The sequence below is a fragment of the Bolinopsis microptera genome, chromosome 2 (genome assembly GCF_026151205.1).
Source record: "Bolinopsis microptera isolate Bmic1 chromosome 2, MBARI_Bmic_1.0, whole genome shotgun sequence".
NCBI lineage: Eukaryota > Metazoa > Ctenophora > Tentaculata > Lobata > Bolinopsidae > Bolinopsis > Bolinopsis microptera.
Window position 1 is genome coordinate 2,519,478 of NC_087073.1, and position 51,462 is coordinate 2,570,939.

Below are 51,462 nucleotides of genomic sequence, written 5' to 3' on the forward strand. Positions count from 1 at the left end.
GAGACTTGAACTCGAAGCCCGTATCGTTCGGAGCATGTTCATTAAGAATTTTCCATACATGAATAATAGAATAACGCTCTCTCCGCCTCTGAAGGGACATCAACTTAAGCTTCTTCAGCCTGTCCCAGTACTGGAGATCACGGCAGCCAGATATCTTTCTAGTAAAGGATCTCTGTACAGTCTCCAGCTTTTGTATCTCTGTGACTTTTGTAGGGTTTCAGACTGGACAGCAGTACTCTAGCTTGGAGCGAACCATGCTTTTGTATAAAGTCAGCATGACTTTTTGTGACCGGTCTCTAAAGGCACTCAATGTCCAAGCCGCCATTTTTCTAGCTCCTTGAACTGTTTTCTCAATGTGAGGACCCCATGACCTAGTGCTGCTAACATACACTCCAAGGTCTCTGACAGTTTCCTGTGGAGATATTGCGTGTCCTTTTGGTGTAGTATACTCAACAGTCTCTGGGTAGAACGGGAGCTCTCTTAGAGCTTTTGATCCATTCAGGGGGTAGTTTACAACCTCAAACTTCTGTTCGTGTAGCTCCATGTTGTTAACACGAGAACCTGATTTTAAACAGAACAGGTCCAATGAACACGAGAAGAAAAAAACTTGCAGAAGAAAACAGAAAATATCAATGGACAATGTTTGTTATATTACATTAAAAACTAGAGATATTACGTTAATCACTTATTTAGTCAAATTGTCAATAAAATGTTTCCCGGAAACTTTCAATCCGGTCGGCTTTCATTTGTGATACATCCATATTTCCCCTCTTATTGAAAAGAGCTAGGGATGGCTGAAAACAGCAGAAACATATGTAGGTAAAGTCGGTGTATGTTCTCAGCCACACTTGGAAAGAAATATTTGCGTTCATGAAAATTGGTCTTTCTGCTTCATATCCAACTCACATTTGCCATTGCCATCAGTTTTGAGCAACGTAAGGTATTTGTCACTAAAGTTGTCGTGACATTTGCAAATACAATGACAGTTTCTGACTGCACTGCTCAAGGTTGAGTCTAATTCACAAGGACTTCGCTCAGTACAGCCAGCTGTGACCTTCTCTTGAGAACATTGTTCATCACTATTGTGACGGGAACCATTAGAAGAAGGTCGTCGGATGGTTTTAGCAGGAACTTTGAGAGTATTAGGGGAAGGCTTAGCAACATGAGCCTGGGAACAGTTGTGTGGGTAGTGTGATGCTGTGGGGATTTTTAACAATTGATCAGGTCCTCCTTTTCTGATTCCCGTAGGAGTAGTTTGTTCTCTCTCGGGGGGACCATCTAGTAGCACCAGTTTCTCCGTTTGTCTGGATTCGTGTTCATACGCTCTGTTAAACTTAGATATCACCACTGTCATTGGCAATGTCAGTACCACCATTGATATTATCACCAGGATAGAGCCAAAAAACTGACGGGAGAGGTTTAGAATTAGAAAAAGTTTGAACATCTCGATCTACCCGAGTGAAATCAAGAAGCAGATTTTCAATCTAAAGATCGAACAATGAATTATAAATCCATACCATGTTCTCAGCAATATGTTTAAGTCATATCATGGTAAGTCATACAAGATAAATTAATCTTTATCATTACTTCAAATCAGCTAAATGACTGGTACGATTATTGTTGCCACAAGCAAATATTAAGCAATGCTCTTTTCATACTCAAGAGCCCGTCCAGAGAATAGGTTTCCCCATCTTTTTAATTCAAGAAGGAATTTAAAAGTTGAAAACTCACTCGTCCAGTTAAGGTCTCCGGGCAAACATCCCCGTATCCAACCGTGGTTATAGTTACCATACTCCACCATAATCCCTGCAATAACCGTATCAGGGTGTCATAATAATTGGTGTGTTTTAAATATTATGTGTATTTTTGTGTGTTTTCGGTCAAATCAAACGTTTTTAACTTTATGTAGAAGTAAAAGATTATAAAATAAATGTTTTTAATCGAAACTTTTTTGTAGTTATAATAATCCTTGTCAGACAGTGTTAACCTGCATTATAGAGTAGACGGGTGGGTGTTCCCTTATTTTAGATTGTGGGTCGTATTCTGCAAAATATATCAGCGAGCCGAAGAGAATGAGAAGAATTCCCGTTAGCATGGCGATGAGGATTATTTCCTGCCAAGCGTTGCAGACAAATGCTATGATGAGAAAGATATCTGCAAAGTACCTGTAAATATTTGGTATGCTATCAGAAAGGCTGTCAGAAATGCTGTCGGACCACAGCCGCTAGAAAAGTGCACCTTTTCCAAATTCCATGGCTGGTCATATGTTCATAGCAAATACAGATATAAGTTACTTGTAACTGATCCCATATCTCGAATTCAAAAGTTTATCATTTTCAACTCACTTGAATAGTTTGATGACTCTGAATATCCTGAGAACTCTCAATATCTTCCCGAAGTTAAGGATCATGTATTGGGAGAGGCAGAGCTGTGCGTAGAAAGGGAGGAGGGAAAGGAGGTCTATAATGTTCTGGGAACTGGACAGGAACTTTCTAAAGGAAGGCCAGGTGCAGCCCCTCATAATGAAGTCTATAGTGAAGAAGACAGCCACAACCATTTCCACCCACTGCAGCATGAGGAACCAGCTGTGTCCCGGGTTTTGAAATGCTTCCTGGTAGCCTGGCTCCGTTTCCAGTATGAAGCAGATAATTGATATCATGATGAAAGCTATGTCCATAGCTGCCCAAGCTGCAGCATAGTTTGAGCTGCTAGGATCGGCAAGAAAGAGATGTATACGAGACTTGAGTGTTTTTCTCATCGTCACCACCTTTTCCACTTTAGCAATATTCTCCACTTCAACCGGTTGCAGTCCGAAATACTCCAGCTCTCTCTCGACCAATGCTTTGTCAAGCTCGCCGGGGAAAGATAGCTTTCCAGTTTGGTAAAATGTCGCTATGTACTCGAACACATGACGGTTCCTACGATTGAAGTAGATATTATGAATACGGGGATATGTAGCAAAAATAAAACGGGCTGAGTTGTAAAATTACAAGGAGAACTGTGACAAAACTCTGTGGGAAATTGAAAAATCTACTATTTAGATTGATATTGATTTTGATATAGTAATTATAATTGTTACTCCTGTCTAATCCTGTTTAACAAAATGAAAGATAACCTGTCAAAAAAATAAGAGTTGAGAGCGTGCTCGAAGTGTTGTTCGAGTTTTTCAGGTTGAGCCAGGAGAGAGTCAGGATGGAGGGCTAGGTCAGATGTGTGGATGTAGAACACTCCCCCGCTCACATTCACACAAAGTAAAGGAGAGTTCTTTGGGGCTCGGGCGTGGCCTGACCTGTAACCATGGAAACAAGGTTAGTTGCAGACACTGGCAGGTAACCATGGAAACAAGGTTAGTTGCAGACAGTGGCAGGTAACCATGGAAACAAGGTTAGTTGCAGACACTGGCGGGTAACCATGGAAACAAGGTTAGTTGCAGACACTGGCAGGTAACCATGGAAACAAGGTTAGTTGCAGACACTGGCAGGTAACCATGGAAACAAGGTTAGTTGCAGACAGTGGCAGGTAACCATGGAAACAAGGTTAGTTGCAGACACTAGGCATCATTCGAGTGCTACAAAATATAGCTAGGGTGCATAAATACTCATTAAACAACAAATACCCATGGTAACAACTGAACAACTCACAAGTTGGAATCCGTTGCAGCATTCGACTGCGTTACACTCCTTGCCCCAACATTCATAGCTTACTAAAGTACAGTTGCAATAAAAAACAACTTGCTCGTAACTGGAGAGGGTTATAGAAACACAGTAAATATAATTAATACAACTGATAAAACTTAAGTAACTATGTGCGAGTCAGCAGTGAATTGTGTGACACAATACAAACGGCGTACTATTTTTGATCAGAAACTTTAGGAAAGTGTATCAAAGACACACATTTTGAAATTTCGATAATTCAATAATAAAGCAATAACGGGTTACGGACTACATCGTGCATAGCATCAACAAAATTAGATTGGCTGGGTAACAATAATGACAGAAGATTGTGGCTTCCTACTCTCAATAGCAGTAAGACGATTTAGTGTGGGGTTATGAGCTCAATGGAAATTCTTAGCTAGCTAAAGTGCTAAATGTGAGATAGTGATTGTACTGTCGTCAAAGCCATACACCAATAGGAGTAATAGTTAGCATTAAAAGACATCTTATGAATAATAAGCACGTTATTGTTACAACACACGTGACGTACAGACACTCCCTTACGCACACTGCTAGAATGGGTTGTACAATGTAAATACAGTGTATACTTGTATAGAGACTAGTTACCCCCTCCCTTTCTGGGAGGGGGTAACGTACACTGCTAGAATGGGTTGTGCAATGTAAATACAGTGTATAGAGACTAGTTACCCCCTCCCTTTCTGGTAACACGTATCTTAATATCCGATATTATGGTCGTGAAATCAAAGTTGACGACTATTTAAGGACAATTTTTCGTCAAAGTATTTTCGTCAGAATATCATTATTTTCTAAAATAACAAACTAGACTCTCTAAGATTTTCACCGCTTCGTTCATTTTTATAGCTTTATTCTTTTTATCTTTTTACTACACTTACTAACACGTGCATTACAAAGGAGTAAAAGTTTGCGGAGGCATTCTAGAACGGTATATATTTTATCACTTCATGCACGGGTGCCATTCTGCTTATTTGGTTCACAGGTTTTTCCTAGACTTTGTGTTCGGACTTAAGCTTTCTGTACCAGTATTTCGTTATCTTAGGATTTATTCCGCTTTTATTTTATTCCCATTCTCGACTCCTCGCTAGCAGTCCGGTTAATTTAGTACCTCTAAGTACCCTCTCATTTAATCATTAGGACTTATTAATGAACATCTCACTTCTAAAAAATTAAGAAATCATATTTACAATATAATATTATGTTGCTTTTTTTAAACGTGAGCTAGTATATTGAGTCTAAAAATATGAAATACATATCTATCTCAGTACCTAGATTACGCAATCGTGTTTATTTGAAGAACAGGAAAAAGTTCACCCCTCAGGGCTGGTAACTAGTACGTTAGGGACCCAGTATCACGGTAACAAATCTTCATGATAGCGGCTGATACTGATAACACTTATTACATATTATTAAGGAATTAGCTTCACAGTGATTGTAACGGACGAGATACTTTTTCTCTCTTCAGCTGGCTCACCTAAATAGATATTATGTGATAACAAGTTAGAAACAGATTCCAGATTCCAGAAGTCTATTGTTCAAGGTAGTCCTCATTCCTAAATTAAAGAAAAACAAGTAACAACTGTAATATTATTGTGTATAATCCTTCGGCCTTTCACACTAACACAGTCTTGCTAAATGTTATACTCTGACTCGCTGCATCTTTCTGTTGAATTGTGAGGAAGTTGAAATTAAGGAAAGGATTTGGGATCAGGAAATTGAAATTCCTGGATACAAATTTCATCCCTGCTCTGGATACAATTTTTGATTGAGTCGATGTGCAGTCCATAATATTCATAAATATTCCATTGTTCATTTTACATTCTCTCCCTCTACTCGTAGATTTGCGTGTTTTGATATTTCATCTGAGATCCGTATCTCATTCTTTTAAATCTGATGAAAAATGGATCCAATTTCGAGTTCTTTCGAGAGTGCGTTTATGTTCGTCGCCCCGATAAACATTCCGCTATGTATCCTAACTTCAGCTGTTTGTTTCACAGTCTTGATCTACTACTGGCGAAACCGTGGAACTCTCACAAACACACTATTTCTTTTGATAACAACAGCGGATTTGGTCACGTGTTTGGGTCACCTGATCCTGATGATATGTGTTGTACTGTTGCATTATTATGAAGCTATACCTTCTGTTTCTGCTACGGTATGTGAGGTGATACATACCGTGATGTCCCTTCTCGGATACGCCTCATCAGTTCTCTTGAACATGATACTTGCTGTTTTAAGAACGGTAAAGATATCATTCCCTTTCCATCAGGTAAAAGTTGGAGTGCTGAAGATAGCGATTGCTCTTTTCTTCGGTTTTCTAGTGATGTTGTGTGCTGCTGACGTTTGGAGTGTTGTTGTCTTCTGTTTGACACATTGTCCCGAGTGCTGGATTCATATGTGGGATAATGTAGTGCTTGCTTTCATTGGTCATAATTTGTGTGACTACCTTGATATACCTGCATGCTGGATTACAAATAATAGGTAAGTCCTATTAGATTGCCTAGTTGGGTTACTGTATCTTGCTCCTATTGGGGTGGTTATGGTCTGCCTCCTGGTCCAATTTTCAATCACTCGGATCAGAATGCGTTCACGCAACCCTGATCATCCAGTGGTCACTGATTGGTCACATGTGAATACCACAGTTTTCATCCTCTCTGCTGTTTTCTTGGTCTGTAACTCAGGAATAGCAGTCCTACAGATTTACTTACAATATGATCCAGGAGATTTCATGGTAGATCCCTTTGCCATGCTGGTTTGCAAATTGATGATCAGCACCACATTAAACCTTGTAAACCTTGTAAACCTTGTAAACCTTGTAAACCTTACCTCTGATGAACGCACTTCTGACACCACTGATCATTATATCTAGAAGTCAGGAGTTGAGGGGGAAGGTTATGATGATGATGAGAAGGGCTTTTTCAAGACAACGACAATACTGAAGACTGGAAGTTTAAGACTTGTCTCTTCGTTATGGCGAGTTTTCTCACGTGCTGAAGTGATGTACTAATACTATTTCGTTTTGAACATTTAAATCCTATTAATTTTCGATGAAACCAAATATCGGAATTAAACTAAGTGAGTTACGATGTACCGGGTACCCAACATAGCATTGATATGACTATGAACTTTATTTGTGTGTGTTTGGTTCTAATTTTTTTGGCTCTCCTAGCTTATCTTGATTAATTATTATTAAGAATAACTATGATTACTTTGATATGCCGAGATATGTATGATTAAAGATAAGATTATTTTAAAATTTTCATAAAATTTCTACTATTTGTTTTATTAGTCCACCACACTACTATACAGTACATAAATGTTTCTTCCTGGTAATTGATTAGCTTTGCGTTTCATATAAAACCATTTTAATTTCCTCAATAACTTTACACTTCTCTCACTAATTCTCTAACTCTTACAACTCTATTTCCAAGCTATGCTGAAAATGAGAGAGAGAGAAAGAAAGGAAATATGGAGACCACTGCGTGTACAGATCGAAAAAGGAACCTGCAATGGCCTTGTATTCTCGACCACCGGAGGTATGGGCCCACAGGCTACCATGTTCCTTAAACGAGTAGCAACACTTCTGGCAGCCAAGACCAGCCAGGACAAAAGCCTCATTATGGCAAATCTAAGACGTCGTTTGCGGTTTGAGCTACTTAAGACAGTATTGATTGCAGTGAGAGGACATACTTCTCAACATCAGCGGAAGAGAGTTCCATGCAACCGGTGCATGGCTTGAAAAACGTCTGTCATCAACTTTGGACCTTTTATTCTTTGGTATCTTGAGCATGAGATGGTCATCCGGTCTTTTCGACCTGGTCACAGTGTTTGAGAGTTCTGTATCTACTACATCCAAATCCAGTAATGCTTTGAGGTAACCAGGTGCAGTACCGTGAATTGATTTTTGGGTTAATAGACAAACTTTGAAGAAGATTCGCTGGTCTATAGGGAGTATGTGGGCCTTCTTATAGAAGGGAACCAAGTCCGTGGTCCTGTCTTCTATGTTATAGATGAAACGAACTGCCCCATTAAGGATGGATCTAAGTTTGTTTAATCTGGTCTTGGGTAGATTCATGTACAGAGAATTACAGTAATCTAACTTAGATATAACCAGTTGTTTCACCAACATCAATTTAATGCCTTCATCCAGGTAACGACTAATAGTTCTTAGGTTCATCATTGTCCAGCTGCATTTCCTTTTCACATTATTGATCTGTCTTTCCACATTTAAAGTTTCATCAAATTTAACACCTAGACTCTTCCAGCTGTCTCCTTTGCATTCCGTAGGTAGAATTTCGGTGCTTCCAAATTGCATTCTGACACTGAGTTCACACTTTTTTAGAACATGGCTCTTTCCTAACACCAGTAGTTCTGTCTTTGTTTCGTTCAGTTTCATGAAATTGTTCATCATCCATGCTTTTATCTCTACGAGACATTTGTTTGTTTTGTCTTGGACTTCAGTGAACTGTACCACACGGTTTGGGTAAAATGAGATGTACAGTTGGGAATCATCTGCATAGAGCTGTATATCAAGACCATATTTGGCCGCAATTTTCTGGAGAGCTTTGATGTAGAGGATGAAAAGAATAGGCCCCAAGAGTGATCCCTGGGGAACTCCAAACAAATGCTCTAAGAAAGAAGAAAGAGTATCATCAATCTTAACACAGAAGTGTCTCTTCTCAAGATAGGACTTTATCCATTGCAGTGCACTTCCAGTAATTCCATAGTCTTTCATAAGCTTTTCCAATAAGACTTTGTAGTGTGTATTATGGTCAATGGTATCAAATGCTGCACTTAAGTCGAGAAGTACAACTATAACAACATTGCCAGCTTCAATTTCTTTGTTAAGATCAACACACATTCGTACAAGTAATGTTTCACAGCTGTGATTAGGGCGGTATCCAGATTGGACTTCTGAGTAAAGGCTATTATTATTATATGATTCGTGAGATGGACATTGAGCTGGTTTAGTACAATTCTCTCTCTTCTAAAGTGTAGAAGCCAAATCACAAATACTTTCTCAAACTTTACTTCTAGTTCTTCAATATTTTCAGCAACTGCACAAGCCATTTAGTCTTAGGTAACTTCAATTTAGAAACTTAGCTCATTGTTATGACCCAATTTATCGCCGATAATTATCGTTATCGCCGATAATTTCAAAATTGTTATCGGTTATCGGCGATTAAAATTATTGGACCGATAATTTAAACCTTAGTTAAAGAATAGTAGTAGTAGTTAAGTAGCTTGATGCACTACTAGACTGGCAACTAGCTGGGCCGCGCATCAAATAATGTTTCTCGCCGATCTTCGTTAGATCGGCGATGTAATACACCACTGGGCCACACCGAGTTGCGAAGGGTTGACATAGTCAATCAAGTAATATGTGAACGACCCCCAGTATTTAGTTAAATTTAATATGAACATTGTTTTAATAAATATAAGCAATGTTCATGTAATGACAGGACCGGCATGCGTACGTGCGCGCGCGACTAATACGACGTTGTCACGCGCGAATCGGATTACTTTCATGTCACTGCGTTCCCCATTCAAGCAGGAGACTTTTTCGCCAATAAACAGAGCGTGTCTGAAGTTGTTTTCTCGGATTTTGTGGCGAATGTGAATCTTTAATCTTGTAATTTGCCTATTATCAAGCTAATACCAATATTATTCTACCCTCCGCTTTTAACAACTATCATACACTGAACCACTCTGAAACGGCAGAAATAGATGAGATGAGGGCAAGCGTGCTACACATGGGTCAAGCACATTAGATGTTGAATATATTCAAGGTACTTTTAGAATTTGTCTATAGTTTCAAGCTATCATCGAGCAATTACCTATTTAAAATCCGGTCACTTACAGTCTATAATAGTTTGAAACTGAAATCACCAACCCAGAGTTGAGAAGTTAATTAGGAAATACTAATTAATAGTCCAATTATTCGATCAAAATTCGATGACATAATCTAAAATTACATCAACATTTTTAGTACTAAAACAAACTTTACTGAAACAAAAATTGGCAAATTACCCACAATTAATTTTTTTTATTACTAGCTTGCATGCCTTAGCTCCCAAAAAATAACAAAATATCTAATCCTAGAATCAATAAAATGAAACAATTCTAATATTGAATCAACAAATACTCTAACAAGAGGATTTATATATTTTATCTATCTGTAAATGTCCTGAAGTTTTGCCAGCTGGGCGAGATGAGTTTCCTTCAACTGTTCCTCTGATATATGCAGGCTCAGGAGCTGAAAGAAAATGACTTTAGTCAAACTTTTTGAAAACTTCTTTAAATCTTTGACAAAGGGAAGGTTATGTTGTCGGTTTAAACAAGATGTAAATTGTAAAAATCTGCTAATATTTTTGCCGTAATTAAAAAAAAGAAACGTTCGTTTTATGATATTTGGTTTGCACATTCAGCACATTTTTATAAGATTATACCATATCCTCCCCTGTGACAATGACTATCTTAGTTACTAGTATAAAGTCGACAGTTCTTGTTGTATACTGTGCTAACTTGCGAAAGAGGAAAATTGCGGCGGAATGTACAGTAAAGTAACGTGTGTAATGTCCATGATACGAATTTGAAGGTGTGTAATACTGGGCACATACCAACATACCAACATACCAACATACCAACATACCAACTGGACAGCTTGTTTGCCAGGTGTTGGTCAAATTAAGAGTTGAATTTAAACTTGAAATGATCATAACTTTGGTTGTGATAAGAAATAATAAGAAATATTCCAGGACAAAATTTAACTGTTGTAAAAAATATGTTGCTACCAATACACTGCCCTACCACCCTTCCATGTGTCAACGGGCAATCTAATATATTAGATACATACATAATACATAATGTAATACCTACATAATAGTAATACCTATAAATTAATTAATTAACTACATTAATTAATTACCTCATTGACGAAGAAATCCTCTTCCAGTAACTGATCAGGTAGCCGATACTTCAAGTATTTAAGAGCTTTGTCGAAACTGCAGAATTTAAATGGAATTAAAATGTAATACCAATTCCATCAATTCCATCATTAATTAAATCTTACATAACAGAATTTTAAACTGCGCCAGTTTGTCCTTGACGTGACTGATCTTGATACCAACAGGTCGCTTGGAACACGACCAACTAACAATCCCTCCGCAAGCAATTACCTGTCACAGACATCCCGTACTTTCTTGTCGCTAAATGCCAGCATAAGTAAAGTCACACCCGTCTTTATTAAAACTTTAACACCTGAAAAATAACTGTTCACAACCACATTACATTGCCAAAATTACATTGGACAAAAGTTAATTATATTTGTTATGAACCGCGACTGTGATTTTGCAACACTGACCAATAATTGATAAATTGATCTCTTTTTTACAATTCGCAAAGCAATCCGCGACACGTGCACTGATCGGTTTTTTTTCGAACATGGGTGGATCGGAGAGGCTCTAGCTGGCAATTTGGCTTGAAGTTGAGTGCTACTATTATCCCAATGGACCTACAAATTTGAGATGGAATTTCATCTAGTTGTTCGGTTAACAACAACTTAAGACAAAATGTTTACTTAATATTTGGTGGACTAAATATTGTCTTAGAATGCAGTATAAAGTGTGTGTTTTCCTTGTTCCGAGGTGTGTTACTTTGATTACATTATAGCGGAAACACCTATAATACACAATAACTACCAGGGAGAGAGGTTCGTGGAGACAGGTGTTGACACATAGCGGATGAGACAATTATACCCCAATATCTCCACAATCCACATCACGCCCGTATTCAGCCAAACATTCAGCCGAAACATTTGGGCGATATAATTCTAGCGTCAAATGCTTTTTAAAAGGTTCGAGTATAAATCCCGTACGTATAATAAATGGAAAATACAATTTAAAATGAATTTAGGATATTTAATGCAAAATATTGAAAAATTCAGGAGTCTTGGCGTTTTATGTAAAATCACTTTTGTAAATTGGCGTTCGTAGTGTGGTTAACAAACCTTCACATAAGAACATGTCCCATATTCGTAGAACTGTTTCCCAAGGCAAGGTCCGAGTATACGCACAGAGGAACCACTCCACTGCATAAAATGTAGCCTGTACGTCGTTCCTTCTCTGAATGAAGAACTTAAATTAAATAATGAAGTATGAACCATAATCCATTAAGACAGAATTATAAAAATTGTATTTCATTGTAATGATGATGTACAGAGGAGTAATTCTCACCAAAAAAGCACTGATTTTAGGATCAATATCGTTAACGAGGGACTCCATTACCCTTCCGTCAAGTTGAACAGCCAACAGCCCGTCGCTGAAGTAACCGGGCAGATACTTGTTCATTATCGCCACCAGACACCAGAACGCTTGCTCAGCTGGCATCAGCATCAACAATATTCCTGCTATTGAGGTCATCCCCTGAGGTATAGTTTCATGTGAAATATTAGCAGTAGGAGAATTTAGCAGCTACTTTAAGGAGGGATCCGGAGGAAGAAATGTATGAAATAATTTTATGGAATTTACTGTTAAAATTGGAAACCTACCTGGCAGTAGCCTACTTTAGGATTGTAAATAGAATAAGCCTTCAGAACCTTCTTCATTTCAGTTTGCCCTAAGCCACCCTCTTCCGCAAACAGTTCGTGTAATTTGTAGGTTCTAGGAAGATCTTTTTCAATGTATACCATCCACTGACTCTCCTTTCGTAACAAATCCTGAAAAAACAAAAAGTTTGTTTTGCCTCTCACTAAAACTGACCTCAAACATGCCAGGATTCTCACTAAAACTAACCTCAAACATGCCAGGATTCTTCTGCTGGAGATTTGCAGCACCACAAAGTGCCCGCCAGACCGCCGCCCTTAGAGAGTGTGGGATTCCTTTCCTGCACCGCACACGCACCTTGTCGTAGCTGAGAACCATTTTGTTACAATCACCTAGCACATCATAGTTAGTACTTATCTATGCAAAAATACAGCTTGATTCGTTTCACGTTGGTTTGTTGTGTATACTGTATAAGTGTCATTTGCTTCGGTTTTGACTCTGAAAGTTTTCGATTCTTGACTATCTGAGAACAGAATCATGCTAATGGGCAACCAATCTTTAGTTTATTTCTAAAATGAACCAAGGCTTTTTACCTGGATGTCATAAGATGATCCCAATTTTTGAGCATTTCAAACCATTTTCTTTCCCTTTCTCTAGTTAGAGTCGTGTTCAGGCTGCGGAAAAAAGAGTAATACAATAATAATATACATTATACATTATACATTATACATTATACAACATATACTAAAGTAAAGTAAAGTAAAGTAAAATTTATGACATCACACATGTCTACAAAATATCATCGCACTATGTGAAAAAATGTATGATAAGCATTTCCCCACCAACATTAATTATTTATCATAAACATTATCTTAAAAACTCCCAGTGGAACAAAGATTTATAAAACGCTTCTTTGCCACAAAAGGATGGAACCAAAGATAATCGTTATGTTTCTGTTTATTACTGACATAACTGGCTCCCTCAATTCTCACCAAAACTTCATCAGAAACACTCCAAAAAAAGCAATCATTTGTAATACTTTTAGAAATCATATCTTTCTTAAATCCTTCTAATTTAACCTAAAACTGCCACAGAGTTCTTGACGAAACAGTAGTCATAGGTGCCGAACAATGGCCCTTTGACTCTTGCAATAACTACGTACAAGAAACATCTAGAAAAATACTATACACATACCTTACATTTAAACTTTAAACCTATCATAACAGCACGAACGTAAGGTTACAGTAAAAACCTGATTTACCGCAAAATTTGCTTTCCCTTAAACTCTGCTATGAATCAAGATTCTACTGTACCATGTAACATACAATGAGCACAAGGTAACGTACTGGTGTCGTGGTAACAATTCCCAATAACTGTTTGGTATGATAGTTGGGTATGTAATTCAGAAATGATAAAAATCAGATGTGAAGCACTTACCTGCTGGAGCAAGGGCTATTATCATGTGATGAACTACTGAAACCAAACTTGTTTACAGTTTTAGGATTAAATTCATCACATGTTCTTCTTTTCCTCTTATCTTTATCAGCAGAAGATTTCTTTTGTGACATTTTCAGAGAGTTAACAATCACATTCTGAGATTGCAATAGACATCTAGATTAGGATAGATTAGAGTCTATATCATCAAAGTCAATTAAGTATTATCTTGGACAACATTAATTCTTCCTGTTGAACGGTTTTTGTTGTTAGTTTGAGAAACAAAATTTCAATTTCAATGAATATTGATATCAACATATTTAATCAATCAATTGATTAGAAAAAACACTTGATAAAAGTATTATTCATTATTACGTATTAGTTACACATGATATTAGGTTTTTGCATGATATTTTATTTTTTATTAATAAAAACAGACAATGACAGAATACTGCTATTGCAGCCAACTGGCAATTAATAGATTGTGAATGAGTCTCTAATTTATTAAAGAGAGATGTCATGGTTTGAAACTATGTAGGCAGGCAAACGCTGCTGTAAGGACACCATTGGGACTCCGAAGCTGAGAGCAAAAGTGTGAACTAATTGGAGCCTGTGCACATTTAGTGGTCAATGTGCAAAGTAGTTTACATGTATTTGCAGGATATTTGGCCTGTATCTGGATCATTCACATATTACATAATCACTTTTTAGCCAATACTAGAGACTTTAAACACAAACAGGTCCATTGGATTAATAGTAATTTAGAAGTAATTATAATGCTGTGGCGATATTTTGAATTAATTCTACAATGGAATTGGAGTGTGAAGCTTGATTATTTTAAACATTTCTAGAATGGTACTAATATAGACTGTGTACGGACAGTATTGAGTTCCTAGCACATGTAAATAGAAATAATTCTGAGGTTTGCTCAGTACATAACATCATCGGTACATTACTAGTATGGTAATTGGTAATACCCTTGATGTTGAAGACACTCTCAATCATTCAAGAATTCTATTTTATTTTTTTTTCAACAAAAAAAAGGGTGGACCCCCAACCCATGTAGCTGAGACACCTCACAGCAAGTAGACCAAAGTAGCTCTTGCTTGTGATCAGTGCATCAACTACCCGCCGAAGCAGTGGGTTGGGAGTCCCCCCTGGGATCATTTCGTCTGTAAAATTGTATACAATATAAAATTGTACAGTAAAATATCTGCAAAATTTACATAAACAATCATTCAAGAATACAGCAATTTCAAGAAAACAACAATTGTATTTAGTATCAATTAAAGCAAACAAAAATATATTTTATATTAAAGTCACTATTGTGACTGTACATTAGAACTAGATAGAAACAAAGTGTGAAGGGCCTGAACGGAACCCCTCGGTTTCAGTTCCTTGTTTAACACTGCTGTACAGCAAGGACATTTGCCGGGTTCTCCAAGGATGGGCACTTAGCTCACTCCACACAATGCTCTGTCAAATGTTGATTATATACCAAGGATGTACAGGAAATATTTCCTTGTAAGTTTAGAGGGCGATCTGTGAACAGACAACTACCTCATTCCCAACTATAGGAACCAGAATTCCTATACTATCCCAACAAGCTACACCAAGCATAGTTATATAACTAGCACGACTTTTGGACCAGATATCTTAGGGGACTTGGAGTAGCAAGAAAGTGGCCAGAAGGTATATAGCTTTTACACAAATACAAAACGTCGAAAAGAATCAAGGAACATTTTTTGAACATTTAAAATATAATTTGGAACGTTATTCAAATCTCAAACAGAAAAAAGTATATTTCAAAGCTTTGTGTTTTGATCATATGATCATGGGTGTATAGTGATTTTGATTGCATAAATTTGATTGGGCAGTGATGGTGAGTGAGAAAATGATGGGAGTGCCAGCCAGTTACTCTGTCAAATGAACAGCCCACCGCAAACACGAGAACGGCAGAAAGGGTGGCATAAAACGGAACACACGGCCACAGAAAAGACACAGAAACTAAACCGTGCGCGGATTATAGTTATACAGGATTGGAGTAAAGTTTATGCACCCACTCTTGCCTCCTGAATTTGTTGGTTGGATAGACATTTAAGCGTCGTTTATACTCCAAGTCCCTTTGTTAAAAGAGAAGTATAATTTATCTCCGGAATTAACTAATTCATTCAACAATAACAATATCAATATCAAATAAACGGAACTATCGAATAAATTATCAAGTATTAATTCAATCTGATGAAAAAATGTTTGTAAAAATGGCCACGGGCCTAAATATTACATATTAATCAATTACAATTCATTAACATTACCAATATTAAAAACTGTCCAAAATATCTAAGAAAGTATTCTCTAGCCAAAGGGCTCAATATTTAAATCTAAATCTTCAATATTGTCTGGTTTATGTCGCAATTTGGGCCCTCTGTCCCCCCTTATCGAAATAACTGGCGTCTTTAACACCTCAAAGCGCAAGCGCTTTCTAAGATATGTAACTGAGTCTGAATATCGCTGACCTGTTGGAAATTCCATCTTCTGTGCAAGCTTTTTAAACAAGCGTTGCGCTTCGACTCCCATGCCTCCTGTTGTGGAGAAAACTAAAGGTGTAAAGGAAGCTTTTTCCACGTCTTCTAGGACCCTTGCATTATATGCTCTTTTCTTCTCAGTCTCGTGAGCCAAATACATCATAGGAATTGGTTTAGCTGCGTTGGTTGGAGCAGGAGCGTGAAACACTCTTACATCGAAAAATGCTCTTTCCAACGCATTCCAAACTGATCTTGCTGATATATCTAGTCGGGCTTGATCTCCAGTTACTGTACCTCGTGGTAACTGCATGCCGCTGACTGGAAGAAGAGGGGGCTCTGTCTGAACGTCTTTGCATTTGACTGTCCGCATGATATTAGCTAAATTGTATCTCGAAGTGAGTAATGCCTCAAGGTCACATAACCCCTAAGTTTACACGTGAGGGCATGGTTTGCGGAGTAGGAATCACCATTCACCACAAGTACAAAGTTTTGGACAATCTTTCAGCTTCAGGTTAAATCTTAAAGATAAAGCATCTGAAAACTGTTGCTGTGAAAAAATTGTAAATTAATTTATATTATGATTCAAACATTACATAAAGTGGTTAAAAACGCTTAAAATCGATCTGAGAGCTTTTCAGCCTAGATAGTTAATAGTATTATCATGAAAGCAATAGGTGCTGTTGATAAGGTCATAGCGTGCTGGTGATATGAATTAGTGTATAATGGTCATCTAGCTTACTGGGCCACGCTCAGCCTGTCATTCCGCCGAATCTCTACTATGTCGAATCTCTATTATGATTATGAACATAAATATAATAGCCTGAGGTCCCCAGGTAAGATCTAGCTAGTGATATAGTTATAGCAATCGCTAGTCAGTGGTTGGTCAGTGCTCTAATATAATAGCTTCGAGATCAAACAAGTGTGGGAACCGAACTAGATCACTACATATGCTGTCAGGGAATCGAATTAGATCACTACATATGCTGTCAGGGAATCATACCAACCACTTTTATTTTAGTATATCGATTTAAAACTATTTAATTGCATCCTTTAAACTACAAGCTACTTAAACTTTGTATTGAATGATGTACCGCTGACAATAATATAGAATCGAGTGAGTGTTGGACGTCAAGTTGCACGGCTATCTAAAAATAATAGTAGCGCTCGATTCTCGTTTATATTTTCTCCAATTTCCCCTACCATTGCTAATTGACAAAGACAAAATGATTATAAAATTTTAAATTCTAAATTGTTTATTTCAAATTTGAAATTATTAAAAAAAAAGAAAACAAATTTTAAGAAAAACAAGTTTTCATTTACCACAAAACAATCAATACATAATGTTATATTTATAAATAAATTAAAATTTCAATTTCAATCATATATACAGCCAGCCGCGCACACGTTGAGAAATTCTTAGTCTAGTTGCAGTTGTAAGCGCCGCGCGCTGAGTCTATTCTATTCAATTGTTATTATACAATTACATAACACATAATAATATAACATGTCACATTTATTAATTACTAAAGCAAAAATTTCAGAAACAGAATAATTTTTAGGGAAACTTCGGTCGTTTGCTGTTTGCGCAGTACAAGCCATAAATACTTGTTATACGTTGTATGACCCGCGTGGCTCCAGCTCCTCCTGTATGATCGTAGAAATTACTCCACTATGGTGAAACAACAATGAGGATCACAACGTGATACGAAGCTTACGTATATAAGAAATGTAAATTGATATTACAAATTAAAGTAGCATTAAACATGAAAAACAAGTGAGAAGCTGATCAGCATGTGAGATCTAACGCTGATATAAGGGGTTTTGTATGTTTATAACCTACCAGGACACGCGCCGAGTTGGACTCGTCGACGGTCCTGGTAGGTCGAAATACGAGTCAATTACGGCAGAAAAGTGCCGTAGATGCTGATTGGCTGAAACGTTTGCGCCAATAGGAGAGCTTATATTGAGTCACGTTTAATTGACGATGTCAATTCATCTCAGCTCGGCGCGGCACAGTAGCGCATCTCGCCGATCTGTCCACTGTCGCTGTGAGAAGCCTCATTGAGTGCGCGGCGCGGCACAGTAACGCATCGCGCTACAAAGTCACGTAAGCTATGTGCGGCGTAAAATCACTCTGCAGTCTGCGGATCGAAATTATGTGATCAAATCGAGCGCTCATCAATTTTGTCTGGCTTTGTAGCTTCACTTACTTACGCAGTTTATAATCGATTCACTGTTGTTTTGTTCGCTGTCTAAGACCGTATTGAAATTAAGCTTACTATTTGATAACAGATTCTATTCTATATGGAACAGATATTTTACGAGTATCGCCCGTTAAAAGGGGTCCCGGGTCGTTCACATATTACGGAATCAATATTTTGACAATTTTTACCCCCCTCAGCTCCGTAATCAACCGTAATCAAGACCGAACGCGAACCCCCCCCCCATATTACGTTATCAAGGTTTGACAATTGACTCCCCCCCGTAATCAAGACCCAACCCCCTCCTATATTACTTACCTGGGGACCTCAGGCTATCATGTTCATATAGAGATTAGGCGGAATGACAGGCTGAGCGCGGCCCAGTAACTATATTACATGTTCATGTTAAGCTTGCTCTAACCAGAGCCCTCTCGCTTGCAGTAGCGCGCGACCGCCGTAGGCGGCAAAAGAAACAAGCGCGTCACGCAGTACGCGTAGACACAGTTTTTTACTTTCAACACTACTATATAACAAATAATTTGAGGTATGACACGAGGAGATACGGCACGAAAACGAAATGTCAAGAAAAGTCCAGAGAAAACTGGTGCTACAGCAGAAACGGATGTAACTGAAGATGAAGGAGACCGTAGTTGTGAATGCAGAAGGTATATCGCAGAGGAGTTTTCATTAGCTTGTGCAACCTGTGATATGTACTGGCATTATTGCTGTGTTGGACTGACAGGTCTGACACAAGAAGAAGGCGACCATCTGTCTAACTGGCGTTGTCAGAATTGTTTTATATCACCTTACATAAAAAGCAAAAGGACTCAGACCTCGAACCCTGATAATGAAGAAACAAAAATACTAAGGAATGTTATTAGGCAGGAACTTGAGGCTCTTACACCTTGTATCAGAGGGGTTGTTGAAAACGCAGTGAACGAGAACATTCCAACTAACTTTGAGTCTGAAAAACCTAAAGAAATATCAAAGATAGTGAACCAGGCTTTCCAGTCCTTCGCTGATGTTACTGCAAATAGTCAGAAGAAAGTTATGGAAGAAATGAGCCTACAGCAAGCTTCACAAAGTGTTGTCAGTAAAGTTCAGACAAAGATGCACACTGATGCATATGAGCGAAATTTAAGGAAGCTCAATCTGTGTGTTTTGAATGTACCAGAGAGCAAGAAAGCTAACTCCAAGTTACGCCAGGAAGAGGACTCAAAGTTCTGCAAGGAGACACTAAAGATTGAAAAAAGTGACTTTATCAGTTGCCATCGTGCAGGTAAAGTGGATCCAGGTAAGCCAGACTCCTGTCGGCCATTGATCATCCAGACAGCTGACGAGGAGTCAGTTAACTATTATTCCAACCATGGCAAGGGCTGGAAAGAGTCATCATACTGGATAAATCTGGATCTCTGCAGAGCAGACCGAGAGATCCGTTTTTTAGCCAGAGAAGAGAGGAAGAAGAGGCAGGAAGAAGCAGAGAAGGAAAAGACAGAGAAAAAGGTGGAGAAGAAGTAAATAGCAGTGATAAAGAATGTAGTCAGCCCATGAATATTTTTTATACTAATGCTAATGGACTATTTAATAAAATTGATGAACTAAAATGTATTCTATCAGTTTATAAATCCATTCATGTAATCTGCATTACAGAAACTCATTTTAATAGTGATATTTTAGATGCTGAAATTTTTATTGAAGGTTTTAGTATGTTTAGAAAAGACAGAGATTTTAAAATCGATAACTCCACTAGCAACATAAGTGGAGGTGGAGGTTCTATTATTTATATTAAAAACAGTTGCAATGCTTCATTAGTGAGCTCATTTTTAAAAGCACCAGACTCTTTAGCTATTAATGTCAATACCTCTGGTGGATTGATTAGTATTTGTTGTATTTATAGGTCTACATCTTTGAATTTAAAACAGAATAATATGTTATTATCTTGCATCAAGAACATATCTAGTGAAAAGAATGTTTTTGAAACCATTATCATAGGAGATTTTAACCTACCTAATGTATCTTGGGAAACTGGTAGTGTAAATAGTGGTATTTCTAGTAAGAATCAGGTTTTAATGATTCAACAAAAGTATATTGATTTATTTAATGACAGTGGTTTGACGTGGTACTTTACTAACGAAACAACCAGAAGACGGCTTGTGAAAGATACTCTCCAGGAGAGTCTTCTTGATCAGGTTTTGTATACAAATGATGCTCTTGTCAACGGTTGTAAGATCGTTTCTCCGCTTGGCAAAAGTGATCATGTTGGGATACTAGTCGAACTGGTTGTTTCGCCCAATACTAACAAAAGTCCCAAACAAAAGATTTTAAAGCCTATTTGGGGTAAGATTTCCTCAGAAGAGTTATATAACTTTAGTATGAATAATATTGACTGGGATTATAGTTGTACAAATAATGTTCAAGATATGTGGGTTGAACTACATGGTAAATTGGAGTCTGTTGCTGCAGCTGTCCCAGCTGCTTCGGTTTATCTCGACAACAGACCTGTCAAGTTGCCATGGAGTACAACTTCACTTAAAAGAATGAGGAAGAACAAGGACAGAGCATGGGCTGAATTCGATATTAATCCTTCGGATATTAACTTTAGCTGTGCAAATAGCAAGCAGCGTATTTTTGAGGTGGCAGAAATTAAAGCTAAAGTAAATTATGAAAAGAAGATTACATCTAATTTAAAACAGAATTGTAAATCTTTTTACTCGTATTTGCGTAATAAACGTCAAGTTAAGTCAAGTGTTGTTTCTTTAGATAGAGGAGATGGTACACGCACAGATAGTTCATCTGAGTCAGCTGAGGTACTTGCTAGTGCCTTTAGTTCTGTGTTTGTGCGTGAACCACCTGGCCCTCTTCCCCAAAATGAGAGTTATAACAAAGAGGTTATTGATGATATGGAAATTAGCAGTTCTGATATCAAGAAGCAGCTTTTAAAGCTTAATGTTTTTAAAAGTTCTGGTCCGGATGGCGTTCATCCATCATCCAAAGTTGTTGAAATCCTTAGCATACGATGAAAAGTTTGTTGAAGCTGTAACTAAATTATTTGTTAAGTGTTCAGAAACAGGAGTCCTGCCTGACATTTGGAAGACAGCATCTGTTGTAGCATTGTTCAAAAAGGGTGTTAAATCTGATCCCTTAAATTATAGACCTGTCTCATTAACTTGTATTTTGTGCAAAGTGTATGAAAAGTTGGTGAGGGCACATTTATTAACATTTTTAGAAGAACGAATTTCAAAGCATCAGCATGGATTTGTGAAGGGTAAATCTTGTCTATCTAATCTCTTAGAGACATTTGATAATATTCTTGATATTTTAGACGAAGGTGCTCCTGTCGATCTTTTGTATTTTGATTTTAGTAAAGCTTTTGACACAGTCCCCCACTTTAGACTTCTATCTAAATTGGAGGGGTTTGGGGTCAAGGGAAAAGTTTTAGATGTTATAAAAGACTTTCTGACAGACAGAACCATGAGGGTTTGTGTAGAAGGACAATGGTCTGAGGTGAAACACGTGTTATCTGGTGTTCCCCAGGGGTCAGTATTGGGTCCTTTGCTATTTATTCTTTATATAAACGATTTACCTGACAATGTTAAAAATAAGATTAAATTATTTGCAGATGATCTCAAGTTAGTTTGTAATGCAGCTAACCATAGAAGTGTATCTGATGATATTTTAGAACTCGAAATTTGGGAGAGTATTTGGCACTTAAACTTCAATCCTGCCAAGTGTAAAGTAGTCCATATTAATCTGAATAACAATCCTAACTCGAATTATATTGTAAATGGAGTAGAACTAGAAGTATCTGCACAGGAAAAAGATTTGGGGGTTATTACCCATAGCTCCTTGCTTTGGAATGAACAGATAAAAGCATGTATTTCTAAAGCAAATCGTATGATCTGCTGGATTGTAAGGAACTTAGTTATTAGAGAAAAGGTTGTAATGATAGCTATTTATAAAGCTTTGATAAGACCTCATCTTGAGTATTGTGTCCAATTGTGGAATCCAGTTGCGGCTCATGGAAGTTGGGGGACTGTTTTGGAGCTGGAGAGCGTCCAGAGGCGGTTTACCCGTCTTATTGATGAGGTGGGTACTCTTCCATACAGCTGCAGACTGGATATCCTCAATTTGACAACGCTGGCAGAGCGGCGAATACGTGGGGACCTTATCGAAGCTTTTAAAGTAACTAGTGGTTTGACTGAATATGGATCGGGTTTGTTCAGAATGAGCAGATCTGGTCTTAATCTAGTTTCAACCAATAGGTGTAATAAGAGTGTAACTAAAGTTAAGAATCTCCAGTCTTCTTTTCTTCCGGAGCAAGTCATTCCTTACTGGAACAAACTCCCTTCAGATGTCAAGAACTGCTCGACAGTTTTAAGCTTTAAAGTTAGATTGGAAGGATTTAAGAAAGAAATGATTTCTAAAAACAGTGTAAATGATTTTTATTTTTGGAATGTTTCGAATGAAGTTTTAGGGAAAATTGAAGGACCCAGTTATTTAAGCAATAAGGAGACACATAATGAATATCTTTGGTTTCATCCTTTTGTGGCAAAGAAGCGTTTCATAAATCTTTATTCCACTGGGAAGTATTAATGAATTATTTATAGATAATGTATTAGATTTTATTAATTAATAAAATTGAATTTGATAAATTATTAATGTTGATGGAAAAATATATTTATTTAAATTATTTTTTTATTTAGTGCAATGATATTTTGTAGACACTTGTGATGATGTTATGTCATAATCTTTACTTACTTACTTACTTACTACTTACTTACTTACACATGGCTATGTGAAATGTTAAGCCATTTATCTATTAAAAGCTATCACAACGGATTTATGAATGAAATAATCGCAACGCACGAAAATTTGGATTACATAATTAACGAAAATTGTCCAATTGGTATTTCGAAAATCGGTAAAAAATTAAAATTTTGATTAAGTAATCAACGACCAAACCCCCCCCCCCCTGTAATCAACCGTAAGCATTTGAAAACCCCCCTCGGCTGATTACGTAATATGTGAACGACCGCTAATAAGGTGTTAGGTGTAAGGAAAAATAAATAAACTATAAGCTGTAAGCTAAGGGACAAATTTGAAATTAAATATTATTTTCTTGAAATTGTTGTTTTCTTGATGCTTGAGTAATTTTCATTATGGGACTTTACTGTCATTCCGCCGAATCTCTATTTATTTATGAACATGATAGTCTGAGTTTCCCAGGCAGGCTACTAAATTTTTTGTAAAGTAGAGTATCATTTTCAGAGTAAATTCAGAGTCAGAGTAAGGTAATATGGGACCAAGTACAGTCCAAAAATACTGCCTACTGTGTCAGTTTCGGGAGTTACCGACACCTACTGTAAATAATGCTTTGAGCTCTCAGATCGTATTGGATCAATTCTGAATGGCTCTTACTAAATCGCTCGCCCAAAAATTTCACGTGACTTTGGTTTTTTTGGTTTTGCAGCCGTACAAAACGTACATACATACATACATGCTACATGAAGAGGTCTCCTCCTAGTCGTTGGAGTGGCCTGCATCACACACATCTCTTCTACGGCGTAACATGTTCCTCCATTCCACTCGCTTTAGAGCCAACTGTTTTACTGCATCTCTGCTGATGTTATCGACACCTGTAAATTCAGCCGCATCCTCGAGTACACAGGCCATCCAGCCTTTGCGGGGTCGTCCTCTCAGTCTCTTTCCATAGTTTGGTTTCCAATCCAGTAAGAAATTGTGAAACTGCGTCTCTGGCATTCTGACAACATGTCCGTACCACCTTAGTCTAGCCGCACCGATGAAAGTTTCGATAGACTTAATTCCAGCACGCCTGAGAACTTCTTCATTGGAGACATGGAAGAACCACTTTATCTTCAAGATTCTTCTCAGGGAGGTCAGATGGAAGACCTCAAACCGTTTCATCTGCTTCTTTGTTGTGTTCCACACTTCGGCTCCATATAACAGAATAGTAATAACAGCAGCCTTGTAGATACGGATCTTGGTAGGCGTTCTTATAGTTCGATTGTTCCATATCTTCCAAAGCTGATGGAACGCACCATTAGCACGCTGGATCCTGATGTCAAGATCTCGGTCAATGGTACCATCCCCACTGATGTTGGCACCAAGATAAACAAAGTTGCTGACCTGTTCAACAGGTTCTCCCTCCACTGTTAGCTTTATACTGTCTCTTTCGGTGTAAGGTCGCTGGGACGCACACTTGCTGATCGCCATGCATTGTGTCTTTTTAGCGTTGATCTTCAACCCAGCATAAGAGGTGTAATAAGCTATAAGATCAGTGGACTCTTGCAGCCCTTCTTCAGTATTGTCCATCACTGCCAGATCATCAGCATAGTCACTGTCCATGATAACTTTTTCATCTGCACCCTTTAGTTCCTTTTGCAGTACAGCACCATGACTGATTGCCTTGTGAACCTCGGCCAAAAAGATTCCAAAGTTCAGACAAAAATTAAATACAGGGGGGCCCTGGATATCACCCTGTCCAGTGCCCGAATTAACAGAGAACCAGTCAGACATTTCACCATTAACCCTGACAGCACGCATGGTTCCGTTGAAGAATGCCTGAAAGATTCTAACATATACTTTCAGCACTGCTATATAACAAATAATTTGAGTTCAGGGAAAGTATGTCGTAATTCCCTCAAAGGGGTGCCGTAAGTTTACACGTTGCTTTAACAGCTGATTGTTTTGACCTTTGCTGGCTGTTTGTTTTAACTTTTGCTGAGTATGGGTGACAACAACAAGAGTAACAAGAGAGCCTCATCTAATACCAATATGTCACGAATTCCTTCCCCTGCAGACAAAAAGGCAAAGTCCCGGATCAAGAACAACACAGGACTAGAGGTGAAGGGAAAAGATGGATCTTGTGAGAGTATTGTTGTAGACAGTGATGTAACACTCCCAAAGATTGACAGTTCACACAGGGACAAGACAAAATGTCCATGCAATAAGTCAATATCGTCATGGAAGATTGACTGTGTAAAGTGCAAGCAATATTGGCACATAGATTGTCTAACTATGAACGGACTCAATCAGAAAAACGTCAACAGCATGACAAATTGGCACTGCCCCTTTTGTTTGGTTTCACCAATTCCCACACTCGAAACTGCTGCAGATGTGTGTTATGTGTGTAGGAACACTCTGACACTTCAAAAATCTAACAGTCAGTGTGAGACAGCTATTGCCACAGAGAAGCTTAATACCATCACAGCTTTTGGTGAAAAGCTTGCCAAGGTTGACTTTGACAGTCTTAACGACAGCATTGCCGCCATCCAGAACCTTGACCTCCATATCAAGCACCTACTGGTTAGTGACAAGGGCACTGCTCCAGCATGGGTTGAAATGATGGAAGGAGATCTAAAGCAGCTGAAAACTTCAGTTGACTCTGGACTCGGAAAGGTTTCTGAGACTGATAGTGGCCTAACAGAACAGATTAGAGTGTTGAACAAGCAGCTGCAGGATTTCTCTATTCCTCAAGTAAGTACTCAATCTTCATCCAAGACCAATGATCTCATGGAAAAAATAGAGAAGAATCTCCATGAGCTAAATTCCAAGCAGTCTCTGGAGACGAATCAGGAGCTAACAGCCATTAGACAGTCTTTGAACACTCTTGAGCGAAATTCTTTGGCTTCTTCTGACCAACTTACCAATTCTTCACTTGCCCCTGGCCCAGATCTAATAGCTAATGAGCATCTCCAATCAGGAGAAGAACCAGTCGTAGGCGCTATAGAAGAGTTTATTACCACAGAAGAGCAGGAAACTCTCCTCCTTGCCTGCCAATCACTTGACGAGGATTTTGTTGTGGAGGGAGCTCGTGCTGTGTATTCTTTGGGAGAACCATACAAGTATAATGGCTCCAAGTCATCCAATGGCCAAATAGCTTCAACTAGCTTCTCCAATCTAATGGACAAAATCAATGGTGCATTCTGTAGTGGTGAAAAACCGAAGATCAATAGCCTGCTGATCAACCGCTTCAAAGAGGATGGCTCCCTACCGAAACACTCTGATGATGAAGCTACCATCCACCCTGAATCCGAAATTTTCACTGTGTCTATTGGAGGCCAGTGCAACATCAAATTCTTTGATAAGAAGACGGATCATATGGCTCTTGACCATACATGTGTGCCAAGATCCATGTATCGCATGACTCGACGTAGCCAAGAGTTCTACAGCCACTGTATCGAGGATGGGGCAATAACTGGTGGGGTGAGATACAGCCTAACTTTTCGTTCAGTTAGCTTTAGGAACAGGAACTCTACATGCATCATCGGAGACTCTCATACTGGTGGTCTCAAATTCGGGCTGGACCCCAAAAAATCATTTGGGCAGTGGCTCCCCGGAAAACAGTATTTTGCTCCGGTAGTGGGGGATATAAATCCTACAGTTTCATGTGGATACAGGAATGTTCTCTTGATGTGTGGTATAAATGATATCAGGAAACCTGAGATCAAAAATACCGCTGATATAAAGAACAATGTTTTTACACCATTTGTTCAGAAAGTAGAAATGATCCAAGCGCTTAACCCCAAAGCGAATATATTTGTGTGTCCGCTGCTGCCAACCAAACTCGTTGAGCTAAATCGTAAAGTTGTACATTATAATGAATTAATTTTTAAGGAGCTGCTTCATTCCAACTTTGGTGTGACTTTGGTACCTGGTTTTGACATGTTCTGTGATGAGGCTGGGCTCCTAAGCCAGCAATTCTCTAGGAACATTGGACGAAACCAGAGACCGGACTATTTACACCTCAATTGGAGTGGTACAGCAAAACTGGGGGTTCTTATACGTGATACAATACTTTTAAGGATGAATGGAGGGACTGATAGAAGGAAGAAGAGATCGGATAAAGTTGACAGTCGCTTATACTCCCAGACGATGGGTGGTTCCTCTCCTGCTGCTGCTGCGACTCAACAAGGGGAAGGTTACGTACCGTACCCATGAATAAATTAACCAAAGAGGTATGCCCTGTCTGTACAAAATTCATTTCCATTGGCCAATTCATTGCTGAATGTTGTAGGTGTGACTGTGCTATGCACCATAAATGCTATACTAAATCCAGTACAAACAAAATATATGAAGATTTTTACTGCCCTAACTGTGTACACTTAGCAAGTACTCGTTACAATCCGTTTATATATGAAGATACTGACTCTGAAAATAATAGTACTGACATTGATGAAACACTTGTAAACATCAACCGATTACTCAATAACTGTAACCCATATAGTGTTAAAGAATTTAATAAAACATTTTGCAACCAAATGAACGAGTACTCATCATTATTATTTCAAAATATCGATGGTAATAAATCTAACTTTGATACTCTGGCAATAGAACTACAGAGATATATGAAATTTTCGATCATTGCTTTAGCAGAAACAAATGAAGGCCCCGAATTAAGTGACCTTTACCAACTGACTGGATACAATAGTTTCTACCAAAACACTTTGCAAGATAAAAGAAAAGGCACTGGAGTCGCTCTTTATGTATGTGATACCCTCAGTGCTACAGTAAATGGCAATTTGTCCCATATATCTGAAAACCTAGAAACTCTATTTGTTACGATAAGCAGCAAGAATACTCCGGTCACTGTTGGTGTAGTTTATCGCCCTCCAAGTGGTGATGTAAATGTTGCATTATTAGAACTCTCAGCAATTCTCGATAATTTGCCGAAATGCAGTTACCTGGCAGGTGATTTCAACATTGATCTACATAATAAGGATAATGCGATTGTAAAACGTTATGAGGAAGTCCTGTTCAGTAGAGGATTTTTCCCCCTAATATCTCTGCCAACTCATGAGAAGCCAGGTTGTAAAGCATCATGTATTGACAATATTATAACTAACGATGTAGAGAGTATAATAGCCTCAGGCACACTTACTGATCGTATATCCCACCACTCACCAGTCTTTCAAATATTTGAAAAGAGTATGGGATCCACTAAGAGTAACCTAAAATATAAACAGTATTACGACTACTGTAAGTCTAATGTTACCTCTTTTGTAAAGGACTTGGAACATGAATTAGAGAATAAAGTAATTGACAACTTCACAGTATTTCATGATGTTTTCAAAAGTAGTATCGATAAAACGTGTAAGTTGGCAACCCCTAAGTCTTCCAAAAGAACTACACAAAATAACCCATGGATCACACCTGGTCTTATAGCCAAAATCAACCATCAGCACCAACTCTATGACAATTGGGCTAAAGTTAGAAAGAAAAAATGTAAACTTGGTGAAACTGATTATAAAGGTGGAACATGTCAATGCTTGAAATGTTGTGAAAAACGTTCTAGATACAAAACTTATAAGGATTATAGAAGGATGGTTAAAAAAGATCGCAAAGATGTTCAAACTAAGTATTTTATGGGAAAATTTGCAGACACAAACGGTAATAGTAAGAAGACATGGGAACTGATTAATCAAATACGAGGCAAACAGAAACGGCAAATAAAACCACTGTTTACTATAAACAATGAGAAGATAACCAATCGTAGAGTAATAGCCAATGAATTTAATAAGTATTTTGTTTCTCTAGCGTCTAATTTAAACGGGGCATATAATGAAATTGGAGAACTAACTATTAACAATCTTCCTAGTTTTTATGACTACCTGCCTAGAGCAAACACGTCCAGTATTTTCATGAATGACTGTACAGCTGACGAGGTTAGAATGATTATATCTGAACTGAAGAATGGGAAGTCATCCGACATCCCAATACATGTAGTTAAAGAATCGTCTAAAGTGATCTGTCCTATACTATCTTTATTATACAGTGAATGCATGAGGAATGGAGTATTCCCAGATGATTTAAAGACTGGGAGAATCAGTCCGATCTACAAGAAGGATAATGAGGAATTGCTGGAAAACTATAGGCCAGTATCAACCTTAGCTGTTTTTGGTAAGATATTTGAAAAAATTATTTACAACAGACTGTATAGCTTCTTTCAGTCCCAGAAAATGATTTACGAGAACCAGTACGGATTTAGAAAAAATCACTCCACAAGCCATGCCCTCAACTCCTCAGTGAATTACATAGAATCCTGTCTTAGCAAAAAACTGCATGTACTTGGAATATTTATTGATCTATCTAAAGCGTTTGACACGATCTCACATGAAAAACTACTTAATAAACTAGACAACTATGGAATACGTGGAAACGCCAATAGACTCATCGCTAGTTATCTCTCTAACAGATATCAATATGTCTCTGTACTGGGCGAAGAGTCTGACAAGCTGCCTGTTCTCTTTGGAGTTCCCCAAGGCTCTTGTCTCGGACCCTTGCTATTTATAATATATGTTAACGACTTATTTAGAACAACTGATCTGGGCAAGTTCATACTATTTGCAGATGACACAAACATATTCGTAGTAGATGAATGTAGAAAAAAACTGTATGAAAGAGCAAACGAAATTCTTCGTTTGTTACACCAGTACATGAAATGCAACCTATTACATATAAATATAAAGAAATGCTGCTACATTCACTTCAATCCGTCACGTACAGCTACTGATAATGAGGCAGATAACGAATCAGAATATATACTAACTCTGAATAATACGGTAATAAAGCGAGTTAAAGAGACCAAGTTTTTAGGTGTTATTATTGACGAAAAGCTAAAATGGGATGTTCAAATAAGAGCCCTCAACTCGAAACTTAGGTGTGAGATCGGAAGACTCAGTAGAATACGACACGTTATCCCAAAAAAACACCATAAAGAATTGTACCACACGTTATTTGAGTCACACCTAAGATTTGGAATATCGGTATGGGGTGGGTCGAGTAACAATATGCTTCAACCTATCTTCATCACTCAGAAAAAATGTATCAGAATACTATTTGGTGACCTTGAAGCATATCTAGATAAATTTAGAACATGTGCCAGAACACGTTGTATAGATGAACAAATCCTAGGAAGGGAATTCTTTGAAAAAGAGCATACAAAGCCGTTGTTTAACAAGAACGGCCTTCTTACCGTCCACAACCTCTACAAATACACATGTCTATTAGAACTGTTCAAAATTGTCAGATTAGAATCTCCAATCTCACTCCTATCTTTACTCCACAGATCACCATCACAAAGACGTTCAGACCAGTTCATCACCCCGAACCCATCCTCCTCTTTCATTTATCAATCAACAAAAATGTGGAACGACTGTCGAAAAATTGACAGTTTGATAAGCTTTACTAAGTCAACGAACTTAGTTAAAGTAACACTAAAAAGTGAGCTACTCAAGATACAGTCCAGGTACGAAGAATTAGAATGGACAGAATTAAACTTCGATAAGAATGAGCTTGTATTTTAAAACAGAGTCCTTTGACTTTATTATTTTGAAATTGAAGAATCGTTTGGCCATAACTCATTTCGTTCGCATTATAGATTCACATTCACTTTCATTTTCATTTTCACTATCACGCACAGTACAGGGTCATACCTCAATACCAAATTATTATAGGGCACAAGAACAAATTTGTTTACAATTATCAAAATTTGTTGAGCCCAGCAGCTTACTTTCTTTCCTCTCTTCCCCCGTCGTCTGGAGTGTGTGATTTTTGTTGATATCCGAGCTCTTATTTTTATCTTTTGGTTAACTTTCTGTGATTGGACTCGGTATTTTCGTCCCGGCCGAGTGGGACGATGCTTGCTCGCCAGTTAAGCTATACTGTAGATAACACTAATTTCTACAAACCACAAAATATTAAATATAAAATGTGTCCAGTATGGCGCAAATGCATAATTTAATAATTTCTCGACGCCATCGTCGGGGTGAGAGTTATCTGAACCAACTGCACGCCCCTACGATTGCGTCACCACTGGTGAGCAAGCATTTGTTTGTTGTTTAGTTGTGTTGAAAGGGAACATTACTTGATTAATTCATCCATTCGGATTTTAATAACGATGAGCTATGATATACCGTTCATCTTAGATTATTGGATCAATCTTATTATATGATTAGATTTTATAAACGAACTTGGCACACAAAAGATTATAATGCGGAGGTTGGCTGGCTCTTCTATAATAAATACGACACTTCAATTTACAGAATGCTTGCTAGAGATAAGACAAAATATTATCAGACTATACATGCAGCATGAGTAACTGGTGGATAAGCCTTCGGTAAAAACGGATCCGGAAAAGTCAATGCGGCACTCGGGTCCTTGGTATTGTCGTCGGTATATTGTCCATTATCTACGTTCTGCTTTCGTAGTTTAAACAATAGTGAGTTCTAAATATACAGCTTTAAACCGATTAAGTATGAATGAATGAAATACCTGACAATCCGCACTCTTATAATCCAAAAGCATGAGTAACTCGTAGTGATGTATGATTTCTAGAAACTTTAAATTAAATTTGGCGCTCACAGGTCCTCATGAATATGTGATCGCCGCATAAGGTTCTGTAAATGCGCAGGGCACCTTCAAGCTTAAATTATTCACCTTACTGAGGCAGTCAACCAACGCGCGGCTTTATTTTTATGATATGATATGTTTTGATTGTTATTAATAAATACCAAAATTTAAATTTGTTTTCCTAAAATTTGTTTTCCTATTTCTCAGGAAGTCCATAGTGTCTCATGCTTGACCAAATAAACTCTCTTCTGATGGAATCAAACGCTGCCTTAAAATCAATGAAATTAACATAAAGTGGAATGTTAAACTCAATGCAGTTGTGAATAATGGTGCGGATGGAATAAATCTGATCAATACATGAGCGGTTCCGTCTGAACCCACACTGATTTTCCCTAAGAAGACACTCCATTCCAACATCCAGCCTCTTAAGAAGAACCATTTGAAGAACCTTAGAAGACGTTGCCCTAAGAGTTATACCCCTATTATTGCAGCAGTATGAGGTGTCTCCCTTCTTTCCGATAACCACTATAACACCTTTAAGCCAATCCTCAGGGATCACCTCTTCCTCCCATACCTTTTTAAACAGTAGCTCTAGTTGGCCAACAAGAGCACTTCCGCCATACTTAAGTTGTTCATTAGTTATCTCATCAACCCCTGCACTTTTGCAGTTCTTCAGTTTCTTTAGAGCATAACTAATCTCATCTCTAGAAGGAGGTCCATCAGAACAAGAAAGGTAGTCAAAACTCGGTTGTGAGGGCACACCATCGAGGTCATCAAGATTGGCATCCGATAGTGGAGGATTTAAGAGCTCAGTAAAGTGCTCCTTCCACCTTTCCTTCTGACTGTCCGGGTCTGTAATAAAATGACCATCCTTATCCCTAACTGACATACCCACTTTCTTCTTCTTTTTCCCAGAAATCTTCTTTATCTTATCCCAAACTTCCCTTTGCTGGCCTTTCTTAGAAGCCTCCTCTAGATCAGTCGCTATTTTAGTAGCCCAGTTGTTGTTGTCAATTTTACAACTTTTCTTAACTAATTTATTAAGTTTAGAGTAGGCTGATCTATTGACGTTTGAAGTGGGATCCCTCCGTTTGAACATTCCCCGTTGCTCTATCAAGTTCTTAGAGGTTTGCGAAAGGTGTTGTTCTTTAACCTTCCGGGGACGCTTTCCAAGCACTTCCATCGAGACATCAGTGACTGTCTGCTTGAAATTATCCCACATGTCCTCAAGGTTGACCTCATTAGCCAGACAATCAAAACGGTTCTGAAGAGCCACGTTGTACTCTTGAACCTTAGACGAGTTTCGCAAATGTTCGATAGCAGGCACATCATGCCTTTTAGCAGTGATCTTAGCTACCGACTGCAGTTTGATTTGCAGCCGTCCACGAACAAGATAGTGATCTGAACCAATGTCAGCCCCACGACATACCTTAACATCGAGTAGCGAGTGTTGGAATCGTCCACTAATACAAATATGATCTATTTGATTCACAGTTAACCCGTTAGGAGACCGCCATGTACCCTTGTGGATGTCTCTATGCTGGAACAGAGTTCCACCAATAACAAGTTGATTGGCTGCACAGAAATCCATGAGCCTGGTCCCATTGTCGCTTGATGAACTATGGAGAGATTCTCCACCAATAACTCCCTCGAATCCATATCTGTTTGAAGTAACTTTTCCATTGAAGTCACCCAGTAGCAGTTTCAGATCATGTCGGGGCAGTTCACCAAACGTGTCTGATAAAACGTTGTAAAAACGATCTTTCTCTCCGTCATCAGCACCGTCAGTCGGAGCGTAGGCTACAACAACAGATATGTTGAGGTGTTTGCCGTGTAACCTAGCTGTTAAGACCCGCTCTGATGTAGGTACATAAGAGATCAGGGAGTTCCTGACCTTTTTGGAAAGACATAGGCCAACCCCTTGCCTTTTGATACCATCTCCCCTACCAGAATGAATAAGTAGACTACCATTGTCCAAAAGTGTACTTCCAGATCCTGGCATATGAGTTTCAGTAATACCCAAAATATCAAGACTGTAGTGATCAATGTTCTGACTGAGTTGATAAAGCTGTGAAGATGAGCTGACTAAAGATAAAACATTCCAGGTTCCAAAGTACATTGAGTGTTTGCTGTAGTTGATAGGATTGGACTTGCTGAAATCAGTGTCAACATGAGCGATCTGTTGACTAATTACTCTGTTGTTATGACGAGCAACCACTCTTCTCATCAGGCCACTGGGGTCCCTGAGGCTTTGCCCAGTTGCCGTCATCCTGGTCTCACCCGACCTTGCAGAGGTAGAAGCACACCGTCCTTGATTTGTGTGTAATGTTTCAGTAGCAAACTTTTAGAGAGGAGAAGTTGCCAGCATCTCGCACCCGGTTTTTTATCGACCTTTGCCTGTCTAGATCCATAGTGTTTTGTTGCACGTCATCTGTTTATACTGGAGTCACCCAGGACAGATTACAATGCTTAATAGTAGCACCTCGAAAAGGATGTGATTCTTCATCACGCACTATGGTCATTGGAATAGGAGAGGTTATTGGCTTCACTGCCTTCACGATCACTATTCCCTGAGATTATAAATAATCTCTTGCCACCAAAACGGTTTTACATAAACCCCATATCCAACCCTAACCCTAACCATAACCCCAAAGCTATCCATAATCTTAACCACAACCCTAACCCTAACCCGAGCCCTAAATAATCGAATTCACGTTTTACTAGCCTGTCACGTGACCTAAACGGTTTTTTGTCCATAACTCTCCAGGGAAGCTTTTTAACCCTACGTCATGGGGGGTGATTCGGAATCAGCGTCCAAAAATACACCGATTCAGATCGCTTTCATGCCTAAAGGGCCTTTTCACAAGAATTTTCTTAAAATTTGGGCGAGCGATTTAGTAGGAGCGATTCTGAATATGTACTGTGTTGAAATTTAAATTATTAGGCATTTCACGTTCAAATTCACAATGAAAAATCTATAAATCTATCCCAGGCAGCATGGTTTTCTAGAGCACAAGTCATGCACAACCAATATGGTTGACTTTTGTGATAGCCTGGCATTGTCTCTTAACGAAAACATTATCAATCATGTTGTGTATTTTGATTTTGCTAAGGCATTTGATTCTGTAAATCATGATATCCTTCTTCATAAGCTAAAGACCTTATATAACATTGATGGTACACTTCTCAAATTTCTTACCAATTACCTTCAAGGCCGTTACCAAAGAGTGGTTATTGGTAATGAGATGTCATATACCCTCTCAGTTAATTCTGGTGTCCCCCAGGGCTCTATCCTTGGTCCCTTACTTTTTGTATTGTTTATCAATGATATTCCTCTTGGCCTTTCGGATAATACTGATATTGTTTTGTATGCCGATGATACAAAAATCTGGCGTAAAATACATTCATCTTCTGATAATTCCAATTTACAAATGGATATAGACTATCTCTCTGATTCAGAGTTTCACGATAACATAGAACCAGATATTTCCTTCGATATTTTAGAAATTAACTTATATAGCACCATTAAACGTAAAGTGACAGAAGCTTACTACATTAATTTATTTAAACCTAGTATCAATAACAAAGAAGAGTGCGAGAAGCTTAAGGGATTTCTTTTACAACATATTCAAAGACAAATTTAAACAAATAGCACACGACCCTGCTGTTCAGTAGATATTATGTACTTGGACAGAGTGTAAAACGTGTGTACATCACTATTTTCAATGTAATGTACAATACCATTTGATGTAACCTGTATTCAGTGTATGTAATTTTAATTTAGCATTTTAACTAGTATAGAAGCATTTATTATATACTAACATTTATAACAATTTTAGCCTGAAGATGGCGTTGACGCCGAAAATTTGCCCTTACTCCTAACTTCCTTGTTTCATTTGTCCTTGTCTCTTCCAACCGGATAATATCCAGATATCAGTATTTCAATCATGAGACTAATAAACAGCGAACTACTCCGTTATTTGATATCTCTCTGACTGGGCACTTAGAAACAAAATGCGATTCCATCCAGCAAAATGTAAAGTGCTTATTGTTTCAGGAAAACCATCTTTATCTCCTCCATTCGCATACAATCTTGATGGCTCTCCTCTTGTGTATGTAGAGTTAGAAAAAGATCTTGGAGTCGATGTTACTCCTAAGCTAAGTTGGAATAGTCAGTGCGACAGAATTTATAGTAAGGCCTGCCAACAACTTGGTATGGTCAGAAGAGATGGCCATATTGTCATTGATCTGAAACGTCGCCGGGCGCTTTACCTCTCCCTAGTTCGTAGCCAATTCGAAAATTGTTCCATAATCTGGCGCCCTTGTAATAAATCACTTAGTGATAAATTAGAAAGTCTCCAAAAGAGAGCTATTAAATGGATTCTGTCTGAAGAGGGCCGCAGTTATCCACCTGAGCAATATGTCAAAAAGTGCAAGCTTGTCGACATTCTCCCTTTGTCTCAAAAGTTTGACTTGAATGATCTTATTTTTTTCCACAAAGTTCTGAACAATTTAATTCCTGTATCGCTGCCTCACTATCTATCTCTATATCAGGGCACTTCTCGACTAAGACGTTGCCACCTCGACAGTCTGTCTATTGTGTCATCAATTTTACCTAAGTTAAGTCAGAATTGACACACCTTATGTACCTCAAATAGCCCACTGGCAAAATCATTTTTCTACAGAATTCATATACTGTGGAATGGACTCCCTTTACAGGTAAGACAGATTGTGTCTACTAGTCTTTTCAAAGCTGAGGTCACTAAGCATCTATGGAAATGTTTATTGGATAGTGAAACAACAGCCTAGCCTAGTCTCTTTGCTCCCCATATTATTATTATTTTTGTTTTATTAATTTTTTATCTACCTTCCTATACTTTCAACATCATATCACACTTCACCCGCACACCTTCTCACACATTAATGACCATATCAGACCTGTATCTAATGTATCTGGAATTTGACGTATTGAAATACCAATTTTGACTATATATCCACAGTTATACACCATGGATTTGTTTGTTATTAAATAGTTTTTCATAAATTTTTGGATTTAGATTAATTCGATGTAATGGGTCCAAGTTACTGCGGACATAGTTCACTATGTGTTTACCGTGTTTGGGTGCCCATCATATTTTACAGATGGGGGCGATATTTTGAACGATTCTATTTTATATTCATCTATTGCTGTACTCTGTAAAATTTGAAAAGTATTTAATAAAAAAAATAAAGGGAACATTAGTCAAGTTGCAAGTACAAAATATTTGTTTTACAATATACAAACATATGAGTCTATTGAATTATGAATTGTGATTGTCAAATCCATTAAATATTGTCCATTGTGTATTTAAAGAATTTCAATGTTCAGCCTATAGCTATGCCTGTTGTGCAAATTACTACAAACCTCGGCAGGAGACTTGGAACACCTTTTTTAAAAAGTGTATCATCTCTAGTGGCAGATATGACCAAGAAGCCAGAGAAGGTGACCAAATTTGGTGTTTGATATTGATGGCCTATATTGTCTGGGTGAATTATTGCTTTATTCACAACAAATCCCTGCCCAACATTTCATCAAACTGTGTGATGTCATTTCAGGCAGTTATAATTACGCTCAATTCTCAATACGACATGTGGTGCAATGGTTCTGATGCTCCTCTAGCGCACATCAGGTTATATAGCGACTGCAATACAGTGCAAGAATTCTTTTAATTCATGGGCAATAATTGTGGGAAGGAATAAAGTGTATATAGGGAGGTGAACCATATTTGTGTTGGTACATTACAGTGACTGTGTTTTGATTGGTTAATACTGGAAGCTAATTGGTTTACCTCTGTCAAGAGTCAGAATAAATATAGTTCACCTCCCAGTGTTGAGTGATCCTTGAAGGGTCAGGCTGTGACAGTGTGATGAGGAAGGGGAAGGCTTAAGTGGCCATTTTAAGATTGTTACATATCACAGGTGTTGGCATAAGAGGGAGGAGGTCATTAAAGTAGTAGGTAAAGGTAGGTGAACTGACAGTGTTGCAATAGTTTAATTTACTTGCCTTTATTCCAACAAAATTCTGACCAATACTCGGCCAAATATCCAGCCAAACTTTTGATACACAATTTCAAGGAATGCTGATGATCTGTTTTGTCAGGTTTTCATCATTAGACATGCTTGTGTCTGACCATGTCGGCTACTCAGCTAAATTTGCTGAATTGTTTAATAAAGATCTTGATGTTGACACTGAACGGGTTATAGTAGAATTCAACTCTCCCCAAGCAACCCATCTTGGAAAGAACGGATCAACAATTGCTGAAATTAGAAAAGTTGCAGATTAATTGGCTGTATGGGAAGTTAGTTGAAACTTGACCTGATTTTTGTAAATCATTCATACAATTTTTCACAAAAGACTCACTGAGCTATTTTCGAAACTATATTATTATTTTTAACTAATTTTGAGTTTTTTAAACTAAATTATATCTAATTGTTGAAATTTATGGTATATTTTTAAAACCGACTAACTAAAATGATTTTATTAATCTGGGGTTGATTATTTTTACAGAAGTTTTTCACAGTTTGTGGAGTTGTAGATTGCTGTTGCGTATACTTATGTTTGCAATTCGTCCTATGCATTGAATCAGTGAAAAACAACTGAAATTGTTGTTATATCTTTATTTATCACCATCAGACTGTGATTTCTTTATCTAGTATTTGAACATAACCTTACTCCTTATAACCATTCGATCAGAATTTAATATGCAGTAAAACCCTGATTTACTGTGGAGTTTTAAAAAATGTGGGTATGCGGTAAATTATGCAATATATCAGGGTTTCAAATACCAGACTTAGTTGGTATTTTTCAGTTATATATTAAAATACAATAACTGCAGTGTAGGCAGAATCATGGCAGGACGAGGAAGCAAAGCAGGGGCTAGTGACGACACTGTCATCAGGATCCCACCTCACTTTTATATACATGTGCTGGATCTCAAATCCAATGTTACCAAACCTATAATCGGACCTGAGACCTTCGTCAGACAGGTACTGAGATGAAGAAGTTATTTCTTATTGCCATTTATAATTGAACTATTCACACTGCTACTTATAGAATTGCTGGTGTTTTACATATTATTTGATATAGTCAGATACATTAACTAGATATTGTTTTAATTTGTTACCATTTATTTTATGAAAAATTGAAAACCATGTGCATGTCCATTGTCCAATGTGATCCATAGCACTAAGATTTCATTTAGATACCAAAGGAACTTCCTGGATCAAAGTAAACATCACAATGCTGTTGTTATCTTAGCTAAATAAATACCGTTCCGATTTTATGCCTATCACTGCAAAATCACACCCAGAGCATTTTATATTAACCTACCTTTAACACTTTCTAATAATTTGAGCTAGCATGATGGTATTCAGAGGGCATTTGTAATGTACTGTGAGCTGGTGATGTCATCATACTGCCCATTACTGCATTACAATGACCATGCCTCCCCATTAGCTAGCAACTGCCAATAAGCTATATCATCATAAAAGTTTAAGTTTTAAGTGTAAAACTTATTTAAGCTCTAAGAGCTGACAATGTTATTTCAACCAAAGGGTGCGCATTTACATAATTACTAAGATTTAATAATGTTTTCAGGATAACGAGAAAGTGGTAGATGGACCCACTAAGATGGTGATAATCCCACCAAACCACTACTGTGTAGTTGCTAACCCTGTTATGAGAGATGAGGAGGGAGAGGTTCAGTTTGATCAGTACGGACAGGTATGTGTGTAAAGTTAGAGTACATTTAGAGTACATTTAGAGTACATTTAGAGTACATTTAAAGTATATTTCGAGTTCATTTCGAGTACATTTAAAGTACATTTAGAGTACATTTAGACTTAGAGTGCATTTAAAGTACATTTAAAATAAATGTAGAGTACATTTAAAATACATTTAAAGTACATTTAAGTTTGATCTGCGCACAAAGGAGCATGTCAAACATTTTAAGTCAATTTTAAATTTTCTTTCAATCTTTAATTGTAATGGACAATTTTTGGCACGCTATTATTTGCAATATATCAATTGTAATACTCCGTAATGCGTATTATATACATATTTTTGGATACCAAAAACAAAAGATAAAAAGTGTGAGTTATCTCAATGGTTCTTCTTACCACTGTCCTTTAGAAGTTAGCTAATAATTCTCGCGCTGCAGTGTAACCGTTATCTGCTTAGACCACTGCTTCTTCCTTGTAGAACTTCTCAACTTGGCTATGTATACAAGTTATACTGCACAAGGTAACGTGGCCTTTAGTATCAGTTTCAGTGAATTTTGCTTGATCAAATTAGGAGACTTCATAATAACAGAACATAAAATGAGAAACTCGTGGTGAGCAAGATAAGATAGCGGTCCAAGTTCGCAAATTTGTTCACTGATGGTACAATGTGGTGGAATGTGGTGGAATGTGGTGAGATGTGTTTACCCCCCCAGTTATCGGATGAAATACACCAGAGTTAAATTATTTGTACATAATTAGTGGCTGAGCTAACTGTATGGGATAAACTGTTCGCAGTGTACAAACTTTGTACATTTCATAACGTTAACGTTATGGAGCTCGCTTCCTACTCACAAACAAGGCGGAAGTTCAAATATTATAAATTGTTCCGGTGAGAATATTACCCACTGCTAGTTTTATTCACAGCTCAGTTTTATACACTGCTCTCACCCTCCCCCTGTACAGTGTACTACATGTTTTATACACTGCTCTCACCCTCTTTCTCAGGCTAAACTACTACACGCAGACCAAGAAGTACGTCTCACTCAAGAGCCCTTCCCTTTGTACCCCGGAGAGTCCATGGAGACCAAGGTAACCAAACTGCGCGCTGTTCCGACCAACACAGCACTCCGCCTGCGCGCTATCGCAGACTTCTCAGACTCTGACGGAACTAAGAGATGGGCTCACGATGAGTGGCTCTTTACTGGACCTGGTTCGTTATATAAGGGGGGGGGATCATGTTTAAATCTACAGTCATAACTCAAAAATGTTTACAAGATATTTGAAGGAGGCTGTAAAAACTGTTTTGAGGTGAAAACAGCAGGTAGCAAATTAGAATGTATGCAGCTGTATGCAGCCTTTAGTATAATATATTATACACCCTGACCACTATTTGATAGTGTTTATGGACCATAATCTCCATGTAAATACAGTATACACTCAAATAAACATAAAAGTACTGTGCAAGTAATCAGATAATATCATTAAAGCACTTAGCATATATCAAACTTGATGAAATTGAAGTTAATTCTAGGGCCCCAAAAGGCCCTACACATATCGAAAATCCAAAAAGGGCCCTAGAAATCGGGGCTTTTTGGGGCCTTTTGGGGCGTTGGCCCCCCCCCCCCCCCCCCCCCCCCCCCCTATAAAATATATTATGAAAATGTAACTATAGAATAGGTCGATAATTGTATTTCTTTTGTTCTAACAAAATGCCATCTGTAAATTTTCCAATAAGTTTGATATCGTTTTGAGATAAAATTGTTAACATGTTGTTGTGTTGACAAAACATCTGAAAGCTCCTCTCAATTAAGTAATAATATGCAGATAATGATGACGAAAGCTCAATACATTCAGCTAATCGTGTTATGTTTATTGTCTTGAGTAGTTCTAGTTTAATATCTCTACAAAGCAAGCCAGTGCGTGACTATAATTACCTATAATTACCTTCTGGAAGCAGCAGCTGATGATGTCACTCATTGGGAATGTGGTGATCTCACTCTCTCACTCTAGAATGATCTCACTCTTAGCTCTAATATTATTGATATCACATTTCAACCCACTGACCACTGGGACGAGTAAATCTTCATCTCAATCATAAATCTATTATTTACTGATGTCACTCCTTTGAAGTGCGATTCTTGAACTAAAATCACCTATATGGTGATATTAGTTCGATAATCTAACGAGCCAGTCTGATAAATGTACAAATCGCACACTATTGCAGTGATATTAATGTATTACACAGTACACACGTCACCTGTGTAACATCAGACTGGAAGGTATAGACACTCCAGTGTGTGATTGTTAAATGTTGAACACACTGCTACTGACACAACAGCTGCAGTTACATGACGAATATAATCTATTGTGACGTATTTGAATTCTGGTTATCTAGACTGAATTTTGCAAACCGGCGGCCAAGATAATAACCATATCATATCACCTACTTCCAGCCTGGTTCAGCCATCAGGTATTACAGTGAATAATTAGATTTCAATTTTCACCTGGCCTGTTTCTTACTATCTTTCTATCTGGCAGTTTTTATTAGCTTCTAGAAGGAATATTAAACTTCACACACCCTGAAGCAGTCTGGCTAAGTAACCCGTGAAGTGGTCACGTGACCAGCGAAATAGAAATCAGAAAGATATGAGTTCTTAGTAGATAACATGCAACTCTCCCCACAACTGATACACACGTTCAAGCTATAAACAATAGAGTTAACTCGAAACTCTCAAGCTTTGTCGTCTATTTTCTGCTTTAACAGTAACGTAATGTCGCCTAGTAAGCACTAAGCATGACGACAGCTTTCTCCGAGCTGATTACTCTAAGTTATTGAAATGATCTCATACTACCTAAATAACTTAACTTCAATATTTTCTGTATTAAATATTACTTTTTACAGGAACATACATACCCCACAAGAACGTGGAGGTTGTTGAGACGATCAGAGCGAGCATCATCAGTCCCAACCAGGCTCTCAGACTCAGGGCTCTCAAGGCATGCAAGGTATGTTAGTCCCAACCAGGCTCTCAGACTCAGGGCATGTAAGGTATGTTAGTCCCAACCAGGCTCTCAGACTCAGGGCATGTAAGGTATGTTAGTCCCAACCAGGCTCTCAGACTCAGGGCTCTCAAGGCATGTTAGTCCCAACCAGGCTCTCAGACTCAGGGCTCTCAAGGCATGCAAGGTATGTTAGTCCCAACCAGGCTCTCAGACTCAGGGCTCTCAAGGCATGCAAGGTATGTTAGTCCCAACCAGGCTCTCAGACTCAGGGGTCTCAAGGCATGCAAGGTATGTTAGTCCCAACCAGGCTCTCAGACTCAGGGCTCTCAAGGCATGTAAGGTATGTTAGTCCCAACCAGGCTCTCAGACTCAAGGCTCTCAAGGCATGTAAGGTATGTTAGTCCCAACCAGGCTCTCAGACTCAGGGCTCTCAAGGCATGTAAGGTATGTTAGTCCCAACCAGGCTCTCAGACTCAGGGCTCTCAAGACATGTAAGGTATGTTAGTCCCAACCAGCCTCTCAAACTCAAGGCATGTAAGGTATGTTAGTCCCAACCAGGCTCTCAGACTCAGGGCTCTCAAGGCATGTAAGGTATGTTAGTCCCAACCAGCCTCTCAAACTCAAGGCATGCAAGGTATGTTAGTCCCAACCAGGCTCTCAGACTCAGGGCTCTCAAGGCATGCAAGGTATGTTAGTCCCAACCAGGCTCTCAGACTCAAGGCTCTCAAGGCATGTAAGGTATGTTAGTCCCAACCAGGCTCTCAGACTCAAGGCTCTCAAGGCATGTAAGGTATGTTAGTCCCAACCAGGCTCTCAGACTCAGGGCTCTCAAGGCATGTAAGGTATGTTAGTCCCAACAAGGCTCTCAGACTCAAGGCTCTCAAGGCATGCAAGGTATGTGAGTGACACATGTCTGTTGAGAGAACCACACTCACGCTCTTGTCGTCACTCCAAAATGCGCCTCTAAGTGCTCAATGGAATGTCAGAGTCAGAGCTAAATAACAGCATATTAGCGTGTGTGTGACCCTGGGTAGTGTACTAGACACTAGTTCTGCTGAGTGTAACAATACTAATATTAGTATTTACCCAGGACCAGGGAGGAAAGGATCGAGTGTGTGGGGAGGAGTGGCTGATCAACAAGACTGGAGCGTACCTACCAGGTGCGTACGAGCAAGTTGTCGGGTTTATCTCCGCATACGTTTTGACAGAGAACATTGCGCTGCACCTGGAGGCCCTGCAGAGTTATAAGGATAGGTTTGATGTGGACAGGAAGAGTGGAGAACAGTGGCTTATCACCATCAACGTTAGTACAACTTGCAGTTACACTTTTACCTGGTGCTCAAATACTTTTACAATTGGGTGTGCAATGTAATAATTTCACTGCCGTCAAAGTTTTACTGTCACTAATAAAATAATTTTTCTAATCAGTTACACTTTTACCTAGTGCTTTATTAATTTTAAATACTTTCACTTTCATGGGTTTGGTAAAAGCAGTGATATATGTGTATGGTATCATTCCGAAACAAAAAACCGCTCAAATGTAAAATATATAGTACAAAAGATGTATTATATATGCTCCTTTACAAATGTAACTATCTGCAGGACTCTGAAGCGTTTATCCCGGACGTGTACGAGAATGTGATACAAGTAGTGAACATCTCCACACTGACTAACAGACAATACTGTGTCATACTCGACCCAATGGGAGAGGACGGTAAGAACAAGTTGGGACAGAGGAAACTGATAAAAGGAGAGAAGAGTTTCTTCTTGCAGCCAGGAGAGAGACTTGAGGCTGGATACAGGACGTTCATATTCTGGGGGAGGATGAGGCTATCATCATCAAGGCAGTGCTCGCTTTCAAGGACAATGTAAGTTATTATTATTGATACTGTCCGCTAGAAACTCCCACCCCCTCTCCCCCACTCCCTCTATTTAGTTATCATATTTAATATTCTTCATTGCTTGTAAAACAAATTGTCCTTGTAAACAACTAGTATAGGACACTATGGCGGAAGTCGCGAAGGCGGAAGACCCAAGGGCGAAGGACCCAAGGGCGAAGGATCCAAGGGCAGAAGTTTCCTAAAACGATCACATGTCTCACTTTATCATGGAAATATACACCGTCCTAAATATTGGATTAGTAATACTACAAAACCTGCTACATCACAAAATTTACTCCTAATTGTATCAATTATATTTCAATCATTTTAGTGATCCTGATTTTGAATTTAGGACATGTGATCGTTTTAGGCCCTCGCGTCTTCCGCCCTCTTGACCGATTCCCAAAGTTATTGAGCTCTGCTAGTGATACGTCCACATATCATGCAATCTACTGTGTTGCTAATGTCGGGGCGTCATGACAACCAAGTGGTACACAGAGATTGAGATATACTGTGTAGCTCTCTGCATCTCCACAGATCATATATCTGCACAATAGACAGAGCTTCACAGACCTGTTAAGTGTCCAGCTATGACAAGTACTTTTACACACTGTGTGGAATTGTAAGGAATGTGACGTATTTCTGAGAGAAAGATTGAGAGAGTGTGCTGACTTGTCATTAGTCCTTTATTTACTATCGGGCAGAGTTACCTGGTTACCATAACAACACTATATAGCTCTGCTTCTGAATATTCAATTACTTGTCCTCTTAATTCAGTCTCCTACAGGGTAAATTGTGAGTGTAACTGATTGTAACTGAGTGTAACTGATAGAGAGATAACTAACAGCTGTATTAGCTGTTTCAAACCTTATCTTACACACGTAATCTTGGGTGTCCAACGGATTTTAGCAATATTTACACTTAATGTGGTGTCTGTAGTGTTGTTTTTCCCTGAGTATAAGAACACTCAACAATATTCTACACTATTACTCTGTTTAAATAAACTCAGTCTCAGTAAATGTGTACTATCATGAAATTTGTGTTATCTGAACAATAGTTATTTTGGTAAAAATATGAAAAAATCACAATGTTTGCTCTAAGAGATATTATAAGGGGCATCCATACATTAATCAAAAATTAGGTAATATATATACATACATTATTATTTGATTGTTTCACACTTTTCACATTTCATAATTTTATTACTAGGTGGAGGTGATGTTATTGAGACTTTGGGCGGCCAAAAAACCCCTGTTCTGAAAGTTGTCCTCTGTACTTGTTTCACTGACCCACGCTTTTTAGCATTTATACATTTCGGCCCATTTTATATGTTTGTTCGAATTGCTGTACATTTGTATACTTGCTATTTTGTAAAAGTTTCAAATCAAATCAGGTATGGGAGTGTTCACATTTTCCGTCAGCAGATGGGCGGAGGACCTCCGGAGGTGTTATTGTGTACGTTACCATGGTAACTAACTAGTAACCATAGTAACTTTACCAGGGTGTAGACAGAGCTCCAGGCAACATGTGGATGATACGAGGACCCTGCGAGTTTATTCCCACAGTAGAGATGGAGATAATAGACAGGAGGAAAGCAATGCCCCTGGATGAGAACGAGGGTATATACGTGAGGGACATGAAAACTGGAAAGGTAGGTTTATCTTCTAATTGTGCACGTGTTATATTGTAACACGTGTTGTGTACGTCACAGGTGTTAGGAGGAAATTGTACTCGGAGCACACCACTCTAGTAGCACTATCTTTCTCAGTTACTGCTACTGAAGAGCAGATTTCATGGCTTACACAAATAAATATTCCATTTCCTAATAAAAAGTCCCTCAAGATATGCACGAATCGTTGTACATTGTAAAATATTTAATATTGAAAACAGTAATATAATAGTAAAACAGTAATATAAAATAATAATACATGTAAACTGAACAGGTGAGAGCAGTAGTTGGACAGACTTATGTGCTGAACCAAGATGAGGAACTGTGGGATAAACCTCTACCAGAACAAATAGAGAAACTTCTGAACGCAGAAATTGATCCTCTAGCTGACAGGACCGCTCGGGCACACAACAAGGAAACTAAAGGAAGACTGAAAAGCAAGGTCGTTAGCTACAGAGTACCGCATAATGCAGCTGCTCAGATCTACGACTACAAGGCTAAGAAGGCCAGGTAAAAACACTGCTTACTATTGTTGTATCTATTTTTGATTCTACACAAATATTTGAAAGTTGTACGGTTAGCAGTTGTCTCATTTTGTCAAGCTTATCTAAATTATGTGGTTCACACTCCCAATAAATCTGTATATATTATATATATATAATATATATGTGAATTTCGTGTTTTACTGTTTCACTGAATGTCTCAAATATATATATATATATATTATATTAATTCTCTGTCAGGGTTGTGTTTGTAAATCTGTCTGATATATTAATTCTCTGTCAGGGTTGTGTTTGGACCTGATCTGGTAATGTTGGCTCCAGATGAGCACTTCACCCAACTCTCCCTATCCGGAGGTAAACCAAAACGTCCCAACTGTATCCGATCTCTGTGTCTCCTGCTGGGACCCGACTTTATGACTGATATCATAACTGTAGAGACTAGTGACCACGCCCGACTTGCTCTGCAACTCTCTTACAATTGGCACTTTGAGCTATCTAAGGACAATGCTGAGAACGCTGCAGCGCTCTTCGCTGTACCTGACTTCGTGGGAGACTCGTGTAAAGCGCTCGCTTCTAGGATCAGAGGGGCTGTGGCGGCCGTGCCTTTTGATGACTTCCACAGGGTTAGTGGATTTATATTATATGATAATAGTTCGGGTCTTACTGTTTACTTATTATCTTAATGATATTGTGATATTTACCTTTCAGTAGATTAACTTGTTTTCAGATTTTATTAATAATGTAACTGTTTTCAGAACTCTGCTCGAATCATCAGAACATCTGTCTTTGGACTGGATGAGAATATGAAGGTTAGTTCATCTGATGTTACTAATTTTGTTTATTTCATTGTTTTATTCGTTGTATATAGACCCTTCTTTTTCCAGAAGAATTGTTTTGGTGCGTTAGAGCCATAAACTAATTAAATTATAGAGTAGAATGAATTTCATATGTCGCATCTGAAAAAATAAAGCTAAGGATCAGTTATATTAAAATGCTAATCTCTTGGCTCTAATATTATTACAGTTATATACGATCCCGTCACATTCAACATCTCAGTAAATGAATTAAAGGAATACATTACATAAAATTGTAAATAGTTCCTATATATCCCAGTATTTTATTTAACGTGGATCACAATCCATTAAAAGATCTTAACTATTAAATTACAGAAATCAAACCTTTTTAAGGTGAAGGACAGCTTCAAGTTCACTGCAAACAAACTAGTAATAACGAACGTGGATATCCAGTCAGTGGAACCCGTTGACCAGAGAACCCGAGATTCCCTCCAGAAATCCGTACAGTTGGCTATTGAGATCACTACTAATTCCCAGGAGGCTTCTGCTAGGTCAGCTTCTTATACATTATCCTTACGGCTTACATTTACACTTGTTTATTTATGCGCAGTGCGCACGATAGTATGAGATTATTTCTCTGTCCAATAAATTCTCCCTGAGCTACCCTGTATACTTTGATATTGATCCTGGACTGTTCATGCTGGACATATTACTCACATATTACTGGACATTTTACTCACATTTTGCTCCCCAAACCAAAACCAAAACCAAGATCGAAATCCGATGGGACACAATTTGACAGTTAGTCCCGATAATGGCCGCCGCGTTTTTAAGATCCTAGAGATCCCAGCGCATCACGCGTGTTTCGCTTGATCGATCGATCTGAAATATATACGCGCGTATAAATAATGCATGTCATATTATTACGTGGGATTATCGTGGTCACAAATGCACAAATGCATGATCTGATTTGTGCGAAAAATATTACAATTTTGTGCAAACAAGACTCCCACTGTTATAATGCCTGCAACCTTCTTCAGACATGAAGCTGAACGTCTTGAGCAGGGTGCTAAAGGTAAGCTGGAAAGACAAAAGATTCACGACGAGGCAGAGGCTGAGAAAGCCAGGACTGAATTGTTGAAACTGCAGTCCCTGTCAGCGGCTGTGGAGAGTACTGGTCAAGCCAAGGCAGAGGCATTGTCTCGTGCTGAATCCCTGAAGATTGAGGGTCAGGCTGCTGTCGAGCAGGCTCAACTCAAGGCAGAGGCTCAGAACATTGAAGCAGTAAGTATTATTAGACATCCTGAAAGTACAATACTTAATGAATTTAATTGAACATGCTATGCCATAATTTTTGCTCTAAGTTAGTCCTAACTTTTAATTCTTTTAGGAAAACGAGCTGAGGAGAATTAACGACGCCCGTAAAGGAGAACTGGAGTACATCAGCTCCACCAACGGTCTTGAGATATCAAAAGCGCAGAAGATGGCTGAGATTGAGACAGGCAAATTCCAGAACATGGTTACCACCCTTGGTCCTGAAAACATTGCCAGGATTGCTACCTCTGGTCATGACAACCAGGTATGTCTAAAACTTGGGAACTTAGTAATTAATTGCTATCTCGTAACTTTGTTTCATTCCCCCAAAACACCAGATCTCTCAAAATATCTGTTTCAATGTGCTGATATGTGATACTGTTTTATTTCAGTTGGCGATGTTGCAAGCCCTGGGACTACAGTCTACACTCATCACTGACGGTTCAACTCCTCTCAACCTCTTCAACACTGCTAAAGGACTCGTTGGTGCACTGCCTCCTCCACAGCATTAGCTGAGGAAATGAGAAATCTTGGGATAAAAACGGACATTTTCAAGCTGTTGACAGCGTCAAGAAACGCTTTATTTTTCACATAACATTCAAGTATATAAACTCAGTATGTTTGAGATTTATTAATAATAAACCTTCGTTAAGGAAGTATGTATTTCAGTTTTTTTGTGGATGATTTTATAGTGTTTTAGAGTAGTCAGTTTAATGTGAAAAAATTTAAAATGTATATTACATATTATTATTATTACATATTATTATGCTAGTTTTTCGCACAATGTGTCAATGATAATGAATTTCGCATCTTGTTAGAAACTTTAAAAGAATGATTGCTCGTTTAACAAAATGTTTTACTGTTTACCCAATGATTAGGTGGTGGATACTGGATATAAAGCGTAATTACTACAATTAAACGGATTACTGACCGCCTGTTTCTGTTCGATCACTCGCGATGTCAAAGATTCGATAATTAAAATATCCTGTCGTACTGAAAGCACAGTTGAAGCTATCTTGAAATGATATGAAAGTGTGAAAAGTGACAAGGTGTCCAATAAGCAACCTGCGCTCTGGTCAAGAGAGCGGGGTTATTGCTCGGCAGTTATCCAATTGACTAAGTGCACATTGTCCCGTATAGTTGTGCTACTACTGATTTGCAATGTTTCCTGCAGCTCGGACCTAAGTGCTATTCTCAACTTCTGATCGGACATTTAGCAGCACCCCGATCTCAAGATGATGCCCAGCGACAGGAAGTTTCTCCAGAGAAGGAGGTCTCTGCAGCTGGAACTGAGTCGGTACAACAGTTGTGTGGAACAAAGCAGGGTCTTCCGTCTCAAGGAAATCAACTCCGAGGTTCGAGCTTTCATACTGTGTTTTTATTGGTTGGTTTGTGTCACGTGGTACTGGTACTGTACTGTTACAGTGTTCTGATTAGCTGTCATATCGTAATTGGTTATTACTGACCTAAACAGATGAAGAAACTGCGGTGCACTAGAGGGACGCTAGAGAGGAAAGCAGTGGAGACCACGACAATACTTTCCACAAAGGAGATTACCAAGGTACACTCTGACTGCACCAATTTAATGTTCAAGTGACATCAGATTAAGAACAATGAGTCATTTCTGTGACCTGTCACCTAGAAGTCTCTGTCTTAATATGCAAATGATCAACTTTAAATTTTGATCGATGATTTATATGGTTACAAATTTTAAATACTCCGAGAACTAAACTGGAAGTTTTGTAGCGATACCATTGTTATACTTAAATGTAGGTTCGGACCACGACCGTGTGGTTGTTCGGTTGTGACGTGTAGTTGTTCGGTTGTGACGAGTGATTGCTCAGTTGTGACGTGTGGTTGTTCGGTTGTGACGAGTGATTGTTCGGTTGTGACGTGTGGTTGTTCGGTTGTGACGCGAAGTTGTTCGGTTGTGACGTGTGGTTGTTCGGTTGTGCGGTTGTGACGTGTGGTTGTTCGGTTGTGACGTGTGGTTGTTCGGTTGTGCGAGCCTGATATATTCATAACTAAATATATCTCAGATTGAAAAGGAGAATGATACAGAGAGTTTGGAAAGTCTGAGAGCTTGGAGTATAACTAACTATGGGATCATGATGGAACGCTCTAAAACATTCTTCAGTTACAAAGACAGGTGTTCCTTTATGTAATACTGTCTATGTGAGAGTGTTACACACTTACACTGGCCATCTTCTCTTACGACCATGTTCAATAATATAATTATATCTTGGCGGTTGCCTTGGTCAGTTTGAGTTATTGCTTCACAGATCATACCATAGGACCTCAAGTTAACAAATAAGTAGCCAACATTGGCCGAAGCTGGTTTGGTGACAGTTAGGGATCGTTCACATATTACGTAGAATGTGAAAGATCACTTAAATTGCTACGAACGAAGAAATGGCCGCTACGGTAACAGTCAGTTCAAACTTTGTTAAGTTCACAACTTTTCATCAATAATATCACGTGACAGCGGAAACCATAGCAACTAATTCAGGACAGAGACAGGGCTGATGGCGATAGTTGAAGAGCAGGCAGAGGGACAGTGCGGGGAGAGGAGCTCCCTAACGGCACCTTCCAGACCATTCCACAGCGTCCAGCGGAGAGTTCACATTCCTTCTGGCTCTATTGTTAGGTATACAGGCAATAAAATGATATTTCACTGATTAACTCGACACAATTGTAGGAGTCAGGGGTCGCCTTGTTTGGTACTTATGACTGATAAAGAGGCCAGTTCGGTGTTTTCTAATGGTTTGGTTTGTT

At 38.4% G+C, this 51,462-nt stretch overlaps 4 protein-coding genes across 4 annotated transcripts; 1 reads left to right on the top strand and 3 right to left on the bottom strand.

Annotated features, from left to right (window-relative positions):
• Window positions 1-612: 612 nt before the first annotated feature.
• On the bottom strand, window positions 613-3,870 carry LOC134826613 (potassium voltage-gated channel subfamily C member 3-like). The gene is made up of 6 exons (XM_063839066.1): window positions 3,642-3,870; window positions 3,116-3,289; window positions 2,346-2,918; window positions 1,988-2,165; window positions 1,732-1,806; window positions 613-1,405 (listed from the first exon to the last, which is right to left on the bottom strand). Exons 1-6 carry the CDS (start codon window positions 3,695-3,697, stop codon window positions 869-871), a joined length of 1,593 nt encoding a protein of 530 aa, XP_063695136.1. The 5' UTR covers window positions 3,698-3,870; the 3' UTR covers window positions 613-868.
• Window positions 3,871-9,631: 5,761 nt separating this feature from the next.
• Window positions 9,632-13,917, bottom strand: LOC134826601 (TBC1 domain family member 10A-like). The gene is made up of 9 exons (XM_063839042.1): window positions 13,670-13,917; window positions 12,826-12,906; window positions 12,482-12,599; window positions 12,238-12,405; window positions 11,924-12,112; window positions 11,698-11,812; window positions 10,868-10,949; window positions 10,618-10,693; window positions 9,632-9,945 (listed from the first exon to the last, which is right to left on the bottom strand). Exons 1-9 carry the CDS (start codon window positions 13,798-13,800, stop codon window positions 9,862-9,864), a joined length of 1,044 nt encoding a protein of 347 aa, XP_063695112.1. The 5' UTR covers window positions 13,801-13,917; the 3' UTR covers window positions 9,632-9,861.
• A 4,993-nt stretch (window positions 13,918-18,910) lies between these two features.
• On the top strand, window positions 18,911-49,539 carry LOC134811587 (major vault protein-like). The gene is given in 16 exon segments (XM_063818559.1): window positions 18,911-18,936; window positions 38,639-38,789; window positions 39,400-39,525; window positions 40,530-40,734; window positions 42,427-42,530; window positions 43,618-43,830; window positions 44,130-44,322; window positions 44,325-44,395; window positions 45,909-46,058; window positions 46,351-46,586; window positions 46,863-47,202; window positions 47,335-47,388; window positions 47,767-47,924; window positions 48,414-48,657; window positions 48,764-48,952; window positions 49,080-49,539. Coding segments are annotated over 15 exon segments (2,541 nt in total). The 5' UTR covers window positions 18,911-18,936; window positions 38,639-38,651; the 3' UTR covers window positions 49,200-49,539.
• Window positions 31,960-33,990, bottom strand: LOC134826314 (uncharacterized). Its single transcript, XM_063838645.1, has one exon. The coding sequence runs from the start codon at window positions 33,988-33,990 to the stop codon at window positions 31,960-31,962; it is 2,031 nt and encodes a 676-aa protein (XP_063694715.1).
• Window positions 49,540-51,462: the final 1,923 nt, after the last annotated feature.

What these genes read in the sequence shown, in the direction of transcription:
- LOC134826613 (XM_063839066.1), bottom strand. Translation starts at nt 3,697, where the DNA reads ATGAATGTTGGGGCAAGGAGTGTAACGCAGTCGAATGCTGCAACGGAT. An exon ending in GCTGCAACGGATTCCAACTT is followed by an intron (nt 3,290 to 3,641) that starts GTGAGTTGTTCA and finishes CCATGGTTACAG; the next exon opens with GTCAGGCCACGCCCGAGCCC. An exon ending in AGAGTCATCAAACTATTCAA is followed by an intron (nt 2,166 to 2,345) that starts GTGAGTTGAAAA and finishes AAATATTTACAG; the next exon opens with GTACTTTGCAGATATCTTTC.
- LOC134826601 (XM_063839042.1), bottom strand. Translation starts at nt 13,800, where the DNA reads ATGTCACAAAAGAAATCTTCTGCTGATAAAGATAAGAGGAAAAGAAGA. An exon ending in AATAGCCCTTGCTCCAGCAG is followed by an intron (nt 12,907 to 13,669) that starts GTAAGTGCTTCA and finishes TTTTTTCCGCAG; the next exon opens with CCTGAACACGACTCTAACTA. An exon ending in GGACATGTTCTTATGTGAAG is followed by an intron (nt 10,950 to 11,697) that starts GTTTGTTAACCA and finishes GTTATTTTTCAG; the next exon opens with GTGTTAAAGTTTTAATAAAG.
- LOC134826314 (XM_063838645.1), bottom strand. Translation starts at nt 33,990, where the DNA reads ATGAGAAGAGTGGTTGCTCGTCATAACAACAGAGTAATTAGTCAACAG.